Source organism: Crinia signifera, chromosome 5 (genome assembly GCF_055691185.1).
Source record: "Crinia signifera chromosome 5, ASM5569118v1, whole genome shotgun sequence".
Lineage (NCBI taxonomy): Eukaryota > Metazoa > Chordata > Amphibia > Anura > Myobatrachidae > Crinia > Crinia signifera.
In genome coordinates, this window is record NC_139221.1 from 120,215,793 (window position 1) to 120,287,881 (window position 72,089).

The 72,089-nt window shown below is 43.6% G+C and overlaps 1 long non-coding RNA gene across 1 annotated transcript; it reads right to left on the reverse strand.

The window, feature by feature from the left end:
* Positions 1-12,440: 12,440 nt before the first annotated feature.
* LOC146080536 (uncharacterized) lies at positions 12,441-42,344 on the reverse strand. Its single transcript, XR_014474902.1, has 3 exons — positions 41,349-42,344; positions 37,987-38,062; positions 12,441-12,809 (listed from the first exon to the last, which is right to left on the reverse strand). It is a non-coding gene; the product is annotated as an uncharacterized LOC146080536 (long non-coding RNA).
* Between the last annotated feature and the right edge of the window lie 29,745 nt (positions 42,345-72,089).

Genomic DNA, 72,089 nt, shown 5'->3' on the forward strand with positions numbered 1-72,089 from the left:
GTGTTTCATCAGCCTCATGCATGTCAGACAATGGATTGACTGTAAGGTTACTGTAAATGAAAACCACAAGAGTTATACTCATAAACAGAGGAAATGAAAATGGTTCATTACAACTGTCCTAATAGTTCTTTCAGGTGGCACCTTCATAGTGACTCCACTGGTTCTTTTAAGCATATATATCAGAAATCCATACACCTGTTCATTAACATATTTTAGCATGCAACATAAGGTATATATTGTTTCAATATCAAATGTGGTGAACAGATGACATAAGTATGTATGCAATCAGGGACGGGCTGGGCTGGGGGGCAGGGTGAAACATGCCCCCCAGGCCGGTCTGACTATTTACTGGCTTGGCCGGCTGTGTGCATCTTGCACACGCTGCCGCAGCAGTCCCCACCGCAGCCGCCGGCTGCCTCCATGTCCAGCAAACCCCGGCCGCATGAATGTAAGCAGAGTAGCTTAAGGTGATGGCCTATCCAAAAATGCCGCCTTAGAGGAGACAGACATTAGAGGTACTGGCACTGCCATACCTCTAGTGTCTGTCAGAAGAGAACAGCGCTGCCAGTGCTACCCAGAAGTGCGGATTCGGGTAGCGCTGACGCGCTATTTAAATGGAACATTATGGTGATGACATTATATTTAATTGGCATTGCGGTGTTGGCATTATGTGTAATGGGCATTACGGTGTTGGCATTATGTGTAATGGGCATTACGTGTGTGGCATTATATTTAATTGGCATTACAGTGTGGCATTATGTTTAATGGGCATTACTGTGTGTGCCATTATATTTAATTGGCATTACGGTGTGGCATTATGTTTAATGGGCATTACGGTGTGTGGCATTATGTTTAATGGGCATTACGGTGTTGGCATTATGTGTAATGGGCATTACGTGTGTGGCATTATATTTAATTGGCATTACAGTGTGGCATTATGTTTAATGGGAATTACTGTGTGTGGCATTATATTTAATGGGCATTACGGTGTGGCATTATGTTTAATGGGCATTACGGTGTGTGGCATTATGGTTAATGGGCATTACGGTGTTGGCATTATGTGTAATGGGCATTACGTGTGTGGCATTATATTTAATTGGCATTACAGTGTGGCATTATGTTTAATGGGCATTACTGTGTGTGGCATTATATTTAATTGGCATTACGGTGTGGCATTATGTTTAATGGGCATTACGGTGTGTGGCATTATGTTTAATGTTCATTACGGTGTGTGGCATTATGTGTAATGGGCATTACGTGTGTGGCATTATATTTAATTGGCATTACGGTGTGGCATTATGTTTAATGGGCATTACGGTGTGTGGCATTATGTTTAATGGGCATTACGATGTTGGCATTATGTGTAATGGCCATTACAGTGTGTGACATACTTAATTGGTATTACGGTGTGTGGCATTATATGTAATGGGCATTACGGTGTTGGCATTATGTTTGATGGGCATTACAGTGATGGCTTTATGTGTAATGGGCATTGCAGTGTTGGCATTATGTTTGGGCATTGCAGTGATGGCTTTATGTGTAATGGGCATTACGGTGTGTGGTCTTATGTGTAATAGGCATTATAGTGTAAATTTTTGCGCACTGTCCCCATTTCTGGTGTGGTGAAGAAGGATTGTTTAATCCTTGCTGCATACTAGAGGGGAGAGGGTAGGGTGGTGAAATGATGGGGATGGTGATGGGCCACTTGCTTGTGTTGCCCCCCAGGCTGAAAGTTGCCAGCCAGCCCCTTTATGCACTGTCTTTTCATGGCAGAAAGGGACTGGTGGCATGAAGCTTTCCCAGCAGCACCCAGGGCACTGGGCATGCCCCCAATATGACAATATGATGACAATAGGGCATGGCTTTTCCTGTTAGGTCACTCTCACTTGCTATGTGGACCCCCCCCCCCCCATCATTTTGTCGCTTCGGGATGCTCAAGGATCCTGCTCTGTAAATGTTTCCTAGCAGGCTTGGTGGCCTTAAGGTTTTCAAAGTATATATTAGTTTCTAATGTGGAGCGATTAAGGGATAAATGTATAAAACTTTCAAAAGAGGAACTAATCAGTCTAGCTTTAAGTTATCTTTTCATTTAATAAAATAACTAATGTCGGATTGGTAGTTTCCCCGAGTGTCATATATTGTCAGGATTCTGATGGTTAGTATACCGACATCAGAATCCCGACCGCTGGTACTGCGATAGGGGTGTGCATAATGAAGCCCCTTGCTGCCTAGCTGTGTGCTCCTCGCTGCTCTAGCTACAGGATTTATTCTCCCTCTATGTGGAGAATAGCCCTGTCTGTTGGGATCCCAACTGTCTGGCATTTAAACAGATGGGATTTTGATGTTGGTGTACTGACTGTCAGAATCCCGACTGCCGGATCATCATTTGGCACCCGGTTTCTCCCTTACCCCTTCAGGCAGTTTTATACATCTTCCAGTTTTCTCTAATCACAAGTAGTACAAGGGTATTTTTTGTGAGCATCCTGTTGCCCAATTATTGGGCATTCTTATATTCTGTTGTGTTGTCTGCTCAAATTGTCTGCTGATCACAAGTAATCAGCTGACATTGGGTTAGATGTATTAAACATTGATGGCTGTGTTTGAAAACTTAGGAGTTGATTTGATTGGTTGGTCCTTTAATATCTATCAACTTTATCTCTTTCCCAGGTTGGAGACACCTCACCCAATGTACGTCTATGGCAAGAAGCATAGTGGTTTGATAAAACCGGGACTATTTTCTTAAAAACAAGATTACTTGTTTTCTTGAACTCACTGGGACAGGGGAATCTATCTAGTCTCTTCAAATGTCTGCCCCATCCCTAGGCTCTTTCCCCTTTATGCTAGGGCAACTTCAGACACTATGGGCAGTATTCAATGATTTGTGCGAGCTTTGACAACGAGCAGTGCTGCCTGCTTATTGCCACAGCTCGCAGGGTCAGTATACAGCTGACACCCCTGCACACGCCTTTTCCCTCCTTGCTAGGTTTTTGGAGTGAGGGGGAAACGGCATATGCGGCCACAAAAACAGCCAGGCTTGCGGCTAAAATGCAGCGGCCTCCCTGCATTAGCCGCGAGCCTCGCCATTTGGGGCAATCCTCGCTGTCCTCTGACAGCAAGGATTTCCATGCTGCGTCGATTGTTTTTGGCGATCCTCGCCATTTAACCGCCGGCCACATTGAATACGCCCCTATTAGTCCCTGACGGTGACTATTAATAAAAAAGGATGTTATCACTGTCTATCATGTGTAACCTGCAGCTGTTTGCTCACTGGCAATACCTTCCATCATCCCCATTTTGGAAGGCAATATAAAATTAACCATGTGGTGTCTTGCCACACTAAATATGTGATATATATGATCATTTGCCCATGTGGCAAACATTATGTGGGCATGACAATGAGTTTGTTCAAAGAATGCACTGCTCTGCAATTAATTCTGCTCCTTTTGGGGAAACCTATGGACCACATATGGCATCACATTTTTGGGAAGCTGGGCATCAATTGTCACTTAGATATAAGATCATCAAACACATCCCTCAACCCCCTCGGGGTGGTGATCAGTCTGAGTTACTATCAAAACGTGAGGCGTTCTGGATTCATACATTACATAAATGAATTTCCAGAATCGTAGACCTAATGACTTTCCATTGAAGCATTACTGTTGGTCATACAATGTGGCACTGACCTACATTATATTATCTGTGAAACTGATTTAATAATTAGGAAAGATAAAGCTCACGCAGTTTGCACCAACATGAGCTTCCAAGGGGCACGGTTGTGTTAGCACAATAATAGACAATGATTTCAATAAAAATTGATTTTTTATTTTAAAAAGGAAATAACAATATCCAGATACGAAGTGCACTTCAGTAATAAAACAGGACAATACAGGACATACAACATATAACAAACAGAGGCTAATTCAATTAGTTAGAAATATCCGGTATGAGGCTTAAACTAATCAGGCATCCATCAATTGATTTTGATATACAGGCATCTGCAGCATATATATAGTTACCAGTCCCGCATAAGTATTCAAAAGAACTGCTGTCTTGGGAACTCCGGCTCCTGTGGTGGACAGTCCAACCTCTAATTCAATGGAGGGGCTCCCCTGGTGTATACGGGGAGGGAGACAGTTCCTCAGATTTATCAATGGCCGTTTTTGCTGGGTGGCTTTTTGCGGCAATCTTTACAGCAATCACTGGGTGCAGGGATTGTGGCACAGCTGTTCTGCTTGAGGTACACAACCTCTAACAAAGGGCTGCAAAAGTGTATAGCAACAAGGGATCTTAGATACATATCACCAGCGCTTCTAATAGCCTTTGGGCTAACTGTTAATTTAATAATTGTTGGAGTGGAATTTAAGATCCTGTACTGATTTGAAATGGTGAAACATTAACTCTTCTGAAATTTCATAAGTAGCAATCAAGTTTTACAACACTGCAAGTACAGAAGCAGCTGAACATCATTACATTATTTCAAGAACAAGAGATCACGTTACTTATACAGCTACCAGTAGGTGCTTTTATTTGGCACCATAAAGGTCAACATCAACATGTTCACAGATATTAACCAGCAGAACAGTCAGACGCTAGAGTATAAGTTACACATCTCTGTCTGAGTTTGGTATATTAGGTTGAATTTATCATGTCAACATTTATAGGGGATGATTTGTTTGTTTAAATGCGCCTGCCACTAGGCAGTAAAGGTGGACATTTTTTCTTTTGCATACCTGATCCAAGCACTGTCCGCTATCAGAGCAATAAAACAACGGGAGCCCAAACATTTGTATAGAGCCTCATCTAAATTGCTGTGGAAATGCTATTTTGGGCATCCATGAAACAACTGAATTGCCCTCATAATGTCGGCATGAGAATGTAGACATGTCACCATATCGACACTGATGATATATCAACATGGTTGGAATATTGACAGGGTGTTTTTCATCTAATACCATACTACATGACCTTACCATAATACATACTTGCCTACTTTTAATTTCACCTCTCTGGGTGAAGCCCGGAGAGGCAACACGTCAAGGGGGCGGGAGCAAGTCTGACATCACTTAGCCCTGCCCCCCATGCCGGAAAACTTGGTGATTTGCGGGCCGTGGAGAGGGGGCGGGGCTTAAATGACGCAATTAGGTCATTTTAGCCCCGCCCCCTCTCCGCGGACCCGCAATTTCAGGTAATTACACGGGCAAGGGGGGATCTGGGGCAATTAGCAGAATGCGGGAGACTTGCCCACCTTCCATCTATGATGTTGATATTTTAACCTTGATGATATTATAACTGTTGACATTCTGGTTTCAAAATCATGAATGTTGATATTGTCAATATAGATATATTGACTGCCACTATTCTGGCTTACTGATTTCACTAATTGCTAATTTTCAAATAAAAGTTCCCTTTTCTTTTATGATTCCTAGTTGACTGGCAGAAGCAATATGAATCACTCAATTTTTACACATGAAATTCAGGTGGAATAATTGTCTTTGAGAATGATGATGTCATCATGTACTGTATGTTCTTGGCAATGTTTACATGTTGCTCCAAACCCACATTCCTCATCCTTTGTTAATAAGGGCTGTGGTTTTCCTTAAAAAAAAAAAAAAAAAAAAAAAAAAAATGCAGTTTCGCTACAGATCAGACTTAGGGAGATCACAGTTTAGGAGAGATGAATTACCATCCAATCAGCCCCTAACTGTAATTTTCCAACATAGCCTGAAAATGACAGAAACTGATTGGTTGTAAATGTCTCTCTCTGTACTTTATCTTTCTCCAAGCTTTGAGAAATGTCCCTATTTGTCTGCTAATACAGCTTATCTAATTGTGTCTCTAATGATTTGGGGGCCCATTTATCAATCAATATTTGCGGCTAAATCCCTGAAAACACCCATTTTCGGGGATTAGCCGCCTGCATCACCGCCGGCAGCATCCCCTCATTGGTACATCAAGCGAACCTGCCTGATGTGCCTATATCGGACAGCAGCGCTTCACACCCCTGGGCTACCCCCATTCTGAGAGGGCGGTAGCCCATTGTAGCCTATGGGCTAGGAGGTCGTGGGGGCACAGTGCTAACCGTGCATGGGCAGACACCCGGCTTCCGGCTCAGCAGATCGCAGGGACGGGCTCCTTTCGTGCCCTGTACCTGCGCCTCAGGGATGATACATCCTGTCAATGGGATTGCATTTTACAATGCGATCCTGGCCGGTAACATTCCTCCCTGATTGCATTGTAAATGCGATCCATGATAAATGGGCTCCATAGTCTAGTATTGATTTAATGATCACTGATGTGGAAATGAGATAATATGGCAGATGTATTAAGCTTAGTAAAGGGATAAAGTGGTGCACCTAGAATTTTGAAGATGACTCCTCCCTGGATACGATTGGGCTGAGACTCAATTCAAACTGATGGCACTACTCGGCTTATTGCCACATTGACGATGTCACTACTCACGTGTGCAGTGCCAGCGCCTTCAGATGTGATCATTTCCTAGTGCCGGCTCCTTCTATGCAGTAAACAGGTTCTAGGTCAAATCATCCTGGCTTACCTGTTTACATTGCAGCGTCACCCTCGTAGTTCTGGGTTTCAACACTTGCCCCTTCCTGGATTATTTTTCCTGGCACCTTTCAGACTAAATAAATACCTGGGTTGCTGCACATTTACATGCAATAATGCAGGATATTTCCCTGTTTATTGTCTGCAGCATTCATTTGGTGCTTCAATTCATCCTACTTTTCCAACAAATTCCCTGGTTTGCTCCTTGATTTGCTGAAATCCATCACTGGCATTCCATTCACCCTAGATCAGGGACCGGCAACTGGCGGACCGCGGTCCATCTCCGGACCGGGGTCTGGGACGGATATTAGACAGCACTTACATTGACAGCCATTACATCGACACCATTAGTTCGACAGCTCAATAGGTCGACATGGTTTTAGGTCGACATACCATAAGGTCGACATGTCATTAGGTCGACAGCTCATTAGGTTGACAGCTCATTAGGTCGACAGCTCATTAGGCCGACATGTTTTTAGGTCGACACTGCCATTAGGTCGACAGTGTCTATGTCGACAGTCAAAAGGTCGACATGGGTTTTTTCACTGTTTTTTGGCCGAAATGTCGACGCAGTCGACATGGACACAGTTTGAAGTGTACCGCAGCCCCTCGCATAGCTCGCTTCGCTCGCTATGCTTCGGGCACGGTGCCTCGCTGCGCTCGGCACACTATTTTATTTTCCCACCACGCCCTAGTGGATAGTAGGGCATGAAATACCGCCTGTCGGCACATGTCGGCTCAAAAAACAGTGAAAAAACCCATGTCGACCTTTTGACTGTCGACATAGACACTGTCGACCTAATGGCAGTGTCGACCTAAAAACATGTCGACCTAATGAGCTGTCGACCTAATGAGCTGTCGACCTAATGACATGTCGACCTAATGGTATGTCGACCTAAAACCATGTTGACCTATTGAGCTGTCGAACTAATGGTGTCGATGTAATGGCTGTCGATGTAAGTGCTGTCTAACAATAGTCCGGATACCGCTGGCAATACAATATATTGCCAGCATTGTCCCTGTATTGCCAGCATTGTGCCTGTATTGGCAGCATTGTCCCCGTATTGGCAGCATTGTCCCCGTATTGCCAGCATTGTCCCCGTATTGGCAGCATTGTCCCCGTATTGGCAGCATTGTGTTCGTATTGCCAGCATTGTGCCCGTATTGTAAACATTGTGCCCGTATTGCCAGCATTGTCCTTGTATTGCCAGCATTGTGCCCGTATTGCCAGCATTGTCCTTGTATTGCCTGCATTGTGCCTGTATTGCCAGCAGTGTCCCCGTATTGCCAGCATTGCCAGCATTGTGCCTGTATTGCCAGCATTGTGCCTGTATTGCCAGCATTGTCCCCGTATTGGCAGCATTGTCCCCGTATTGGCAGCATTGTGTTCATATTGCCAGCATTGTGCCCGTATTGTAAACATTGTGCCCGTATTGCCAGCATTGTCCTTGTATTGCCAGCATTGTGCCCGTATTGCCAGCATTGTGCCCGTATTGGCAGCATTGTGTTGATATTGCCAGCATTGTGCCCGTATTGTAAACATTGTGCCCGTATTGCCAGCATTGTCCTTGTATTGCCAGCATTGTGCCCGTATTGCCAGCATTGTGTTGATATTGCCAGCATTGTGCCCGTATTGTAAACATTGTGCCCGTATTGCCAGCATTGTCCTTGTATTGCCAGCATTGTGCCCGTATTGCCAGCATTGTGCCCATATTGCCAGCATTGTCCTTGTATTGCCAGCATTGTGCCCGTATTGCCAGCATTGTCCTTGTATTGCCAGCATTGGGCCTGTATTGCTAGCAGTGTCCCCATATTGCCAGCATTGCCAGCATTGTGCCTGTATTGCCAGCATTGTGCCTGTATTGCCAGCATTGTCCCTGTATTGCCAGCATTGTGCCTGTATTGCCAGCATTGTCCCTGTATTGCCAGCATTGTCCCTGTATTGCCAGCATTGTTCCCTGTATTGGCAGCATTGTGTTCGTATTGCCAGCATTGTGCCCGTATTGTAAACATTGTGCCCGTATTGCCAGCATTGTCCTTGTATTGCCAGCATTGTGCCCGTATTGCCAGCATTGTGCCCGTATTGCCAGCATTGTCCTTGTATTGCCAGCATTGTGCCTGTATTGCCAGCAGTGTCCCCGTATTGCCAGCATTGCCAGCATTGTGTCTGTATTGCCAGCATTGTGCCTGTATTGCCAGCATTGTCCCTGTATTGCCAGCATTGTGCCTGTGTTGGCAGCATTGTGCCTGTATTGGCAGCATTGTGCCTGTATTGGCAGCATTGTGCCTGTATTGCCAGCATTGTCCCTGTATTGGCAGCATTGTGGCCGCATTGGCAGCATTGTGCCCGCATTGGCAGCATTGTGCTCGCATTGCCAGCATTATGCCCGTATTGTCAGCATTGTGCCCGTATTGCCAGCATTTTTTGGACCTCGAACCAAAAATTACTTGCCTACCCCTGCCCTAGATCCTTGAATCTTTTTACTGGCACACCTTTTTCAAAATAGACCCTCTTATGAACAAATTATTTTCTCATATTTTGGCAGCTGTGAAATCATTGATAGCCAGCACTAACTAACTAGATTTGGTTTATTGACAGTATGGAGAAGATTGCATATTATCTCCATGACTGCAATCATAAATGTAATTTGATATGGGATCCCTGGGTATCGGTGAGTTCTGCTAATCCTAGTTAAGGACTGATAATTATTTTGGAATGGTACTTGTTTCCTAGCACAGCGCCCATCGGGTTCCATCGCATACCTCCGACCTTTTCATACCCCCACTATCCACGTCGTTGTGGAGTTGATATTATATAGTGTGGCGAGCGTAGCGAGCCACCGAGGCTGAAGCGTGGCGAGTGCAGCGAGCCCCGCGAGGGGACGCGTAATACGTCTGAAGTAATGCGCGTCCCCTTGCGGGGCACGCTGCACTCGCCACGCTTCGGGCTTGGTGGCTCGCCACGCTATAGAAAATCAACTCCATGCTGACGTGGATAGTGGGGGTATGAAAAGGTCGGAGAACGCGTACCGCCTGCGCTCGCCACGCTTCGGGTTCACATTGATCATGGCGTGACGTTAACAATGGGGGGCATACAATGAAAAATGGGGTCTGGGGGGCATTTAACATTGGGGCCAATGTAAAATCGGGTCTCAGGGACCATTTAACATTGGTTCCAATGTAAAAAATCGGGTTGGTCGGGTCAATCGCATCGCATGCAATTTGGTTGCATGCGATGCGATTGACCCGATTATTGCAACCCGATTGCATACAATTAAAATCGGTGGCGCCGTGCTAGGAAACAAGTTCCTTTGGAATTTCTCTTGCCTTTTGACGTTTCTTACTTGGGTACTCCCTATGGGCCCCCACACTATGGCCTTTATTCAGATCTGATTGCAGTACAAATTTGTTTGGAAAATGGGCAAAACCATGTGCACTGCAGGTGGGGCAGATGTAACATGTGCAGAGAGAGTTAAATTTGTGGGGTGTGCTGAAACTGAAATCTAAATTGCAGTGTAAAAATAATGCAAACAGTAATTACCCTGCACAGAAACAAAAATAACTCACAGAAATCTAACTCTCTCTGCACATGATCTGAATAAAGGCCCATTTGTGCAAATTAAGGCTGCTAAATACCGTGTCTTGCATTTTCTTATCTTCATTTTTCCTTGACCCCCCTCCTCCCCTTGTTTGTTTTGCTCTCTGTAACTGCATTTTCTGTATTGCATTTACCTGAAAAGTTGTGAGCTCTCTGTATTCTGCATATGATCATCTGGCTCTTTTTGAACAAATAAAGAGTTTTAAAAAAAAATTAGCCCCTGGTTTAACCCGGGTATTGGACATGCCTCAGACCCCCATATAAAGTGCTGCACCTCTTCAGTGGAACACACTCCCTCACTCCATTAGACTCTCCCTGACCTTGCAAAGCTTCAAACGGGCACTGAAAACTCACCTATTCATCAAAGCATATCCTTCCACTGCATAAACTAGTCCTGAGGCTGGTTCTCCGACCCCTTGCCTGTTTACATCCGCCTATCTAGCCACCACCCACTTGCTTGCACCTCTTGTAATCTGTGTCTCTCCTTCCTACTAGATTGTAAGATCCTCAGAGCAGGGCCCTCTTCCCTCCTGTTGTCAAAACCCTCTTCTCTTCACATTTCACTCACAGCTCTCCTATACTCAAACACTCAGTGACCATCTTGGTCTGCATACTCCTCTCCATCATTGGCCTCAAGCCTCTAGTTGTATGTTGATTGAGTCCTCACTACTTATATTTAAGCTGTAATGTGTATTGAACTGTGGCGCTCTTTATTTGTACTCTTATTTTGTTATTTATTCAATGTTATGCCAAGTTGTGTCCTCCTGTGCTGTTCCTTTGTACGGGGCTGTGAAACACTTGTGGCGCCTTATAAATAAAATTATAATAATAATAATAATAATAATAATAATAATAATAATACAGGTCGAGTATCCCGTATCCGAATATCCGTTATCCGAATTATTCCGAAATACGGACATTCCAGAAAGTGAAAAAAAATATTTTTTTTGCTAAAAACTCACTAGGGACATTTGTAACAGCATCACTGGGGACATGATATGTAACTGGCACTATATATGTGCAAGACAATGATTGCTTGGCATTCAAATTCAGTGCTGAGATAGTACACACATTTTGTTTCACGTTTTGTAACCTTGTTTTTTGAACAATTAAAATATATTTGTGTGTATTTTATGTGGTAATAAAATATATTTGTGTGTATATTATGTGTTTATACAGCATAAATGCAAGATACTTCAAAATACATCATTGAAATATAAAAATATTCCGAAATACGGAATAATCCGTTATCCAAAATTCTCCTGGTCCCGAGCATTTTGGATAAGGGATACTCAACCTGTAATAACATCCAGAGTGTAATACAGAGTTCCTGACTATTTGCCACTTTCTGCTGCTTCATGTCCATAAAATGTATATTGTGTCTCCCGGGGGCATATCTATGATGAAACTACTAATGTACTAGCAGCATTCTGTGACATACAAAAGGACCACTTTCTTCCAGAATGGAATATGCAGGACCATGACAGGGGCAAAACTGCACTTGATCTCTCAGGCTATGAGGAGGAGCTTGACAATGTCAATGCTGAGTGAATCCAGCAGGCAACCATCCAACTTTTGGATAATAATAACAGTACTTTTCTTATTTCCATTTGTAAAAGTTATATTGACGCACATACTCATAATGTAGACAAAGTACTTGTTATTAAAAAAAATTGCAAAAAAGTGTCCCAAGTATTATAATGTACACAAATAAAACCTGCAAAATACAAACACCAAACAAGCCTAAAAATAAGCCATATATCAGGGCTATGCACACTGGGTCTGCAACTCCATCCAGGTTTTTAGGATATTCTGGCTTATAAACTCACCTATGCATTTCCTTAAAATCTCTTCTGTCAGGCTGACTCAAGCAAATGTTGGAACCACTGCCATACTTCCTTCAGGTAACAATGTTAAAATATTTAAGCGTTCTAAATGTTTTCGTTTTAGCTATATTGAGGTAACTCAAAGATCTGGAAACCACTGCCCTTAGGTAACAATAATGAAATATTAAAGTTTAATTAATATAAAAACACCTTTTAAATATGAAAACTGGATTTTTAGGAATGAAATTGGTTTTGTATAAGGGAATTGCCTATACTGTACACCAGATATTCTGGGGATTGAGTGGTTGGTTGTTTGGGTGTGTGCAAGGGCAGAGGTTCCCAAACGCGGTCCTTAAGGCACCCCAACGGTCCAGGTTTTTTAGGTATATCCATGGCTCAGCAGAGATGGTTAAATCAGACTGACTGAGTAACTAAGTAAGTCATCTGTGGCCAAGCCCGTATATACTTAATACCTGGACCGTTGGGGTGCCTTGAGGACCGCGTTTGGGAACCTATGTGCTAGGGTAATAGTAATTGGGCCATCAATTGTATAAATGTGCTCTGGGTAGGTTACTGCCTGTTGAGGTGGTTGTGTGTGGGTCCCTAAAGTATGACAAAACATAAGTGTTCAGAACACTATCTGTCTATCCTGCATGGTCATTAGCTGTGACATCAATGACTATTGCATTTCCCAGAAAAGGTTTCATGACTGCTTCCTCCTGGGTCTGCATCTTAGAGTCCATTTCAGGCAGATGCTCCATGATTATGGACTTCATTAGATGCTTAATCAGATATATTTGGTTTCTCCTTTCTCTCATTGTAGACTTCAAGGGGGAGAAACAAAGAAATAAAACCATTAGAATTAGCATTGAATGTACAGTATAAACATAGCAGCGATAGCCTACATGTATTTATGGTCTTCTCTCACCTGCTTATCATCTACACTCTAAACAGACATCGTTTGGGGTGTAATGAATTTACAGGGCCCTTTTGTCAAAGAGTTTTAGCTATTTAGCCAGTTGACACCTACAAACAGTAATTTCCGGTCATTCACTTTTCTGTGAAATCATGCGGAAATTCATTGCGGGCGCAGTGGCCCCTCCTCACATGTGCATACTAATGATAGAAGCACATGCACAGTCTGCCGATAATTGTTCTGTTACATGATAATGACCAATTGCCAGTAGCACCAAAAGGGTGGGAGGAGTACAAATTTCCCAGACCCAGGTCTGAGTGAATGGCCCACTGGGGCCTCTGTTACATGGCAGTAGCATCTGCAGCAGCAACTTTTCTCAACCTATTATTATTTTGTATTTATATGGTGACAAAGGGGTTCCGCATCACCTGACAAATACATGGATGAACAAAAGAACAAAACAAGAAAATAGTGATTTACAGTACATATGCAAATCAGGAAAGTACATGTAAACATAAGACAGTTGCAGCAGCAGACAGTGATGCATATATATATATATATATATATATATATATGTGTATATAGATGGGTAGTATATAATATCGCACCAGCTTCACTTATGTATAGGTGACTGTGCCCGGTCCGGTTAAATATATTCACAGTTCCCACAGCGTGAGAAAAACCAGCACCAGTCCATGTAAGCAAAAAATTCAATATATATTTATTGTCCACAGACAGCAAAAAGGACCAAACATGGTCATGTCAGATTCAGCACCCAATAGGCAATATAAATGATACTTAGCATTCCTGCATTCCTGCATCAAGTATAGGCAGCGTCTCCTCGACGGCCGTTTCGGTGCCCAAGCACCTTTTTCAAGAGGGGTGACCAGCCTGCCTGAACTAACCATGTTGTATAAATAGGCCCCTAAGGGGTCATCTCACCTGGTGCAATCAGCGCCGTCATTCCCGCCACTGGCCTCGTCGCTGTCCACCGCATCCCGCCGTATACACGGCGCCGCCAAGTCGGAAGTTCCAGCAAGGCGGAACCAATGTGCCGGTCAGTTTGCAGGGGGACCGCTCAAAGGTTCCCAGGTACCGGAAATGCGTCACCGCACAAACGTAACCATAGCAATCTTATACACAAAATTCAATCCTAGTCCTGTCTATGGACACATTCTAACTATATCAGCAAATGCTAATATGCTTGTTCATTGCATGCAGAAAATAAACAAAACATAGGTGAAAAATAGAAGGTACTTAATAAATGAAAAATACCACATCTAAAAAAAACGACATCCAAATACATAATACGCAAATAAATGGCGGGGCATCAGCTCAAATACCTATAGATAGTCATAAAAGGTAAGGAATTAGTAGTACTCCTGGCAAAACAATAGTAAGAATCACTGCAATCACAAAAAGTGAGTCAAACAGAATTCTTCATTTAACCCATTAGGTCGCATGGAATTTAACTCATAAATCCAAAAGCTCTCTTTTTTGAGCAAAAGTTTATGCCTATCGCCTCCTCTCCTCAACGGAGGCACATGTTCAATAGGCATAAAGGCAAAGTCATTTATTGAATGCCCACACTGTACAAAATGCCTGGCTACTGGTGGCGTATTGGTGTCCATCTTGATAAATGCCTTTTTGATGGACGATCTATGTGCCCCTATCCTTTCTTTGAGCATACGCAAGGTTTTGCCCACATAGATCATGTTGCATGGACAACGTATAATGTATATCACATACTTAGTTTCACAGTCCATTCGATGTTTGATATGGTAATTTTTGCCTGTAATTGGGTGTGAAAAAATATCTGACACAATCATATGTCGGCAATTCACGCATTTAGCGCACTTGTAGGCCCCAGCCTGCTTGACCAACCAATGTCTCGCTTGTTCCACTTTGGGACTAATATCTGAGAACGTAATCTGCTGCTTCAAATTTTGGCTTTTTTTGAAGCAAAAAAGTGGTGGGTTTTGGCAGACACCACCCAGGACAGGATCACTGCTGAGTATGTGCCAATGATTCATAATCGAAGCCTTTATCGAGCTTGATGCCACAGAGTATGTGCTCGCAAAGTGTAGTCTTTCAGTGTTTTCCTCCTTAGCTTTTGGAGTTAGCAGACTTTCTCTATCGAGATTTTTACACTTATCTCTTGCTTCTTGCACATCTCTTGGATCATATAAACGATCCAAAAAGTCTTGGCACATTCTGTCCAAAACCGCATCTAGTTCCTCAGGACATGAGGTGATGCGAACCGCTCTCAGTAATTGTGAGTACGGCAACCCACGCTTTAGAGGTTGGGGATGAAAACTGGTAGCCAGTAAAAGCGTATTTTTGTCCGTAGCCTTTTTGTATAGTGTAGTTTTGAATTTATTGTCAACAATCGCCACATTGACATCAAGATAATTGATGTCATTTTTGCTGGAATTCATAGTAAAGCGAATATTGCCAGGAATAGAATTCAAATATACAAAAAGATCTTGTAGCATATCCTCAGTTCCAGTCCAAATGAAAAACAAATCATCAATGTATCTAACATAACAATTAATGAATTTAGAAAAAACTGAATGGGTCAAAATATAAGTGGTTTCAAACTGATACATAAAAAGATTGGCATACGATGGGGCCATGTTAGACCCCATCGCAGTACCACGACGCTGTAAAAAAAATGTGTTGTCAAACAAAAAGTAATTTTTGTTCAAAACCAAACCCATCAACAGTAACAAAAATTCAATTGGGGGTCCCTTATACAAAGGACTGGAACTGAGGATACTGCGTACCGCACTGATGCCCTCGTCATTTGCAATATTAGTGTAAAGACTGGTGACATCTAATGTCACCAGTATACAATCCTTGATTGGATGACCAAATTGTTTCAGCCTCAACAGAAAATCCGTTGTATCTTTTAGGAAGTACGGACTGGCCTGTACCACCGGCTGTAAAAAATAATCAATATACTGAGATATTGGTTGACTCAAAGAGCCCATGGAAGAAATTCTCGGTCTACCCGGTGGGGCGACCAATGACTTGTGTACCTTTGGCAAACAATAAATCAAAGGGATCACAGGAAAATCCTGTGTCAGAAAGCTACATGTAGCCTCATCTACCCAGGAGTTATCCACACCCATTTTGATAATGGCATCAAATTCTTTTTTAAATCTTTGGGTGGGGTCATAAGTCAGTTTCAGGTAACACTCAGGGTCAGACAGTTGGCCCTCAATCTCGTGAATGTAGGCCTCCCTATCCAGTATCACAATGCCCCCACCTTTGTCGGCGGGGCGCACTATGATACTGGCATTTTCTCGGAGTGACCTGACTGCTGCAGATTCCTGTTTGGACAAGTTGGAATAAAACCTGGAAGGTTTATGTAAAACAGGCATTACATCGCGTTTAACCAACCTCATAAAAGTCTCTATCGAGGCATTTGGGGATGGGGGATCAAACTCGCTTTTCTTTTTAAATGGCAAAGGAGTGGTGATAGGAGGTACTGTAGGATGTCTGACAAAGTAATCTTTAAGGCGTAATTGCCTGTGAAACCGAAACAATTTCGTTTCACAATCAAAGGGTCTCTGTCTGTGCGTTTGCACAAAAGAGAGGCCCTTGTTCAAAACAGACATCTCCATGGGCTCTTTGAGTCAACCAATATCTCAGTATGTTGATTATTTTTTACAGCCGGTGGTACAGGCCAGTCCGTACTTCCTAAAAGATACAACGGATTTTCTGTTAAGGCTGAAACAATTTGGTCATCCAATCAAGGATTGTATACTGGTGACATTAGATGTCACCAGTCTTTACACTAATATTGCAAATGACGAGGGCATCAGTGCGGTACGCAGTATCCTCAGTTCCAGTCCTTTGTATAAGGGACCCCCAATTGAATTTTTGTTACTGTTGATGGGTTTGGTTTTGAACAAAAATTACTTTTTGTTTGACAACACATTTTTTTTACAGCGTCGTGGTACTGCGATGGGGTCTAACATGGCCCCATCGTATGCCAATCTTTTTATGTATCAGTTTGAAACCACTTATATTTTGACCCATTCAGTTTTTTCTAAATTCATTAATTGTTATGTTAGATACATTGATGATTTGTTTTTCATTTGGACTGGAACTGAGGATATGCTACAAGATCTTTTTGTATATTTGAATTCTATTCCTGGCAATATTCGCTTTACTATGAATTCCAGCAAAAATGACATCAATTATCTTGATGTCAATGTGGCGATTGTTGACAATAAATTCAAAACTACACTGTACAAAAAGGCTACGGACAAAAATACGCTTTTACTGGCTACCAGTTTTCCTCCCCAACCTCTAAAGCGTGGGTTGCCGTACTCACAATTACTGAGAGCGGTTCGCATCACCTCATGTCCTGAGGAACTAGATGCGGTTTTGGTCAGAATGTGCCAAGACTTTTTGGATCGTTTATATGATCCAAGAGATGTGCAAGAAGCAAGAGATAAGTGTAAAAATCTCGATAGAGAAAGTCTGCTAACTCCAAAAGCTAAGGAGGAAAACACTGAAAGACTACACTTTGCGAGCACATACTCTGTGGCATCAAGCTCGATAAAGGCTTTGATTATGAACCATTGGCACATACTCAGCAGTGATCCTGTCCTGGGTGGTGTCTGCCAAAACCCACCACTTTTTTGCTTCAAAAAAGCCAAAATTTGAAGCAGCAGATTACGTTCTCAGATATTAGTCCCAAAGTGGAACAAGCGAGACATTGGTTGGTCAAGCAGGCTGGGGCCTACAAGTGCGCTAAATGCGTGAATTGCCGACATATGATTGTGTCAGATATTTTTTCACACCCAATTACAGGCAAAAATTACCATATCAAACATCGAATGGACTGTGAAACTAAGTATGTGATATACATTATACGTTGTCCATGCAACATGATCTATGTGGGCAAAACCTTGCGTATGCTCAAAGAAAGGATAGGGGCACATAGATCGTCCATCAAAAAGGCATTTATCAAGATGGACACCAATACGCCACCAGTAGCCAGGCATTTTGTACAGTGTGGGCATTCAATAAATGACTTTGCCTTTATGCCTATTGAACATGTGCCTCCGTTGAGGAGAGGAGGCGATAGGCATAAACTTTTGCTCAAAAAAGAGAGCTTTTGGATTTATGAGTTAAATTCCATGCGACCTAATGGGTTAAATGAAGAATTCTGTTTGACTCACTTTTTGTGATTGCAGTGATTCTTACTATTGTTTTGCCAGGAGTACTACTAATTCCTTACCTTTTATGACTATTTATAGGTATTTGAGCTGATGCCCCGCCATTTATTTGCGTATTATGTATTTGGATGTTGTTTTTTTTAGATGTGGTATTTTTCATTTATTAAGTACCTTCTATTTTTCACCTATGTTTTGTTTATTTTCTGCATGCAATGAACAAGCATATTAGCATTTGCTGATATAGTTAGAATGTGTCCATAGACAGGACTAGGATTGAATTTTGTGTATAAGATTGCTATGGTTACGTTTGTGCGGTGACGCATTTCCGGTACCTGGGAACCTTTGAGCGGTCCCCCTGCAAACTGACCGGCACATTGGTTCCGCCTTGCTGGAACTTCCGGCTTGGCGGCGCCGTGTATACGGCGGGATGCGGTGGACAGCGGCGAGGCCAGTGGCGGGAATGACGGCGCTGATTGCACCAGGTGAGATGACCCCTTAGGGGCCTATTTATACAACATGGTTAGTTCAGGCAGGCTGGTCACCCCTCTTGAAAAAGGTGCTTGGGCACCGAAACGGCCGTCGAGGAGACGCTGCCTATACTTGATGCAGGAATGCAGGAATGCTAAGTATCATTTATATTGCCTATTGGGTGCTGAATCTGACATGACCATGTTTGGTCCTTTTTGCTGTCTGTGGACAATAAACATATATTGAATTTTTTGCTTACATGGACTGGTGCTGGTTTTTCTCACGCTGTGGGAACTGTGAATATATGTGTATATATATATATATATATACACATACAAACATATAGTGGCAGATATATATTCTTTGAAAAGCATATGAGGAGAGAGGTCCCTGCTCGTTAGAGCTTACATTCTATCGGGAAGTGGCAGACAAACTGGGGTGACACAGCAGGGATAGAAGTGAGCATAAACATAGGGTTAGGGTGAGAAATTGTTAGATTTAATAAAGAAGTGGGTCTTGAGAGCCTATTTAAAGTTTTGTAGAGAGGTGGCAAGTCTGATAGAGAGAGGTAGAAAATTCCAGAGATAAAGAGCAGAGCAGCCAAAATCCTGGAGACGGGAATGGGAGGTGACGGGCATTTGTGGAGTGGAGAGGGTGGGTGAGAGTGTAAAGAGAGACAAGGTCAGATATGTAGGTGGGAGAAGACTGGGTGATGGCATTGTCAGTGAGTGTAAGGAGCTTTAATTGTATTCTGAAGGGGAAAGGTGGAGGCAGTGTAGGTGTTCTACAGGGAAGCTAGAAAGTAGGAGATTACAGTAGTCCAATATTGATATGTGTAGTGAGTGGGTGAGGGTCTTTGTAGCATTCTGGGTGAGATAGGGTCTGATCCTGGAAATAATTTTGAGGTGGAAATGACAGAACTGTGAGAGTTGCTGAATGTGTGGTTTAAAGGAGAGGAATAAATAGTCACACCAAGGCAGCGTATTTGGTGGCTAGAGGAGATTGTTATTCCATCAATAGATAGTGAAATTGTGGACGGTAAGGTTATGTGGGGGGGGGGGGGGGGGGGGGGAGATGATCAGCTCAGTCTTAGACATGTTTAGTTTAAGAAAGCGCTGGGACATCCAAGAAAAGATAGCGGAGAGACAGTTGGAAATAAGAGCGGAGAGATCAGAAGAGAGGTCAGGAGAGGAGAGGTAGATTTGAGTATCATCAGCATAGAGATGATATTAAAAGTTGAATGAGCGAATGAGCTCACCTATAAATGACATATAGAAAGAGAAAAGAAGAGGACCAAGAACAGAGCCTTGGGGGACATCTACCACCAGTGGAAGTGCAGTGGAGGTGGAGTCATGAAAGGAGACAGAGAAGGAGCGGTCAGAGACGTAGGAAGATAGCCAGGAGAGAGCAGTATCACGCAAACCAAGGGAGTGAAGTATTTGGAGAAGGAGAGGATGGGCAACAGTGTCAAAAGCATCAGAAAGGTCAAGAAGAATAAGTAGTGGCCTTTAGATTTGGCAGCATAAGGATCATTGCAAACTTCAGTGAGAGCTGTTTTAGTCCAGTGGATGGCATGGAAGACAGACTGGAATGGATCAAGCAGGGAGTGGCAGGACCTAGTACATGCTGCTGTGTGCTGGGTTGTAGTGTGGCTAGGGAGGTGCTTAAAATATATATATATATATATATATATATAATTTTTTTATTTTTTTTATTCTAAGGGTGCATGGCCACACCTCTTATGATTAGACCATGCCCCATGAAAAGTACCTGAGCTCAGCCAGGCTCTCTACTGCCCTGTTTATTGCATACAAACATGAATTAGGCCTTTAGTCCCAATCTGCATAAGGCCAATGCATTTTCTTTGCATTCTTAGTACACAGCTCAAGAAAAGATGTATAACTAATAGAGGCCCTCATTCAGGTTGGATTGCTTTTGGGATCCAACCTGCAGTTTCCAGATAATTGTGAAGCTACACATGCATGGGACCTGTTCTGCCTGAAATAACTGTGATTAATTATATTAAACATCTTTTACAGAAACCAAGACATGAGCATGTGCAACTTTATTATTTATTAGTATTAATATTACAGGTAGAGTATCCCCTATCCGTGCATCCCGTATCCAAATTATTCCAAAAACCGTGTTGGTACTTCTTTACTTTCACGGCGCCACTAGAAATCGCGGTCATCGCGGGCATTGAATGCACTAAAAAATCGGGTGCGACGCGATGCCCGCGATTTCCCATAGGGACCAATGTTAAATTTCTCAATGGACACGATTTTCTGTTCAATGCCTCAATTGACACGATTTTTCCATAGGAAACAATGTTAAATGGCCCACAGAGGCCAAATAGGCACCCTCAAGTGTGAAATGGCCCCCACAATTGTTAACGCCACCCCACGATCAACGTCAACCCGAAGCGTGGCGAGCGCAGCGAGCCCGCGAGGGGCGGCGGTACGCGTCCTCCGACCTTTTCATGCCCTACTATCCACTAGGGCGTGGAGTGAGAATAGATTAGTGTGGCGAGCGCAGCGAGCCACCGAGCCCAAAGCGTGGCGAGCGCAGCGCGCCCCGCGAGGGGAGACGCGGATACCTTCACAGGTAAACGCGTCCCTTCGCGGGCTTCACAGGTATCCGCGTCCCCTCGCGGGGCTCGCTGCGCTCGCCACGCTTCGGGCTCGGTGGCTCGCTGCGCTCGCCACACTATTCTATTCTCACTCCACGCCCTAGTGGATAGTAGGGCATGAAAAGGTCGGAGGACGCATACCGCCGCCCCTCGCGGGCTCGCTGCGCTCGCCACGCTTCGGGTTGACGTTGATCGTGGGGTGGCGTTAACAACTTGAGGGTGCCTATTTGGCCTCTGTGGGCCATTTAACATTGTTTCCTATGGAAAAATCGTGTCAATTGAGGCATTGAACAGAAAATCGTGTCCATTGACATTAACATTGGTCCCTATGGGAAATCGCGGGCATCGCGGGCATCGCGTCGCACCCGATTTTTTAGTGCATTCAATGCCCGCGATGACTGCGATTTTCTATCTGTCCTAATCTAGTGGCGCCGTGAAAGTAAAGAAGTACCACTGTGTTTTTTTGGAATAATTTTTAAAAAAGATTTGTCTCCCCCCCCCCCCCCCCTAACCCTTTTTTAATACTTACCAAGTCCCCCGACGTCCGTGGCAGGCCTTCAGCATCTTCTCCGGCGTCTCCAACGGTCCCAGGAGTGCTTTGCGTGAGTGCGCGCGCGCCTGGGAACTCGCGCATGCACTCCTGGGATCGCTGGAGATGCCGGAGACGTTGCTAAAGTCCTGCTGTGGACTCCAGGGGACAACGTGGATGCAGAGGGACCACCGGGCACCACCAGGGGACAGGTAAGTATGCCTAACACTTTTATTCCAAAAAACAGAAAATTCCCTTATCCGGAATGCTCGTGGTCCCGAGCATTTCGGGTAAGGGATACTCAACCTGTATTATATTACATTACATTTTTTCTTATTATAAGCTTGTAGAAACATATATTTGCATGAACAGCTGCTCTTTATACAAAGCACAAGGTAATATTAATCATTAACCATATGTCATCAGATCGAGAGCATATTACTGTATCTCAGCACAAACACATATTAAGGAAATTTTCATTAATATAACATATGGCACTACCCTTGACTTCTGCACTATAAAATGTTTTACAAAGCTGATTCATCAAAGTGTGTGTTTATTCTAGGGCATAATAATATCCTATGCAGTAGGAAAACTTATTGGTAACCAGCTTATAATATAGTAGGGATGTGCACCGGCCACTTTTCGGGTTTTGGGTTCTGATTACCTTGAGGTTTTGGGTTCTAATGGGTTTTGCCAAAACACCTCCTAAATGTTTTGTGTTTGGATTTTTTGGGTTTTGGGTTCTGATTTTTTGTTGAAAAAGCATAAAAACTGCTACTACGCTATATTAACCTCAATAACATTCATTTCCACTCATTTCCAGTCTATTCTGAACACCTCGCACCTCACAATATTGTTTCTAGAGCAAAAGGTTGCACCGTGGTAGCTGGATAACTATGCTAAGCTACAAGCTCCGGGCCCATTGCTGGCTGCTCTGTGTAAAAAAAAAAAAAAAAAAAAAATTTAAATATATATTCATATGCTATAAGCACATGAATAAAAATAGCATGCCCCTTCACAGATTAAAATTCCTGATTTTTTGACACCAAAATTAAAACAAAAAAACTTTTATTTTAATAGTTCACATTCCACTTCTCCATGAAAAGATGGAGAATTGCTATACGGAGAGACAAAGCGAAAATCACTTAGAAAGACGGCGAGAAGTGCACATTGAATAGGGTTGCTCGCTTTTTGAGAGCAAAAGTCTCTGTCCAACGTGAGAAAAGCACAAACTCGCCATAAAACACAGTGAATTTTTGGTACTTGTGTAGTTTCACGCTGCGGGCTCGGTGGCTCGCTACGCTCACCACGCTATCTAAAATCAACTCCATGCCAACATGGATAGTGGGGGTATGAACTATCCAAGTTGGCATGGAGTTAAGTTAGTTTATTTTAGATAGTTTGCCGAGCGTAGAAACCGGAAGTAGCACGGCGCCATGCTGGCGCCGTGAAACTACACAAGTATCGAATTTTTCTCATTGAATACTGCCCAGAGACACTCACAAAAATGACTTTTATTTGGAAAGACGTAACAAAATTATTTTCATTTATGCATGTTCATATGATTTATGTTGATGGTTTTTGAGTGTGTAAAACATATGCACTATTTTACACAATCTTTGCGCCACTAGACAACGTTGATCCCACCCCCCTTTTTTTTGCATTAGGTTATAGATCTTTTGAGATCTATTCAGGTATCAAGTAACTCATCTTAAGGCAGCACTGTGCCCAGAACTACCCACACTAAAGCCCCCCTTTTTCTTTCAGCATTGCTATTCTGTTAGATGTAAATTTCACAGGGGTGGATCTCCACAGCGCTATTCACAGGATAGACGGATCTTTTCCAGGTGTCCACCAACAGACGGGAAAGAAGAGAGAGAATTTCTCTGGGTTAACACACAGACTGAAACTTCCAAATTCAGTGTGGTGAAACAGCAACCAACGACTCACCTAGATTAACTAGGAGATGTTCACATCTAGGTATCTTTTACACGTCTTCACACAAACACATGGATAGACACTCACCTAGGGAACAGTCCCTATGTTCATCCAAAGGTTTCTTTATTCACAAAGTTTTTCACAAGATCACAGTTGGCAAGTCCACAGGTAAAACACGATTTTATTGTAAAAAACAGACCCCACACTTCCACATCTGCATTTCTGTCCCCTCACCCGGACTGAGAATGGACAGCAAGCAGTAAATCCCAAAGATGACACCAGGAATGAGGAAAAGTGGAGAGTCCAAGTAAAAAGTCCTTAAAACACCAACGCGTTTCGAACGGTAAAGTTCTTCCTCAGGGTGTGATTGTTATTCTGTTGTAATGTCTCATTGGCCCTTATTCAGATCTGATCGCAGTAAAAAATTTGTTCTCAAAATGAGCAAACCCATGTGCACTGCAGGTGGGGCAGATGTAACATGTGCAGAGAGAGTTAAATTTGGGTGGGGTGTGTTGAAACTGAAATCTAACCCCTGCAGCGAGACCCTGTCGGGAGGAACTTTATTGCATTTGACAATGCAGTAAAAAATCTGAAAAGAGGGAGGTTTAGTACATCCCAGCCTCTGTGTGTGGGCAGGATCACAATCCAATTTGTGTACCTGTCGGTCGTTCATCTAGCTCTCTGATCCTTGCACCCTGATATCATTTGCAGCCATTAAACGACCCATCTAACCCTCTGATCGTTTACTCAATCATTCTGTGTCTGTGTATGATATTGTTTATCCTGGTGTGTTCTGGATTGCAAGGGAAATTGTATAAGAGATTGGATTGTTCCTAAGATCTATCCATGTGGGGGCACCTTAAGCCTTTAAAAGTGATAAAAAGAAGAGTGATAAACTACCAACAAACTTGCTTCTACCTCTCAATTTTCAAACCCAGCCTGTGTTATGGCATTTAGAAGCTGATTGGCCATTACTTTATCACTGACTACTTTATCATTCTCCAAGGCTTAGTACATCTGGCTCTGAGCCTTTAGAAATTAAAAAATGTGATTGTGTGCAACGCATGCAGCATGCCACACGGGCAGGGGGTGTTGCAGAAATAGTGCCTGGTAACTGTGACAACAGGCCAGTAATGTGATTATCATGCTCACTAATGCCCTATACACACTATGCCAGTGGTTCCCAAACTGTGTGCCTGGGGTGCCTCAGGCCACTTGCAGGGGTGCCTTGGGTTGGTGGACCAGGATCAATTCATATTATTAATGATGAAGGTAACAGGCATAACTAGTGCTGGTGGCTGCCAATCATAATATATGTGGACAAACAAGAGCAAATCCTGTCCCTCACCACATAATTGTGACATATAAACACAATGCACTTAATTTAATATTTTTTTCAAAAAATTCTCAATAAGAAACATTGGCCTAGGGGTGCCTTGAAAACATTTTGATGCTCTAGGGTGCCTTGATTCAAAAAAGTTTGGGAACCCCTGCACTATGCGATATGCAGCACTGCCAATATTGTTACAATATCGGTAATGCCATGAAATGAATGACCCGTGGGGTCAGGGCCTGATTGGCCAATAGACTGATTAGGCTGCAGCCTGGAGCGCTTCTTGGTGCCATTGGAGTTGAGGCCGAGCAAGGTCTTGTGAGATCTCCAGTGCATACTGGGATTGTCAGCATCACCAAGGCAGGGACACCAGGTAGAGAAAATTGCAGTCTTTTACAAAATTGCAGCCTTTTACAACCATTTGCCGAGCCGCTCATTAGATATTCATATATTCACTGCACCCGATCATTACATATGCATGATCGGGAGCAGTGAATATACCCGGTCCCCTGCTGGCTCTGGGAGGGGGGCAGCTTGTGCTGCTTGGGTCCCGGGGAGCCCACCTCCCCCCCCACATACGTTCTGGGGCAGGCAGGGAGACTTCCATCTCCCTGCCTGCCACCGTCCCACAGCTCCCTACAGCGGACAAGCGTCCGCTGCAGGGGTTAAGATTCGCCCCGAGGGGCAACTCGCCCCTCCGACATTGAATACAGGGAGAGCGAGTGGCACCCAGCCCTCCGGAACACAGCGAGTGTGCAGCGAATCCTAAACAGGATTCGATGCACACGGCGATAATTTACATTGAATACTGCCCTCTGAGTGTTTTCAGTCCTGGTGATCACAGAGAATCCTGTGGTATTCCAGATTTCAAGGTAAGTGATCCTTATGGTGATGAGCACCAGAGAGAGGTGGGAATAGGGGAGGGGGAGGAGTCTTTGACTTTTTGACAATCCCAAGCTCTACAAATTCTGTTGGCAGCCCATATTACATTAACTTATTTAGACTAATCCCAGAAATGCTCCAGTAATTTTTATTATTAGTCATACAGCCCACGTAGGGCCTAATTTATGTTTATAATTAAAGTACAAAAAGCAGACAACATTATGTATGGAATAAACTATGTTGCCATGTAAATACATTTATATATTTTTTTTTTTGCAGATAAATACTGTCTGCTTTTGAATGTAGTCCACAAATGTTACACAGCTATACTTTTGCACTGCAATTTAATTTCAGTTAGAACCCCCTCCCCTTCCCCAATTTCAAGGAGGAGTGGAGAGGTCTGTTGGTCTGCAACGTTAAGGCATACACTGCTTTATGTGGCCAACTGGACACTTAGAAAACATTGTGTCAGACAGGCCAGATAATCATAGTGTGCGTACCTAGCATCATTTTTTCCCTCTGACTTCTTACCTTCACTTTTTACTCATGTTTTAAGCTGTCTCTCTACCACTTCCTCTTATACGGTATGTCCTAGAGCTTCCTTAACCACTTATTCTGGCACAGTCACATGGGATGCGACTACGGCCAGATGAGCTTCCACTGACATTGCTTCTCCCCATTCCCATGCGATTATGCTGTCTTTATCCATTGCCTGGCAGTAACAGAGAGTTTTGTTCTGCTCTCATCACTCTGGTGTGCATGTGTCTGTGTTAAGTGCAAGGAGGGGAACTTTGCATCCCTGTGCACTAATACACTGAGATAAAATCAGCTCCAGTATTATAGGTGGGAGAGAATTAATAAGCAGTGGCGGCTCCTACATTACAGTTGGAGGGGGTCTGCCGCTGTCACCCTCCTGTCGCTCCTCCTCCTAGTCCCCACCACTGCTCCTCTTCCTGGTCCCCGCTCCTGGATCCTCACCACCGCCACACCTGTCCCCACACCTGTACAAGGATGAAAGGTGCCGGGACTGATGCATGCGTGCGCAGTACAGACTGATGCATGCATGTGCAGTACAGACCTCTGCAGTGTGCATGCAGCCAGCTTCTATGGGCTGCTTTGGCAGCAGCCCATAGAAGTGAAATCATGGAGAAGTGTCTCCTGCACAATACAGATGACAGGCACCAGGACAGGTGCACGAGCAGTAATGATGCAGGTACTGTACATGCCCCTGGTTCTATGGGCTGCTTCAGCTGTAGCCCATAGATGCCAAAGAGGCATCCTGGAGGGAGGGATTAACTCCCAATGGGACTATCTTGGGTGACTAGCAGGTCAGATTTCCAGTAGGAAGGCAATGCCAGTCACAATGCAGTCTCACAGACTGCATTTGGCCTCACTTAGGTAGAGCACAATGGCAGATTTCATCTGGGGATGGCAGCAGTTCTGCATCCCATGGGTAAAAAAACACTACTGGTAATACGTAATTTAAAGGGGAGGGGGGGCAGTTAATGGGGGCATTCTTTTGCCACTTTGGAGATTTAGGTTTAGGGTGATGCCAAAACAAAAATGTTATTGTCCCTGGGGGAGAGTAGTATTGTATAGATATTGTTTCATATGATAATATATTAAAAGACAGATTCAAAACTTTTTTCAATTTTAACAGAAACACAATTTCTGAGCAGTTACTCTCTGCTTTTTACTTCGCTCTGCCAATTATTGCCACCTTCCTTCCTTCCTATCTGAAAACCAGATAACTCTTCCAACTCCAGTATTGCTCACCACCCTTGGAGCTTACTCCATCTCCCTTTAAGACTTTGTACAAAAGCTCTCAGATTCTACTTCTTTACCAATGACAAAGAACTCACCCTAAAGCTGGGTACACCTGGTAATAGCTGTGTGTACCTGGTAATATTGGCCACGGGGGCCTATCAGAGTGCCGGCTATCCATATACTGTACACATGCCGGCTAGATGGCACTACATTCTGCAGTATGGCCTTCATCGCCTGTACAGTGCCTGCAGGATGATGAGGTCATCATTAAGAGTGTGTATCCTTGCCTACATTGTATAAAATATTGCTTAGTGTGTTTAGGGATTAAGCCACGTCTTTTTGTCCTAGCGTGCTGATTTAGCCTTATTTTACATATTTTGTCTATCTGCAGATGTAAGCTCTCATGGGCCCAGAAAATAGAAGATACAAATATAGGTAGGGAGTCGATATTGATCCTTGGGTGCGTGCATCGTTCAACATTCATTGTACACACACTGGATGATTTTTTGAAAGGTGTAACACAAAAGAGCCAAAATTAGCAATATTGGGGGTCATTCTGATCTAATTGGCCAGTTGTGAATTCGTAGCGGGGAACGATGTTGAAGATCTGAGCATGCGCATAAGCGAATATGCGCATGTGCAGGTCTTCTCTGCGGGCACCCCCTGAGACTTGCAGAATGGAGGGGGGGGGGGAATGCAGGAGGCATGCTGGTGGAGGTCACATGCAAACGCCGACCGTTTCTTTGGCGAACCCATGAAAACACTGGGTGCGCCCAGGAAAATGCTGGGCAATCCCAAGCAAACAGGGGCAGCTTTCTGCCTTCTGTGGTCAGGCAGATGTCAGCTGCTTGCCCTGTACTTGCCGCTAAACTAAGTCACCAGGGAGTCACTTAGATAAGCAAATTTGCGACCATCGAATGATGCAAGCCTGCAAATTAATGTTTTGCAAAACATCAATTTGCAAGCCTGTGGGGACATTCGGCATCCAGCTCGGGTTAGTTGGCTCGCAAAGCAGAGAAATACTGCTGCTTTGCAAATAAACCAGAATCAGGGCCATTGTTCAATATAATCACCCAATGTGCACAAACCTTTATACATGCAGTCACTGCTCATACCAGTGTATCCTCTATCTTGTGATAAGCACTGTTTGGTTGTTTGGTTTTCCAACAATAGTTTTAATACCAGTTAGATTAGATTATTTTGAATATCATCGGGAGTCTCAAATATCTTATCAAGGTTTTAGAGTCCACACGTGTTATTAGTATTGATTTAGCTCTGGCTAAATTCATTTCTTAGACTTCCTCACAGATATGTATTTTTTATGATGATATAATCTTGTGATTCACAGCTTGAATAAAAATGCTGCCATATTGTATACAGTGCATCACAGTGTACTCTGAATTAGTCATTGTCACGATCCGAGCTGTCAGACAGACTTTCTTACCGGCTAAGTGTCTCCGCAGGTTCAGCTTGCGGTCCAGACGTCATCTCTGCCGGCCTCCTGTCTCCCAGTGACAGTCCCCAGTGCACGGCAATCCACCTGTCCGCCGCCATTGCTCCCAGTATCCAGCATGGTGTGCACAAACACTTTCCCGCCATAGCAGACATGGGGGCTGCCATGTTCTTCCCAGTCACATGTCTGTGCTGTCCAATCCTGTTGGTTCTGATCTCCCTGTCATACTTCCTCGGCCAATCCTGGCCACCCAGTGGGGATAAGTATGCTGGGAGCTCTCAGAACCATTGCTAGTGCTTCAGTTGTCTCTAGTGTATGGTCAGCTGTCCTTGTCTCTGTACAAGTTGTCTTCCATGCTGCAGTGTGTTCCAGGTTGTTCCATCTCCTGTGAAGTCCAGGTTATTCCACCGCCTGTGATCCTGCCTCTCAGCCCAGCGACCAAGCCTAGCTCCGGGACTCTGGTCCTTCCGATGCTCCAGCATCATCCACCATCGATGTTTCATCACTAGTCCGATATTCCGGATCTCCTGCTTCCGTCCGTCATTCCGGACCCACAGTCATCTCCCGTCCGTCATTCCGGACCCACAGTCTCCTTCCATATCCGATACCCGAATCCGATGTTCCCACATCATCATCGATAGTCCGATATTCCGGATCGCCAAGCCAAGCTTCCGTCCGTCATTCTGGACCCACAGTCAAGCTCAAGTCTTCCGTCCGTCATTCCGGACCCACAGTCTTCACATCCGATGTTCCACCATCGATCCCACATCACATCACATCTGTAAAGTATTGCAATCTGCATGAACTCTGTTATTTCTCCTGCATACTTTACTGTCTGTTTATATTACAACCATCTGCAAATAAACTCCGGTTGTATTTTACCTCTGACTGCTTATTGGCTCTGGGTGCACTGTCGCGCACTCCATGCGCAAGGGTCCTCTCCAACCTCCCCGGTCCAGGTCCCCACCAGAGGTCTCAGTCTCGTCGACTAAGCCCCCTGGTGTGACAGTAAGCACTAGCCAAATGGATCCAGGCGCAAACCAAGCATCTCCACCCAGCCCTGTACAGCAACTGGCTGTTCGCTTGGATCAGCAAGAGGCTGCGCAGAGCCAAGTGATTCATTGTCTGCAAGATCTGTCTTCCCGGCTGGATAAGCTACAGACCACTCTCAGTGGCCCTGAGCCTGTCAGAGAACTTCCAAGTCCAGTTCATCCTCCTGTAATGGCTGCTGCACCTCGCCTTCATCTGTCTGTCCCCACCAAGTATGATGGGAACCCCAAGACCTGTCGAGGTTTTCTCAATCAGTGTGAGATTCACTTCGAGCTGCAACCTAGCAACTTCCCTACTGAAAGGGTCAAGATAGCCTACATCATCTCCCTCCTGTGTGGAGCAGCGTTAGAATGGGCGTCTCCCTTATGGGAAAGATCTGATGCCATCCTGTCCAATTACAAGGACTTCGTGTCAACATTCCGGCGTATCTTCGATGAGCCTGGGCGATCAGCATCTGCCTCCACTGAACTCCTCCGTCTCAGACAGGGATCCCGCTCCGTCGGGCAATATCTGGTCCAGTTCCAGATTCTGGCGTCTGAACTCTCCTGGTGTGATGGGTCCTTATACGCAGCTTTCTGGCATGGCCTATCCGATCGTATTAAGGATGAACTCGCTACCAGAGACTTACCCTCAGGTCTAAGTGACCTTATATCATTGTGTATCAAAGTAGACCTACGCTTACGAGAAAGGGCTGTAGAACGTCACAAGAGCGCTCCAGTTAAAGTGCCAACTCCTCCACCTTCTTTACCCACTGCTCCCGCAGTCCATTCCAAAGAAGAACCAATGGAGATAAACCGCTTCCGTTTGTCTCCCGGAGAACGTCGACGTCGTCGGTTGGCACAGCTCTGCCTGTATTGTGCCGATCCTGCACATCAAATTTCTGCATGCCCAAAGCGTCAGGAAAACTCCTCCTCCTAGCCCGTCAAGGAGAGGGTAGGCTAGGAGTAATTAAGTCCTCTCCATCAGCAACTGATTGTGTCCTTCCAGTTTCCCTACAAGTTGGTCAGCATTTCAAGACTGTCTCCGCACTTCTTGATTCCGGTGCCGCTGGCAACTTTGTTACTGCAGAACTGGTCCGCAAGTGGGGGTTGCCCACTGAAAGTCTTTCCAAGACTGTCTTCCTTACTGCTGTGGATGGCAGTAGGATTCCTGATGCGACAGTCTCCCGCAGAACTTTGCCACTTACAGTAAAAGTGGGAGTCCTGCACACTGAACTTTTGTCCTTCCTGGTTTTACCCCGAGCCACTCATGCTCTGGTTCTGGGTTTACCCTGGCTCCGTCTTCACAATCCTCGTCTTGATTGGAAGACATTGGAAATCCTTTCCTGGGATCCTTCCTGCTCCGGTACCTGTCTCCAAAAGGTACTCCCAGCTCGTCATTCTTCAGCCGATGCAGCAGACCTTCCGCCTCTTCCCTACCAAGAGTACTCAGATGTATTCAGCAAGTCTGGCGCTGATGTCCTACCTCCTCACAGACCGTGGGATTGCCCTATCGAACTTATCCCAGGCAAAGAACCACCCAGAGGTAGAACCTATCCTCTCTCTCTTCCAGAGACTCAAGCCATGACCAATTACATCAAGGAAAATCTGGCAAAGGGATTCATCCGTCCTTCGACTTCTCCTGCTGGCGCAGGATTCTTCTTCGTCAAGAAGAAGGATGGAGGCCTACGTCCCTGCATTGATTATCGCGGCCTCAATGACATTACAGTAAAGAACCGATATCCGTTGCCCCTCATCACCGAGCTGTTTGACCATGTCAGCGGTGCAACCATCTTCACGAAACTCGACCTGAGGGGTGCATATAATCTCATCCGCATACGAGAGGGCGACGAGTGGAAGACGGCGTTTAATACCAGAGACGGCCACTATGAGTACCTCGTCATGCCCTTCGGGCTCAGCAATGCCCCAGCCGTGTTCCAGCACTATGTCAATGAGATTTTTCGGGACATTCTGTATCGTCATGTAGTTGTATATCTTGATGACATTTTAATCTATGCCAATAACATCACAGAACATCGTTATTGGGTCAAAGAGGTTCTGTCCCGGCTGCGAGCTAATCCTCTCTACTGTAAACTGGAGAAGTGTGTCTTCGAGGTGAAGTCTATACCCTTCCTAGGGTACATTGTCTCCGGTTCTGGTTTTCAAATGGATCCAGGAAAACTGCAGGCCATCCAAGATTGGCCAATTCCCTCTTCGCTGAAAGGTATTCAACGTTTCCTGGGTTTTGCCAATTATTACAGAAAATTCATTCGTAATTTCTCGTCTATTGTGGCTCCCATCACTGCCTTAACGAAAAAGGGGTCTAATCCAGCGAAGTGGCCGGCAGAAGCCATCGAAGCCTTCCATCTGTTGAAACAGAGGTTCACTTCCGCTCCTGTTTTAAGACAACCTGATACCACCTTGCCCTTTATTCTCGAGGTTGATGCCTCCTCCGTGGGTGTTGGAGCAGTCCTCTCGCAGAAAGCGCCCGATGGTCGTCTTCATCCCTGTGGGTTCTACTCCCGTAAGTTCCTGCCTGCAGAGCGTAACTATGCCATCGGTGACCAAGAGCTTCTCGCCATCAAGTTGGCATTAGAAGAATGGAGATATCTTCTAGAGGGCGCTGTTCATGAGATCACAATTATCACAGACCACAAGAATCTTCTGTATCTCAAGTCTGCTCAATGTTTAAATCCCCGTCAAGCCAGATGGACACTTTTCTTTTCCAGGTTCCGTTTCAAGCTGTCGTTCTGTCCAGGGACACAAAACCGAAAAGCTGATGCCCTTTCCCGCTCATGGGAGCAAGAAAGTGAGTCCAAGTCCACACATCAACATTTCATTATTGATCCAGTGGCCTTCTCCGCAACGAGAGTTTCAAATCTCACGCCCCCTACAGGGAAAAGATATGTAAAGCCAGCTCTAAGAAAGAAGTTGCTCTGTTGGGCGTATTCTTCAAAATTCGCTGGCCATGCAGGCATTCAGAAAACTTACGAGTTTATCACCAGGTCCTACTGGTGGCCGTCCCTCAAACAGGATGTACAGGACTTTGTTTCCTCTTGTGCTAAATGTGCTCAGCACAAGACCAGTCGTCAGTCTCCTCCTGGGCAATTGATGCCACTGTCAGTGCCACATCGTCCTTGGACGCATATCTCTATGGACTTTGTAACTGATCTTCCAGAGTCTGACAAGTTCACCACCATCTGGGTGATTGTTGACCGGTTCACCAAGATGGCTCACTTCGTTCCCCTCACCGGTCTTCCATCAGCTTCCAAGCTGTCCCAGCTATTCATCAAAGAGATATTCAAGCTTCATGGGCTGCCTCTTGAAATCATCTCCGATAGAGGAGTCCAATTCGTAGCCAAGTTCTGGCGAAGCCTGTGCTCCTTGCTTCAAATCAAGTTAAAGTTTTCCACAGCCTACCACCCTCAAACCAATGGCCAAACGGAGAGGGTGAATCAGGACCTTGAAGCATTTCTCCGCACATATGTCTCTTCTTCCCAAGATGACTGGGCTCAACTCCTTCCATGGGCAGAGTTCTGCCATAATAACCAATATCATTCTTCATCAAATGTCACTCCATTCCTTGCCAATTATGGGTTTCATCCTCGAGTTCCTGACTTCACTCTGCAACCTGTGTCCTCTGTTCCAGCGGTCGACACGACCATCCGGCAATTCGTCAAATCCTGGAAGCTCATTCGTTCTTCACTTCTGAAGGCTTCAAGCAGGTACAAAAAATTTGCCAGCCCTCCGTCCAGGAGATCGTGTCTGGTTGTCAACCAAGAATCTTCGATTGAGAGTGCCATCGATGAAGTTCGCTCCCCGATATATTGGTCCTTTCCCAGTTGAGCGAGTCGTCAATCCAGTAGCTTACAAGCTCAAGTTGCCGCCCTATTTGAAAGTGCCAGCTACATTCCACATTTCGCTGCTCAAGCCGCTGGTTCTGAATCGCTTTCATTCCAAGCTCCCCAAGGCTCCTAAGGTTTGCACCCAGCGTGGAACAGAATATGAGGTCAGTAAAATCTTGGACTCTCGCATCCGATATGGTCGTCTGCAATATCTAAACGATTGGAAGGGCTACTGCCCCGAAGAGCGATCATGGACCAATGCCATCGATGTCCATGCTCCCAGACTCATCCGGGCGTTCCACTCCAAGTTTCCCCGCAAGCCTAAAAGGTTTCCTGGGGCCACCCTTAAAGGGGGGGGTGCTGTCACGATCCGAGCTGTCAGACAGACTTTCTTACCGGCTAAGTGTCTCCGCAGGTTCAGCTTGCGGTCCAGACGTCATCTCTGCCGGCCTCCTGTCTCCCAGTGACAGTCCCCAGTGCACGGCAATCCACCTGTCCGCCGCCATTGCTCCCAGTATCCAGCATGGTGTGCACAAACACACTTTCCCGCCATAGCAGACATGGGGGCTGCCATGTTCTTCCCAGTCACATGTCTGTGCTGTCCAATCCTGTTGGTTCTGATCTCCCTGTCATACTTCCTCGGCCAATCCTGGCCACCCAGTGGGGATAAGTATGCTGGGAGCTCTCAGAACCATTGCTAGTGCTTCAGTTGTCTCCAGTGTATGGTCAGCTGTCCTTGTCTCTGTACAAGTGTATTCTCTGCTGGTGTTGTCTTCCATGCTGCAGTGTGTTCCAGGTTGTTCCATCTCCTGTGAAGTCCAGGTTATTCCACCGCCTGTGATCCTGCCTCTCAGCCCAGCGACCAAGCCTAGCTCCGGTACTCTGGTCCTTCCGATGCTCCAGCATCATCCACCATCGATGTTTCATCGCTAGTCCGATATTCCGGATCTCCTGCTTCCGTCCGTCATTCCGGACCCACAGTCATCTCCCGTCCGTCATTCCGGACCCACAGTCTCCTTCCATATCCGATACCCGAATCCGATGTTCCCACATCATCATCGATAGTCCGATATTCCGGATCGCCAAGCCAAGCTTCCGTCCGTCATTCTGGACCCACAGTCAAGCTCAAGTCTTCCGTCCGTCATTCCGGACCCACAGTCTTCACATCCGATGTTCCACCATCGATCCCACATCACATCACATCTGTAAAGTATTGCAATCTGCATGAACTCTGTTATTTCTCCTGCATACTTTACTGTCTGTTTATATTACAACCATCTGCAAATAAACTCCGGTTGTATTTTACCTCTGACTGCTTATTGGCTCTGGGTGCACTGTCGCGCACTCCATGCGCAAGGGTCCTCTCCAACCTCCCCGGTCCAGGTCCCCATTAGCGGTCTCAGTCTCGTCGACTAAGCCCCCTGGTGTGACAGTCATTCAATCAGTATAGATTAGGACTCCAGTCCGCATACCTCCCAACATGACCCTCTCCAGGAAGGACAAAATGCTCTATTTCTGGACATTCCTCTTAATTATTGATTGCCATCACCTGTTTTAAACAGGATAATTGAGAAGAAAGGCGTTTCAACAGAGGTGATGGTAATCATAAATTAAGAGCGAAGTCCAGAAACAGAGCATTGTGTCCCTCCTGGAAAGGGTCATGTTGGGAGGTACACTGACATCACTAGAGAACAGGCAGCCAGAATGTGAGCAGGACAGTGTACAGTACAGTGCAGGATTATCAGGTTTCTTGAGCTATTAAGGAGCTTCAAGACCAGATACTGGGTGAAATTTAATAGAAATCTCCAGTTTTTTATAAAAGCGGCAATCATTTACACTGCAAAACCAGTTTCGATTTTGCATTGTAAAGAATTGCCGTTTTAATAAAAAAATTGAGATTTCTTACAAAATCACTCACTTTCTGAATCTCTCATCCTATTAAATTTTACCCATAGGAGGGTGGAGAGAGGTAAGTAACACAGGGATCCCAGCTTCTTCTCCTTGCTGCCTGGGTGTCTGGGTCCTGTGTAACTTATTATATAATGAAAGTTCTATCCCATTGTATAATTCATTTTTTAAAGTTGTTTATGTGGTCTTGTACTACAAGAAAATGTTATAAAACATTTGTCTCTGAATTAGGTGGAGCTATAAACAATACTCATGCATTTTGGAACAAAAGAAGGTCTCGATGGCGCTGAACTCGTATGTCCCTCGAAATATGTGTTTCTCGTTATGTAGGGAAAGTAAGTATATGAAAAAACGTATTAGAATTTCCAAAGAAATATGAAAAAGAAGGTGTTTGCAGGAAAAACACTTAGGGGGATATTCAATCTCCGTCGAGCATCTCCCGTGGGGGAGATGCTCGACGGGCCCTATTCAATGCTGTCTTCCCCGACAGCATTGAACAGGGTTTCCTGGCAGAACGAGCCCGACATCTCTAGCTGTCGGGCTCGTTCTGCCGAGAACAGCCGGGAAGTGACGAGATGCCGGCTGCATCTCGTCACTTCCCGGCCGCAACTCGCGGCCACGCCCCCTTCTCGCCCCGCTGCAGGCGGGACATAGAATCCCGCCTGCGTGTTCTCGGTCGAGCTGACCGAGAACGGGACTGGGTCACGACGGGCGAGCAAGCTCGCCTGCCGTGACCTGAAGATTGAATATCCCCCTTAGTAGGGGGATCTTTTAAAGGTATCTTTTTAGAGGGTCCATCCGTACAAATAGAAATAGATGGAATACCAAGGTAGGTGAACAGTGTCCTAAATGGCGTACCGTACTCACTGTATGTACAGGAGCTTGACGCCTATATGTACATACAGTGAGTGCGGTACGCCATTTAGGACACTGTTCACCTACCTTGGTATTCCATCCATTTCTATTTGCACGGGTTGACCCTCTAAAAAGATACCTTTATACACTTGTATCACAGCCTTAACCAGTGAGTTTGGGCACGAATCCCCCCACTAAGTGTTTTTCCTGCAAACAGCTACTTTTTCATATTTCTTTGGAAATTCTAATACGTTTTTTCATATACTTACTTTCCCTACATCACGAGAAACACATATTTCGAGGGACATACGAGTTCAGCGCCATCGGACATCTGACATGAAGCAGGGCTCAAAGCCATGAAAGATTTTTTGATTCAAGAACAGTTCAATGGTTGCATTATAAATCTGTTTATCCAATTATTAGAATTAACACTTGAAGAAAACTTTTTCCTGTTCGATGGCCACTTCTATCGCCAAGTTAGCAGATGTGCTATGGGGAGCAACGTGTCCCCCTCCTTTGCCAACATTTTTATGCTGGCGGAGGAAGAATCTATGTTTTTTCATGACAAGAAAATAGCAGACTGTATACGAATGTATACGCGTTTCATTAATGACATCTGCATCATTTGGACCGGCGAGGTGGGTGATTTAGTTGAGCATTTACAGAACATCAATCTGAGGGACTCTCCCATAAAAATTACATATAATATCAGTGAATCAAGCGTTCATTACTTGGACGTATTGGTCTCTAAAGTGGGAGATCGGTTACAGACCTCAGCTTATTCTAATCCCACCGACAAAAACACCTTGCTCACAGCCAGTAGCCACCATCCTAAAGCATTGAAGAAGGGTCTCTCCAAATCTCAGTTTATGAGGGTCGCCAGGATCACAAGTGACAAAACAACTCTGGAGACTGAATTAAATAATGTACAACAGAAATTCAATGAAAGGTGGTACGACTGTAAGCTCCTAAATAGAGTCAAAACGGAAGTGCTGAACGGGATGTTCATCACTAGAGAGAGCCTATTGACCCCAAAGGAAAAAAGAAAAGGTGAAGCCACCACAGCCAGTCCTGTTTTACCTAGAGCTTCTAGGGCCTTATGGCCGTTAGTATCCAGTGACCCGGCATTACCGTCCTTTAAATCCACAAGACCCATGATCTGCCATATGAGGAGCAGCAATATCAACAACATGGTAGTCCATACGGACATCACAAATTTTGGGGAACATCCTAGGAACATGCACAAAGATACCTTCTTAAAGAAAAATCCAGGTTGCTACAAGTGCCTGGGATGCATCACATGCTCCAATATGACAAACCGGATCAACCTTCAGAAATAAAAAGAGAGATAAGACTTCAGGATCAAACACGTGATGATATGTACATCTACCCATGTTGTATATATATGATCACGTGTCCATGCTAGTTACAGTACATAGGAAAAACTATTAGAACATTTCGCAAAAGAATGGCATTACATCATTCAGCCATAAATGCAGCCATATGCGACGCAAGAAAAGGAAAAACATCGAACAACCAGTGGTGAGGCATCAGCTGCGTGACTATAGCACCGCAGCCCCCGCCACCACGGGGGGGGGGGGGGCGTTGTGCATGTGGGGGCGCCGGGGCTGCGGTGCTATAGTTACACCCCCCCACTCCCCCGCAGACTTACCTATCTCGCTGGGTTTGGCGGCTCCGTTCTTCTGCTGAGGACCACCACAAAATGGCCGCCCCCATATAGCACACAGTTCTCTGAAACTGTCTGCTGTATGGGGGCGGCCATTTTGTGGTGGTCCTCAACAGAAGAACGGAGCCGCCAGGACCAGCGCGATAGGTAAGGCTGCGGGGGATTGGGGGGGTTTGCATGGGTGGCGGGGCGGCGGCGCGGGGGGCCCTAATGGCGGGGGGCGCCCAAAACTTAGCTACGCCACTGTGAGGCATTTTGTCGAAGCAGGATATACTATTAGCGACCTTAAACACCAGATTATTGACCATGTACCCAAAAATATTTGAGGGGGAGACAGAGCAGGCAGATTACTACAGTTTGAAGCTCGCTGGATGTTTGAATTAAAAACCGTCAGCCCAGCGGGACTCAATGAGAAATTCTCATGGAGCGTTTTTTAAAATTAAATAAAATAAATATGATAGGTCCTAATATTGGATCCTCATAGCAGTTTTATACATAGGTAGGTTATAGATGTTCTTAATAGTCACCCCATATATATATATATATATATATATATATTTGGTACTTGTGTATTAGCCGGGTGCCCGGTACGAAGTTAGCACAGCGGCGCTGTCAGAATCAGCGTAGTGTTCTTGCGACCAGCGTAATTATCGAAGTCAGACAGATCCAGCATAGGTAGCTTAGTCAGTCAGAAGTAGCGTAGTGTTCCCGTGAGCGTCCCTGTCAGAATCAGGGTAGTGTTACCAGCAGCTGCGTAGGCAGCGTCTCTGTCAGAATCAGCATAATGTTCCCGCTGTGATCTTTTTTATTAACTAAAATCCAGGTAACAGTTAACACATGTTGTCATTACTGTCTCAGATGATGATATGGCAGGTGTGAATGTGTTCCTGAAACACCCCCACTATCCACGCCAGCCTCCTGACCGTTACGCATCCTCCTGACCTGTTCATACTCCCACTATCCACGTCGGTGTGGAGTTGATTTTAAAAAGTGTGGCGAGTGCAGCGAGCCACCAAGCCCGAAGCGTGGCGAGTGCAGCAAGCCCCGCGAGGGGAGGTGGATTACTTCACATGTGTTCCACGCTTTGGGCTCAGTGGCTCACCACACTTTATAAAACCAACTCCACGCTGAAGTGGATAGTGGGGGTATGAATAGGTCGGGAGGACGCGTAAAGCATCCCATCATGGGACTCTCTACACTCGCCACTCTTCGGGCTGACATGGATAGTGGGGGTTTGAAAATGCCTCCTTTATTGTGCATACCCCCTTTATGCATGAGGCGTACGTGCTAATAATTACTGAGATGCAGGAGCATCTGAGATCTCAGACAGCCGGAGCGCCTCTCTGCCGGTGTCCGCATGATCTCCACTCTGCCGGCGTCCGCCAGCGCTGGGGATCTGCCGGTTACCGGCACTGTTTGAGAGGCGCTCACTATACTTGGCATGGATGCCGGGGACAGAGACATGGACGCCGGGGACAGAGCCGGGCTGCCTTGGAGTGACTACGCTAGGCAGCCGTTGGACTAAGCTGACAGCGTAGCTAGCCTACGCCTGCGTACATATGCTAATTGGGCGCCCGACTAATACACAAGTACCATATATTTATTTTTTTCACATGGCAATATTTTCTGTATCAGAATAAGCCACTTGTATCACTCAGCTGAGAGACTTATTGTGCACGTTTTTTTTTTTACACACTTAGATTTGTACAAAACGGGATGCAGTTAATATCCCGGCGGTCGGGATCCCGGCGTTCAGAATCCCGACGCCGGAATCCCGACTGCCGAAATGCCGACACTTTCTCCCTCCTGGGGTGTCCACGACACCCCTGGAGGGAGAATAAATTAGTGTGCCGAGCGTAGCGAGGCACCGGGCCCGCTGCGTGGCGAGCGCAGCGAGCCCGCAAGGGGGGGCGATCCACGTCCCCCCCTTGTCGGCATTTCGGCTGTCGGGATTCCGGCGTCGGGATTCTGAACGCCGGGATCCCGACCGCCGGGATTCAATACTGAATCCGTACAAAACACCTATTTCAGGAACCCCTCATGTACATAGGGAGTACATAAAAATGTATGCATCAGTATCCTTATTGATATAAGAACTATACAGTACCTACAATAAGGAAGCTATGCGGGGGTCAGAGCCCCTGAGATACAATCGCAGGTAACAGGAGGTAACAGGAGGTAATTATATCTATTTAGTTAATTCTCTGTCTATTAATTCCCCCCTAATATGATGGGTCTCAGCTGGTCCAATGTGCTTAAATCAGTGGTGACAGTCTGTGTAATAATATCATGATGCTTGCACAACAATTATCATATACTGTTACATGTTTTCCACTGTGATTATACACTTTGTTTATGTGTTCACAAGGTGAACCAATCGGGCAGCCACAGCATAGTCCACTAGCCGTTGAGTGCTGCAGCTGCGGGTTTCCAAGGAGATGCAGCGACGATGGCGGTTGTCACTCATACATGTCATCAGCGGGACGGAATTGGAAGTGGCAGTGATGGCTTCCGTCTTCTGCTCAGCACGGCGGCTCGATTGGCGGTGAAGGCCTCCCTATCTCACATCTCCAGGGATGTAAGGTTAGTTGCACTGTTAGTCTTTGTTTGTTATCACACCTTGAAAAAGGGGTAGTTGTACCCCAAAACATCGGACCTTGTGTCCACAGTTTATTATATTTTTTATACCCAGTCTTCAATATATATATATAGTAGCAGCAGTGGGGGTTGCTGCGGCACGACAGAGACTGGGTTTTTTAAATAGACATTTTTAATGTGGTAATAACACACATCACGTGACCGACGTTTCGGGGTCTATCATGCCCCGTTTTCAAGGTGAGAGATTTATTTTTATTTATTTATTAACAGTTTCTTATATAGCGCACACAGATTCCGCAGCGCTAAAAGAACCACGTAGTGGTGCCTACCTTATAGATGCAGAAAGAGTACCCTCCACCATTCCTGGGGCTGCTCCGGCCACCTTCCGGGTAGGGCGGGGTCCGGTGGGTGAGGGAGGATATGTCATCATGCTGCCGCCTCCCACCCCGTCTCCCCGCTCTGTGCCGCCGGGTAACCATAGTGATTTCACCGGCGTCCCGTCAGCGTCATCATCTGCTGCCCCGCACCTAGTGTAGAAAAACATATAATCATAGTGACGATCTTATATTTAAAATGACGAATCCGCATTGGATATATCAACTATACATAGAGATTATTCCAGCAGTCCAAAATCAGAAAAAGTTTATATAGTCTTCATATTATTAGAAGCAGCGCTGAAGATGAACAGTATATGAGCCTGATCTGGAGATGGGGGGGGGGGAGAATTCACTGGATGTCTACTTCACTACCTATTGTCATATGTGTCCTGTATCTCAATATCTGTGATCAGAATTGTATACAGGAATATCTTGCTGGCCTGTTACAGTATTATGGACTCTACATTTTATTTTTTTAAGGAATATGGAGTCTTATTCCAACTGAAAAAATAGACTTACTCCAAAGACAAGGAATTTTTCTTGTTACATTATAATACCTTATTTAAAGGGAACATTTCCCTATCTGGTGGATTCTTCACAAAAATAACAATAAGGTCATCATTATATGGAAGACCTGTTATTATTCCCCTGATGAAGTAATTTCTGAAGAAACGCATTGGGATTTCTATGTACTGTTGACATCCGAATTTTTTTTTTTATAAAAATACATCTTGTGGATGAACAAAGCCTCTTCCTAATTGAGTTGGAGATTATGGACAATCCCTTTAAAATTGTTATAGGCACCAAATCACTATTGGGTGGTATGTTTTTGTAATTCCCTAACTCTCAGGGAATTTAGTGATTGGGCTGCCTCATTTATTTGTGTATAATCTATCAATTAATAACAGCGTGTAGTGGAATTTTGGAATATAATATATATATATATATATATATATATATATATATATAATGGATAATTAGAGGCCAGCATAACAAAATGAAAATAGCAAAGGATAGAAAAAAAGCCAAAAGGCTGTGTTTAATCATAAAGGTGGACACACCAGCGTATCAAAAAAATTAGTCCATATACAAATTACCAAATCCAAATGGCAGCATGGCAAGTACAGCATGGTGGTCCACCTAGAGAGTCACTGATGCCCGACGGCCGTTTCGGTGTGTTATCACCGTCCTCAGGAGCATAAGTGACCCTTCTAGGAGACCGGATATATGTAGCGTGTATCATTAGTAAAATACCTGACACCTGTGCAATCATCTGTCACTGATCCCCGGCAGCTACCCGTGTCCAGGCAACGCGTCAAACAACTTGGAGGTGCGGCCAGGAACTGACATGACGTTGTTTCCGGCTTTCGCCGTACACAGCGTCGTCTCTGTGGCAACCTCCTAACATACAGCAAGAGACACCGACGTCACAACCACGTCGTCGGGCTGGGTGGAAACCAGCCTCGGCGTCAGTCGTCATGGAAACGGGTCTCGCTAAGCTGTAAATGCATCACGCTGATGAAATGCAGGCGTCCCCAACTAAGAGCCGGGTAACGCTGCAATCACCAGCGGTGCAAAGAATATGTGCTGTCCACATGAGAAGCTTGGCAGGCTTGGAAGCCTGTTTAACCTCTCGTCAACGAGCACAGTATAAATGGACAATTTGGACAGAGCTGCGGGTTAGATCAAGATTTGCACTAAAAGTCATGAATGAAAATAATAATGAAACAAAAATAAATACACACAAAATATAATCCAAATCTAGCACCAAAAGGTATCAGAGGACACCATCATGTGAATAATCATAAAAATGTAGATTTTTATCAAAGAAAACAATGTAATGATTGTTCTTCATTCAGTCCATTGGGTGAAGTGCAACCAAGCAGATTAATCCAATAGCACTCTCTCCGAAGTAACAAATTGCCACGGTCCCCCCCCCTCCTCAACGGGGGTATGTGATCCAGAGGTTGAAAACGGAAGTCCTTTAGAGTATGTCCAAAATTATGAAAATGCTTTGCGACTGGTGGAGTACTGTTATCGATGGAACTCATAGCTTTCTTTATAGATGACCGATGCATACCAATTCTTTCTTTGGCAGTCCTGATAGTCTTGCCGATATAAATCATTTTACATGGACAAATTATAGCGTAAACCACAAATCGACTGTCACAGTCCAGATGGAAATGTATAGGATAAGTCCTGGATGTCTTAGGTTCTGTAAAGACAGGTGAGGTTATCATATGTTGACAATTGACGCATTTAGTACATCTGAAGCTACCATTCACCGGGCTAAGCCACCCAACTTTCTTGATGGGTAACAGATCAGATTTAGCAACAAGGTTTTTGACATTATTACTCTTCTTGTAACAAAACATAGGAAACTTGTCGCAGAATTTACTCATGGTGTCATCAGCTTGTAAAATATGCCAATGATCATATATAACTTCTCTAATCTTTTTAGAGGCTATGGAATAAGTGCTTACAAAGGTAAGTCTATCATTAATATTGCTTTTAGTGGTAGACACCAGAGATTCATCCTGTGACAAGTTTTTACAATGAGCAATAGCATCCTGTATTTCATGTTCAGGGTAACCCCTGTTAATAAACCTGTCACCCATCTCATCAAGAGCTGCGGCTAGTGTACTGTCGTCTGATGTAATCCGTCTCACCCTAAGGAGTTGTGACAGTGGCAAACCCCTTTTCAATGGCATTGGATGAAAGCTATCTGCCATTAATAAAGTATTTTTATCTGTCGGTTTTCTGTAAACCTGAGTCGACAATTTACCACCTGTCAAGGTCACGCCAACGTCAAGAAAGCTAATGTACCGGTCGCTATAAGCCATAGTGAAACGTATAGTAGTCTCCAACGAGTTTAAGTAATCCACAAAGGACGTCAGGCGATCCTCACCACCAGTCCACACCATGAAGAGGTCATCAATATATCTCACATAAAAAAACACAAAAGGTGAAAATTGATCATGTGACATAATGTGTTGGTTCTCATACATGTGCATATACAGATTGGCATAGGCTGGGGCCATGTTCGACCCCATAGCCGTGCCCTGCAGCTGTAAAAAAAATTTATTTTCAAATAAAAAATAATTTTTGGTCAACACAATTTCCATGAGTAAAAGTAAAAAATTGATATTGGGACCCCCATAGTGTGGACTGGCGGTGATCAAGGCCCTAACAGCATCTAATCCTTCCTTATGTATAATATTAGTGTAAAGGCTGGATACGTCCAATGTCACTAACATGGCATTAGATGGTATATTTTTCAAATTTTTTAATTTTAATAAGAAATCCGTAGTATCGCGTAAATAATACGCGGTATTCTGGACCACTGGCTGAAGCCAAAAATCAATGTATTGGGACAACGGTTGGCAAATGGAACCACATGATGAGACTATAGGTCGGCCAGGAGGTTTGGTTAAGGTCTTGTGAATTTTAGGTAATATATACAGGATGGGGATGCGGGGATGGGTTTGAGTCAAAAAATACGCAGTGGTCTCATCCAACCAGTTGTTGCCTAAGCCCAAGGAGATTATAGAATCTATCTCTTTTTTATAGTTATACGTGGGATCGTAGGTCAAGCATTTATAACAACTGGAATCTGATAACTGTCTTTGTATTTCTGATACATAATCACATCTGTTTAAGATAACCACCCCGCCCCCCTTATCGGCAGGGCGGATGGTTATCTCCTGATTGGCACCTAGACTACGGAGAGCTAGATTTTGTTGTTTAGATAAATTGGAATATGAGATTTTTTGGTGACTAATATACTCAAGGGTATCCCTTTTAACTAAATTAATGAAGATCTCAATAGAGGGATTAGAATAGGGTGGCTCAAAGGTACTTTTAGACTTAAATTGATTGATGGATTTATCTGATGGGGGGGTTTTAGCAAAAAAGTTTTTTAATTTCAATAGTCTATGGAATCGATATAATTCGACTTCGAAATCAAAGGGTCTCTGTTTAAAGGTCCTAACATAGGATAAACCTTTACCAAGTACTTCCAACTCGTCAGTGCTGGGAGTGTAGTTAGATAGATTAAAAACTACTGTTTCCCTTTGTTCCGTCCTTGCTGTCTTTTTCCTAAGCTTAACTCCTCCCCTCCTAGTAGTTCTCCTCCTTGGCCCTTGTACTTGGACCGGGTGACGCTGCCCTTTGGAAAAACCCGTTTCCCTGAGTCTGAGTCACTGGCAGAAGTATGTGTGTCTACATCCGTAAAATCCCTATCCTGGCGTCCTGTCCGTCTGCGTCTCGTCCTAAAGTTCTCTCTCCAATTGGGTTTGGGATTATCATTACCCAACACCCAACCGTACACCCGCATGTCCCTGTAATCATCCTTGACCACCTTGTACTTGCTTTTTTTAAAAGCTAATAAATCAGTGCGGAAGGCAGTAATGGATTCTTCAAGCTTAACTGTCATGTCACCTGTCGGTTCATTTTGTAAAAGTTCCAAACCCAAATTTTCACATGTAACAATTTCCTGATCTAATATTTCCAAATCAGCATTAACCTGTTCAATGACTAAAAGAATCAACTGGAATGAACAATCATTAAGGATTTGGCACCATTGTTTACAGAAGTTGCTATTGGTTCTCCCTATTGTGGGCTGGTTTCGTATTCTAAAGCCGCGAGGAATCATTTTGTCCTTGAAATATTGTGAAAGTGTAAGACCATGTAAGGTCAATTCCACCTTCCTCTTCTTCAGCTTTAGAAGATCAGCATAAACCTCTGTAGCAGTATCCACATCAAATGCTAGCGACTCTGTGTTGGTAAATAGAATTCTGGCTTCATCCTTACTATCGAATCTTTTGATTCCAGTCAAAGCATCAGGCAATGCATTGGTATCATCCATAATTGTAATCCTCAGAATCAATTGATGCCACCAAAGAAAAACAAATAACGAAAAAAAAAAAATTATGAAAAATATCAAAAAGAGAACCTGTCTCTTTAAAAAAGTCTCTTTAAAAAGCGAGGTGCAATCTGCATAATAATGTTAAATGTCTTCAATGGCAGTTAGCACACTACATTCACATCATCCAGGGAAATGCTGAAGCCACATAAATGTGTTGTAATGGATAATTAGAGGCCAGCATAACAAAATGAAAATAGCAAAGGATAGAAAAAAAGCCAAAAGGCTGTGTTTAATCATAAAGGTGGACACACCAGCGTATCAAAAAAATTAGTCCATATACAAATTACCAAATCCAAATGGCAGCATGGCAAGTACAGCATGGTGGTCCACCTAGAGAGTCACTGATGCCCGACGGCCGTTTCGGTGTGTTATCACCGTCCTCAGGAGCATAAGTGACCCTTCTAGGAGACCGGATATATGTAGCGTGTATCATTAGTAAAATACCTGACACCTGTGCAATCATCTGTCACTGATCCCCGGCAGCTACCCGTGTCCAGGCAACGCGTCAAACAACTTGGAGGTGCGGCCAGGAACTGACATGACGTTGTTTCCGGCTTTCGCCGTACACAGCGTCGTCTCTGTGGCAACCTCCTAACATACAGCAAGAGACACCGACGTCACAACCACGTCGTCGGGCTGGGTGGAAACCAGCCTCGGCGTCAGTCGTCATGGAAACGGGTCTCGCTAAGCTGTAAATGCATCACGCTGATGAAATGCAGGCGTCCCCAACTAAGAGCCGGGTAACGCTGCAATCACCAGCGGTGCAAAGAATATGTGCTGTCCACATGAGAAGCTTGGCAGGCTTGGAAGCCTGTTTAACCTCTCGTCAACGAGCACAGTATAAATGGACATATAAATATAAATAAATATATATATATATACACATAGATACAGAAGTACCAACACACTCACCATTCCTAAGAATGAGGTGCAAACAGCACCCACTTCCCAGGATTGGGTGCAGTGGCCTGTGACCACACGCTCTAGTAAATACAAACACAGGGGGACCAGCACTCACTACAACAAACTAACTCACCTTAACATTCAAATAATTAATTAAATAAATAATGGAGTTTTAGATCATGAATTGATCAATGCATTTACGCTTGCAGCCCAAGCTTAAATGCATTGATCAATTCATGAACTAAAACCCCATTATTTACATACGCATAAACGTAGAAATACAAATATATATATATATATATATATATATATATATATATATACACACACACACACACACACACACACATCTAAAACATTGATAATTTCAATGCATAGCAAATTCATCGATGGTTTCAACATCGGTACACCGATATTCTCATATCTGCAGTTTTGAATTTCAAACATATATAGTATTACTACATACATATAACAATAAAATATTTAAAAACACAATACATAAAGCAGTATAACACATTCCTATATCGTTAAAAGCGATCCGGCAATTCATCATGTCGAATGGGACTACTATTGCTTTAAGATGAAGGTTTTTCCACTTGGCTTGTAATCTCCATAATGCTCTCACTAGGTGGACTTTGTTTTATGTTCTGTCAGTTTGCATACCATCACGTAGGACATTGATTGCACAGAAAAAAGGGCAAAAAAGAAGAAGAAAATTATTGCACATATCAAACCAACCCGTATATTCAGTACAAGCACAATATATTATTTAAAAACAGGATGTTATCTTCAGCAGCGGACATGGTTTTAAACCAGACATATTTCTATATCGCCAATAATTATTCATCTAAAGATAGCCGAAAAACCTATTCCAGGTAAGTGAGTATCATACATAGCCTGCCGGTATGGGAAATTTATACCGACTATGACAATCTCACCGGCAATAGGCATACAAACAAATGGTCAAAGTAGTCAAATTGCACATACAGTATGAAGAAAGTCCCATGCAACACTAACACTAACGCTGAAAATGGCTGCAATACACATAGCTATCACATCAATGTTTGATTCCAGGCATGCTATTAGGTCTGAAGCTCACAGCACACTTTGCTTTTATAGGTGAGCAGCTACCAACACACCTGTCACTAATCATCTAGGGAAATGGTTAACATAAGCTATGGAATCTTAGTTAATGCAGGGTGCATGAGAGAATGTGACCACAATAAGACTAATTTAAAAAATTAATCTAATAAACAATATATACACTTAACATCGGCACTCACCTCATATATATAAAATGACTCATTAGGGAGAAAAGATGTATGGGTGAGATTTAATAGGATGAGAGATTTAGAAAGTGAGAGATTTGGTAAGAAATCTCCACTTTTTTTAACGCGGCAATCATTTACACTGCTAAACCAGTTTGATTTTGCAGTGTAAATGATTGCCGCTTTAAAAAAACTGGAGATTTCTTACCAAATCTCTCACTTTCTGAATCTCTCATCCTATTAAATCTCACCCATATGCGGAGATCATGAAACGAAAGGTGTGATCTCTACTCCCTCGTTCAATCCCTCCGGGTGGAGAGTTTTCATTGTATATATATCCAATAAGACTCACGTCTAAGTAATGGGGAGTCTCTATTTCCTCCTCTAATGTCCAGGGTGACCTGTTCAAGGTCCAGGAATCGCATATTCTTTGGGTCACTGCCTTGGCATTCTTTAAAATGCCTAGGCATACTGTGATTTTCCACACAGTGTTTTATATTTCTATAGTGTTCTAATATGCGTATTTTTAAGTTCCTTTTAGTTTTTCCCACATAGGACTTTCCACATTCACAGCTCAACAGGTACACTATATATACACTGTTACAATTGATAAAACTTTTAATCTCCTTCACTTTCCCATCCCCACATGTGACACTTTTGGTACACCTTTTGCCATGTGCGCACATTTTACACTTGCCACATGTGTAAAAACCATTAGGTTTTGTGCTAAGGAAATTTGGTTTCTGGCTCTGGGTAATAATATTGGGGAGAAGGCTGGGAGATAAACGATTTTTTAAAGTCGTGGCTCTCCTATAAACAACTTTGGGTGCCATTGCCATGCAAAGTTGTTTATAGGAGAGCCACAACTTTATAAAATCGTTTTATGTCATGTGGAATATGTCATGTGGTATAATATGTAATAGGTATTATAGGTTGTGGCATAATATGTAATGGGCATTACGGTGTGTGGCATAACATGTAATGGGCTTTATAGCATGTGGTATAATATGTAATAGGTGCGTAACATGTGTAACCAGCGATCAAATTAGAATGACCTCCAGCATGTACACCAGACATTTTCAACCGGTGTGCCGCGGCCAGCTGACAGGTGTGCCGCCATGCCTCGGGTCACGGCGACACACCAGCGGAGTTTCACTTTGACAGGGGGGACGGGCATCATGCTGGACGTTGTGTGTGGTCGCGCGGCGCTGAGTGGCTGTCCGGGAATGCTTCCCCGCCCTGTCAGTGTGCGTCCATGTGCGCACCGCCCGCTCACGGCTCCCCCGCTGTGCACTGTCCTGGACTCGAGAGACGTGCTGTGCTGCTATGCAATAATCATATATCCCGCTGGACCACTAGCCGATGGGCGCTTGTGGTCCAGCAGCCAATCAACTGGTGGCTGCTGGACCACGAGCGCCCATTGGCTAGTGGTCCAGCAGCGGGAGATATGAATATTACATAGCAGCACAGCACGTCTCTCTCCCGTACATAGCGGGGGAGCCGTGAGCAGGCGGGCGGTGCGCACATGGACGCACACTGACAGGGGGAGGGGGGTTTGCACACGGACGCACACTGGGAGGAGGGGGGGGGTGTGAGGTGAGCGGGCCGGCTAACCATCGGCTGGCTAAGTATGGTGTACTCCCACCCACTCTCCCACCCTCCTGCACTCACCCAGCCACCCTCCCACCCCACTGCAGATACCCTCCCAGCCACCCTCCCACCCCACTGCAGATACCCTCCCAGCCACCCTCCTACCCCACTGCAGATACCCTCCCAGCCACCCTCCCACCCCACTGCAGATACCCTCCCACCCTACTGCTCCCACCCTCCCTCCCTGCCGCACACTACTGGCGGTGCATTGAATTGCAAATAGCGGACGGGAGCCAGGAGTGGGCCACTGCACAGTTCTGTCCCCCTTGGCAACGAGCAAATTCAGTCCACCTTGGCATCGAGCATGAAGCCCCTGGCATTGAGCATGTAGGTAAGTGGCACTTATGGGTCAAATGTGTATGGTGTGTTATATAGTATGTCATGGGCATTGCGGTGTGTTATATAGTATGTCACGGGCATTGCGGAGTGTTATATAGTATGTCATGGGCATTGCGGAGTGTTATATAGTATGTCATGGGCATTGCGGAGTGTTATATAGTATGTCATGGGCATTGCGGAGTGTTACATAGTATGTCATGGGCATCATGTGTGGGCTTATGTGTAATCGGAATTACAAAGTTCACTAAAATGTGCAATAGGCATTACAGTGTGTGCGCAATATTTTTGGAATATCTGATTAAAAAATGTTGGTGTGCCTTGGCAATTTTGAAGTCTTGTCTGGTGTGCCGTGACCTGAAAAAGGTTGAAAATCACTGATGTACACAATCACAGCAGTCAGCTGCTGATAAGTCACAATAAAGGTGAAATCTGATATTTTACAGTAGGTATAAATGCTGTGTCAGATTAACAGAGGTTGATCATTTACAGACAGTCAATATCAAATTAAGGGGAGATTCCACTCTTCAGGCATTTACTTTTTACTACAGAAACCAAACTTTGTAAGTGTGCTAACTTCTGTATTGCATTATTACCATTTTTAAAGATTCTTGTAAAATGTATATTCTTTCTATATCCTTTTGGATTGTTGAACTTAAGCATTGTCAATATTTCTCTATTATAATATATGATGTAATAAGTCCTGAGTCTGGGCAGTATTCAATGTGAAATTTCGCCGTGTGCAGCGAATCCTGTTTAGGATTCGCTGCACACTCGCTGTGTTCCGGAGGGCTGGCTGCCACTCACTCTCTCCGTATTCAATGTCGGAGGGGCGAGTTGCCCATCGCGACGAATCTTAACCCCTGCAGCGGACGCTCGTCCGCTGCAGGGAGCCGTGGGATGGTGGCAGGCAGGGAGATGGAAGTCTCCCTGCCTGCCCCAGAACTTTTGTGGAGGGGAGGAGGGCTCCCCAGGACCCAGGCAGCACAAGCTGCCCCCCCCCCCACCCAGAGCCAGCAGGGGACCGGGTATAGTCACTGCTCCCGATCATGCATATGTAATGATTGGGTACAGTGAATATATGAATATCTAATGAGCGGCTCGGCTCCCGGTCCCCTGCTGGCTGTAAAATTTTAAAATTAAAATATATATTCATGTGCTATAAGCACATGAATAAAAATAGCATGCCCCTTCACAGAATAAAATTCCTGATTTTTTTTACGCCAAAATTAAAACAAAAAACCTTTTATTTAAAAAGTTCACATTCCACTTCTCCATGAAAAGATGGAGAATTGCTACACGCAGAGACACGGCGAAAATCACTCAGAAAGACGGCGAGAAGTGCACATTGAATAGGGTTGCTCGCTTTTTGAGAGCAAAAGTCTCCGTCCAACGCTAGAAAAGCACAAACTCGCCATAAAACATGGCAAATTTTTCTCATTGAATACTGCCCTTTGTGTTTTTATGGATAATGTTTAGAAAGACAAGTTGGCTTATGCTGTGCACACCTCTACAGCTGCAGCCTGTGGTACTACGATGGAGTTATTCACCAAATCATCTCTGACTGCATACACCAGAAAAAAAAAAAGAGACGGTGTACCACCCTGGTGCAATAGAAAGATATCCAACTACATACTACATTTTTTAAACTTCCCTTTCAAAAATTTCTGTAACATTTCCTATAGGATCAAATTAAGGAAAACAGATGGAGCCGCACTCATCTGTAGAGTCAGCGTGCCAAGACGACACATCTTGGTGAGCCATTCACATGCCCACATTGCCATTGCTGCCTTATTCGCACTGGGGTGGGATCGCACTCACATGAAAATGATTTGTAATCGCATCCCATTGGGATGTTATATATGCAAATACAAATCGTTTTGATTGCACAACACAGGAGCACAAAGTAGAAGATAAGTTTCTCAAACAAAACATAACATCATGTTGTGCAGCAACCATTTCCCTTTGCTACAATAATCAGTTAGGTAGTAGGTAATTAATAACACTGTAGGTATTGGGAAATAGTCTCGTAATTCTAAAGGCCCCCATACATCGAGGCGATTTAGTCCGATTTCGGCCGATTGCGACCAATCGGCCTGTTAAATCGGACCAAATCGCCTCTCCCTGACATGCAGTCGGGTCCGATGCGTGGTCCCGTGTACATCGGACCTGACTAGGTGGTCAGACCGGCTGGCCGTCCGACCACCCGTTCTGGGGCGATCGGAAAGCAGGGACACATGCGATCCATCACAATGGATCGCATGTTTCCCTGCCGCCGGGAAGGTCCTGGCGGCTCGCACTCTGTTGGGTGTGCGTACACTGCTGTGAGATGTCGCAGCCAGTGTATGGGCACCTTAACAGTTTGTTCTATATATAGCACAAGTGCAATTTCAAAGTTACAGTAGTACCCCTTTCACATCACACCTCAAACCAGGCAGCCGGGTTGTTGCCAGGTCAAGGTGCCGTGAGAAAGCACCAAACCTTATAACCTGGATCAACCAACCCGGCAATTCAACCCAGGTTATAAGAAGGGTTGTATATAATGGGCGACACTGGTTTAATGTGAAAGTGCTGAATCAAGATCACGGGTCTGACCCGGCATAGCGATATGAAAGCGGTATAGTTTTTCTGTCATCTAGTTTCCTCCACTTAGGATTCCAGCTGCTAAGATGCTCTTCAGTTTTCTATCGAAAGTGTATTGGAGGTGAGGAAAGTCAACAGAATAAGGAAACTATGAACAGAAAATCATTCAGGAATGTTGGTTCCATGTCAAACAGGTAGCAACGTTTACCGTTGTCTGACAGTGAAGCCAAGGACAAAGCAATTGCAAAAGCTTGGAATGGAAGAAGTAATCAGCAATCATACAGGGGTTGGTTACTGTATCCAAGCACAGACTTGTACGATACACCAAAAGGTTCTGTAGAAGGTCATCTATATTCGAAAGTAAATAAATTACAACAGTTTTAAAATTCCAGTAAAGTAAGCATTATTAGCACTGACAGTTACCAGTTACCTTCAGTTGAAGAGACAGGAAATTGTTATATTGCGTTAAGATATTTAAGATATTGTAATATTATTTATCTTACCTTATTTAAAACTTTGTTACAAAATATTCGGGCTATCGAAAGTCTTAAACTAAGCAGAGCATTGTTTAATTCATTATTCATAAAAAAGGCTTCCTGCAGACATAACTAGTTTAAAAGCAGACATATATATTACCTGGAAATAGTGAAGCAGCATAAACAGATCAAATACATAACAGCTAAAGAAAGAAAAATACTATATATGGAGGGTATCCCATTTAGGTGTCCCACAAAGGGTCAAATATGGGTTCCATCAAGGTTCCATGACAGGAACAGTATTGGACAGATAGTAATATTTATGGAAAATTAGTAGTAATTTGTAGACAATCCAAATTAAGTACAAAAGGTCAGAATAGTATAATTGGAATATAGTTTTTAAAAGATCCTGTTTGGCACATGAATCAGCAACACATGCTGTAGGAGAGACTTTAGGATTGGGTAGGCAGTGGTCAAGATTATGGGCTAAGTTGAATCAAAGCTTCTTAAGAGTGCAGATGTGAACAAGTAAAGATATTGCCCATAGCAACTATTTAGCTTCTACCTATAATTTGATCGAATGCAATTAATAAATGTTCGCTAGAAGCTGCTTGTTATGGGTAACCTCTCAACACAGGGGCGGATTGTCCATAGGATTCACAGGGAAGATCCCTGGTGGCCCGGCACACATCCTATGCCTGTTTTACATTAGAATGACCTCCAGCATGTACACAATCATAGCAGTTAGCTGCTGGTAAGTCACAATAAAGGTGAAATCTGATATTTTACAGTAGGTATAAATGCTGTGTCATATACACAGAGGTTGATCATTTACAGGCAGTCATTATCAGATTAAGGGGAGATTCCACCCTTCAGGCATTTACTCTCACACAGAAACCAAACTTTGATAGTGTACTAACTTCTAGAGATGTGCGGCGGACACTTTTTCGGGTTTTGGTTTTGGATCTGGATCTCCCTTCGTGTTTTGGATCTGGATTGGTTTTGGCAAAACCACCCTTGCGGGTTTTGGTTTTGGATCTGGATTTTTATGAAAAAATGCTAAAAATGGCTAAAATAACAGAATTTGGGCCTGTTTTGCCCCTAAAGTGTTATTGACCTCAATAACATTAGTTTCCACTCATTTCTAGTCAATTTTGATCACTTCACAGCTCACAAAATAGTTTTCATTTACTGTAGTTGGGCCAAAAGGTTACACCGAGGTAGCTGGATGACTAAGCTAAGCGACAGCAGTGGGCATCACATACATGTGGACCTTACACTTCCAACCTGGCACATCTTGGAAGCAGAGAGGCACTGCAGGGGCAGACAGGGTGGCAGTTTAATAATGTGTTTTTATTTTATTTATTACTTTTATTTATTTCTCTTACTTTACACTGGACACAGCCCGTCACACTGGACACTGGATATAGCCCGTCACACTGGACACTGGATATAGCCCATCACACTGGACACTGGATATAGGCCGTCACACTGGACACAGCCTGTTACACTGGACACTGTATATAGCACGTTACACTGGACACTGGATATAGGCCATCACACTGGACACTAGATATAGCCCGTCACACTGGACACTGAATATAGGCCATCACACTGGACACTAGATATAGTCCGTCACACTGGACACTACATATAGTCCGTCACACTGGACACTAGATATATGCAGTCACACTGGAAACTATATATATGCCGTCACACTGGACACTAGATATATGCCGTCACACTGGACACTAGATATAGTCTGTCACACTGGACACTGGATATAGTCCGTCACACTGGATATAGTCCATCACACTGGACACTGGATATAGGCCGTCACACTGAATATAGGCCGTCACACTGGACACTAGATGTAGTCCGTCACACTGGACACTAATATAGTCCGTCACACTGGACACTAGATATATGCCATCACACTGGACACTATATATATGCCGTCACACTGGACACTAGATATAGCCCGTCACACTGGACACTGAATATAGGCCGTCACACTGGACACTAGATATAGTCCGTCACACTGGACACTACATATAATCCGTCACACTGGACACTAGATATATGCCGTCACACTGGACACTATATATATATGCCGTCACACTGGACACTAGATACAGTCCGTCACACTGGACACTACATATAGTCCGTCACACTGGACACTGGACACAGCCTGTTACACTGGACACTGGACACAGCCCGTTACACTGGACACTGGATATAGGCCGTCATACTGGACACTAGATATAGGAGCAGATTTATTAAGCTTGGTGAAGTGATACACTGTCTGGTTTTTATAACCGGCCAATCAGCTCCCACCTGTAATTTTTCAAACCTAGCCTGCAACTTCACAGGTTGGAGCTGATAGGCCAGTGATAAATACCAGACAGTTTATCACTTCACTGAGCTTAATAAATCTGTCCCATAGTCCGTCACACCGGACACTAGATATATGCCGTCACACTGGACACTATATATATGCCGTCACACTGGACACTAGATATATGCTGTCATACTGGACACTAGATATAGTCCGTCACACTGGACATGGAATATAGTCCGTCACACTGGACACTGGATATATGCCGTCACACTGGACACTAGATATATGCCGTCACACTGGACACTAGATATATGCCGTCATACTGGACACTAGATATAGTCCGTCACACTGGACACTGGATACAGCCCATCACCCTGGACACAGTCCCTGGACAATGGACACAGCCCCTGGACAATGGACACAGCCCCTGGACACTGGACACAGCCCCTGTACACTGGACACAGCCCCTGTGCACAGCCCCTGTACACTGGACACAGCCCCTAACACACTGGACACAGCCCCTTTTATTATGGACACTGCAGCCCCTATACACTGAGTGTACAGTCAGCAGCACTGCAGCCCCTGCGTGTGAGCACTGCAGCACCTAGTTTACAACAAATTAAAAAAATCACACAAAATATTCACAGCACAGGGCACGGAGCACGGAGCAAAGAGCAGAGAGGACGGAGCACAGATCTCCCACCCACCCTCTTCCCTCTCCTATAATGGAGTGAAGATGGCAGGGCGCGCGAATGTGTCTTATATAACATGCCGATCCCGCGCGAATCCGACAGCGCAATGATGACGTTTTGCCTCGTTTTCGGTCCGGAATTCAGGCGGGAACTCCGGAGCCGGCTCGGATCCTGACTCGGATCGCGATGTTCGGATCTGTTGGATCCCGGAGATCCTGACCCGCTCATCTCTACTAACTTCTGTATAGTATTAATACCATTTTTAAAGATTCTTGTGAAATTTAGATTCTTTCTACAGGTTGAGTATCCCTTATCCGAATATCCATTATCCGAATTATTGCTAAAAACTTACTGGGGACATTTGTAACAGCACTACTAGGGACATGATATGTAACTGGCACTATGGGGGTTATTTTGGTTCACTCTTTCTGACAAAATCCTTCTTAGATGGACAAAACCATGCGCACTGCAGGTGGAGCAGATGTTACTTATGCAGAGAGAATTAGATTTGGGTGGGGTTTTACTTCAAAGTGAGATCTATATTGCAGTGCACATGGTTTTGTCCATCTAAGAAGGATTTTTTCAGAAAGAGTGAACTAGAATAAGGCCCTATATATGTGCAAGACAATGATTGCTTGTCATTCAAATTCAGTATCTGAGATAGTACACAAATTTTGTTTCATGTTTTGAAACCTTGTTTTTTTGTACAAATAAAATATATTTGTGTGTATTTCATGTAGTTGATGTGTTTATACAATATAAATGAATGATACTTCAAAATACATAATTGAAATATTAAAATATTCCAAAATTCTCCTTGACCTGAGCATTTTAGATAAGGGTTACTCAACCTGTATATCCTTTTGGGTTTTTGAACCTAAGCATTGTTAATATTCCTCTATTATAATATAAAATGTAATAAGTCCTGAGTTTGTGTTCTTATAACTTATGTTTAGAAAGACAAGTTGATTTTTGTTGCGCACACCTCTACAACTCCAGCCTTTGATACTACTATGGAGTTATTCACCAAATCAACTCTGACTGCATACACCAGAAAAGAGATTGTGTACCACCATGGTGCAATAGAAAGATATCCAGCCACATACTACATTTTTAAAACCTTACTTCCCTTTTGAAAATTCTGTAACATATCCTATAGGATCGAATTTGAAATAAACTCAGAAAAGAAAACCAACATTCAGATGGAGCCACACTCATCTGTAGCGTCAGTGCGCCAAGATGACACATCTCGGTGTGCCACTCACATGCCCACATATCCATTGCTGCCTTATTCACACTGGGGTGGGGGAGCCGCTCAGATGAGATCGCACTCATGAACGGAGAGGAATTTCTAGATGGTACAGATATTTGATTGAGGAGAATGGGAAGGTTGCATTCCTCTCACAAATTAAATGGGAGAGGGCTATGCCCAACACATTTACTGAAGACATTTGGTCACAGATCACCCACTCCTGCTTTAGAATCTCCAAAAACGTCAACCACTCTGAAATGTTCTATAAATTGTTACATAGAGCATATCTTACCCCTGCACTATTACATAAGCTCTGGCCTAATGTCTCTCCTTACTGTTGGAGGAATTGTGGTATGGGTGGAGATATATTTCATGTTTTCTGGGCATGCCCAGCCCTGAAACCCCTGTGGCGTGAAGTGTTCTGTTTTATATCAAAGGTGTTGCGCAGTTTCGCATGAGTCGCCTCTAGCCCTATTTCATCATCTTCCGGGTGAACAGAAAACCGAGGACAACTATCTCCTGGGCCACATATTGATAGCAGCCAAAGCCTCTATATCTCAAATGTGGAAGTCGACCTCAATACCTACTCTTGAGTCCATTGAAAGTAGAATTCATAATCCATTTTATTTTTGAGTCCGCTAGCTCTAACATGAAATTGATTTGTAATCGTATCCCATTGGGATGTTATATATGCAAATACAAATCATTTTCAGCCGGGTTGTTGCTGGGTAAAGGTGCCATGACAAAGCAGCAAACCTTATAACCCGGGTCAACCAACCCAGCAATTCAACCCAGGTAATAAGAAGGGTTGTATATAATGGGCGACACGGGTTTAATGTAAAAGTGCTGAATCAAGATCACGGGTCCAACCCGGCATAGCGATATGAAAGCGGTATAGTTTTTCTGTCATCTAGTTTCCTCCACTTAGGATTCCAGGTGCTAAGATGCTCTTCAGTTTTCTATCGAAAGTGTATTGGATATTTATTTATTTACAGTTTCTTATATAGCGCTGCAGATTCCGTTGCGCTTTACAATAGTAGACAGTGATAAAACAAACTGGGTAACAACAGACAGACTTGGAGGTAAACAAAAGCAGTTGGTCTGAAGCGCTAGGGATAGTGGCTATATGCTGTGTACAACGGCTGCCGTACGGTGGAGGGGTGCTGCCCTCCAAAGGGAACAAACAGACTTGGAGGTAAGAAGGCCCTGCTGTAAGCTTACAATCTATAGGGATATAGGAGGGAAACACAAGGACAGGCACCAGTAATAGCATAGCTTGTAGGTCCAGAAGGTAAGCTATATAATACATAAGCGCCTTATAAGCGCCTCAGAAGCTATATAATAGTTAAATTTGATAGGCTTGCCTGAAGAGGTGAGTTTTCAGGGAATGCTTGAAAGTCTGGAGGCTAGTGGAGTGTCTAATTGTGCATGGAAGGGCATTCCAAAGGGTGGGAGCAGCCCGATTAAAGTCCTGTAATAGTGAATGGGAGCTGGTGATCTGTGCAGATTCCGTGGAGATAAGGAAAGTCAACAGAATAAGGAGACTATGAACAGAAAATCATTCAGGAATGTTGGTGCCATGCTAAACAGGTAGCAACGTTTACCATTGTCTGACAAAGTAAAGCCAGGGACAAAGCAATTGCAAAAGCTTGGCATGGAAGAAGGAATCAGCAATCATACAGGGGTTGGTTACTGTATCCAAGCACAGGCTTGTATGATACACCAAAAGGTTCTGTAGAAGGTCATCTATATTTCAAAGTAAATAAATTACAACTTATTTAAAAAAAAAAAACTCCAGTAATGTAAGTATTATTAGCACTTACAGTTAGCAGTTACCTTCAGTTGAAGCGACATTTTTATACAGACATTCCTCACTTAACGACTTGGTTCCGTTCCTATGACTCGGTTGTTAAATGAACGTGTATAAAAAATAAAGTTAAGGCTAAGTTGAGTCAAAACTTCTTAAAAAAGAGTGCAAACGTGAACAAGTAAAGATATTGCCCATAGCAACTATTTAGCTTCTACCTATAATTTGATAGAATGCAATTGATAAATGTTCGCTAGAAGCTGCTTGTTGTTATGGGTAACCTCTCAACACAGGGGCGGATTGTCCATCTAACATTATGGTGGAAGTTTTGTTAAAACCTCCACCATAATGTTAGAATGTGTTTGCATTGATACTCAATGACAGCAATGAAATCAGGTGTGGTGTTGTTGTTTGAAACACACCGCTCCTGACTTAATTGCTTGCGTGTGTTGATGAATTCCACATCCACTCCTGAGATTTTTCTCCTACAGTTTCATGCATTTATTTTAGGTATTCTGTGTATAGTGTGTTGTGTGTATCTGTGCAATGTTTAAGTGTGTGTGTTTTGTGTGCTTGTGTGTGTTGTACTGTTTTTAGGTGTGCATTGTAGTGAATGTGGTTGTTTGTTGTACTGTGAGTGGTGTGTTATGTGTGTGTGTTGTATTGTGTGTATCTGACCAATTTGCAAGTGTGTGAGGTGCGCTACTTATATATATATATATATATATATGTGTGTGTGTGTGGTGAGCTGTGTGTGCATATCTGTTGTACTGTGTGTGTGTGTGATGTGTGTGTGTACAATCTGTACATGTGTGTGATTTGTGGTATATTTATATCCCCAATTATTCCTAACTGTTTAAAGCCTCCAGCAAAATTTAATGCTGGCCACACATCAGACCAACTTTCCTCCAACCATCCAACTAGTTGGATGAAATAAAACTAAGTTACTGGATGGGAGGCTTTGAGTTGCATACCACCAGGTCCAGAGGTACCTTGTTGCCGAGTTTGCGGCTTTGAGTGCCACGGTGTCTCCGCAATGCGACAGATACGCACACACACTCTGCAACTTATTATATATATGTTATTGTTATTCTGATTGTTGGCATTACCTAAATGTTTTTGCTGGTTTTCTACCCTAGTAGCAGTTTTGAAAAATAGTCAGTAGGCAAAACCAGCAGGTTTATGAAATGAGCCAGGTTTTTTTTCTCTCCGGAGTGCTGAAGTCATGAGACTACCACCAGCTTGGTCCTCTTATAGGACAAGCTTGTAAGAGCCACCAGCCAATTTTGGTCAATAATTTCCTAATTTATAATGGATAGTAAAAAAGTCTAATTTTACTTCAATCGCAATAAAATTATTTTAAAATAGATTTTGCTTGATTGTGTCTATGTTTTATAAATGTATACTATCAGAAGGTAAAGAGGTTGTGAGACCTAGCAAGGTATACGAGACAAGAATGGGTAATGTGAAATAATAGGATAATCGAAGTGCTGAGAAAGCTTAGCTATATACAGGTGTACAGTTTGTTGATGATAAAAATATATTAATAAAGTTAGGATAATGGATGGATGTTGCTCAAGAATTAGATAAACTGTATAGGCAGCACAATTTTGAGTAGAAAGTGTACAATCTATAGTACAGTATAATCAAATATTATATAGCCAAAATCACACTGTGTGTATATGCAGCTTAAGATATAATGGGGTGTATTCAATGCTGCGGGCGAGCGGTGACAGCGAGCAGGGCTTCCTGCTCGCTGTCACCACTCTCCCTGTCAGTATTCAACTCACCCCCCCCCTCATACGCCAATTCCCCCTCGCTCCGTTTTTTGAGCGGGGGGAATCGGCGTATGCGGCTGCAAGACTCGCGGCTAAATGCAGCGGGTCTCGCTGCATTAGCCGCGGGTCGCGCTGTTTGGGGGGAATCCTCGCCATCCTGTGACTCCCCCGGAACGTTGAATAGGGTGAGCGGTCGGCAAGAGGGGTAAACAGAGAGGATCTCTGGTTTTCTGCAATCCTCGCTGTTTAACCCCCTCGCCGCAGCATTGAATACTACCCAATGAAAAATTATAGTTTCATTATACAAGCTCCTTTGATGTGTAGCTTGCTTTTAGATAACATATACATTTTGAGCACTTGCAGATGTAATATAAACTGGAATCTGTGATTGTGTTTTTGTTCATGGGAATGACCTTTGTCAGGTCTCCAATATTGGTTCAGGAAATGTAATGATAAATAGAAACCTAAAGACTATTAGATGATTTCTGCTCAATACACAAACTCATACAGTGGAAAATTTACCATGGTTATTTCTGACACAAGAAAATTCATGTTGTTAACAGTGGCAAAATAAATAACAGCTGGAAATAAGAAAGGCCTTTCACCTAGAGGCAGAGACATTAGCCTTTTGCGGTCCCTTTGACAGTCTGGTATTAAATGTTTCAATTAATTGTAATTTTTTTTATTATTAAAAAATGGTCTACATTGAATGTTGAACAATGTTAATGTTCTTATTTTAAAGTGGCTCACCATTGGATCTGCTACTAGCGCTAGGGCTGTTGTTGACTAGATGTTGGACTTGAAAGGGTTAACAACATAATTTGTTATATTAGTTGCTCCTGAAACAGCCTTATTTAGAGCTCAGTCAGTCGGTTCTAAACTTCCACAGTAGAAATCTAGTGGTTTAACTAAAGGCCAAATCACATTGGTGTTTGCATAATACTGTAAAACAGGATACAGTATACATCTGCCATATGTAAAACTTTAAGGTGGTCAGCGATTCAGTGGTGAGAGAAATTAAACATTGGTGTAACCGTAAGCAGAATCAAGGTAAGTGTGACGGATTAGAAAATGAGGAGTTCTCTACACCATTCTGTTTTGGCAATCTTCAGTTAGAGAAAGGAAGGGTTTGAAGTTGAACAGTATGCTGCCACTGTGCACTGCAGAGTATAGCACAGGGCACAGCGCTCTGTATCTCCTACTTCCTGTCCTCCAGCTTTCACATGGTCATTATGTAACTAATTAGTGGCAGGCTCCTTGATTCTCTGTGACAATTTAGAGCTAAATAAGTAAATACATTTTTAATTTATCAATAATTAAGAAATAAGATGAACCTAAGACCATATCATGGTGCTGCATCTTGGGATGACTAATTTAGCATGGAATTTGCAAATCAAGTGATTATCGAACAACTGCATATGCACAGCGGTCGCATTATGCATGCGTGAAACTAAAATTTTAAAAAAATGTCCATACGCCTAGATGTTGTAGAGTAACTGCAGTTTGAATAAAATTAAGCCATTGCTTAGCCTTAGGCAAAGAAACAGACTGCCCTTTAGTTTTTTAGGCATGTCCAATGAAACGTTGGGATTCTTCCCCCCTGTCACCCGTGAATAGACACAGCGTCTATTCTACAGCCTCTCGCGACAATAGGCCACACCCTCAAAGTTTCAGGTACACGGTTCACACCGGTCCAATGTTGGGAGGTATGCTATGGAACAATAAATTATAATAATGCAGTCTTGTACAGACAAAATAACCAATGTTAAAATAGGTAGACTATGCAGTCAGTTATTTGGTTTTTTAGATAACTCAACACCCAATTTGGAATAGGCTGTGTGGATTGCAATGGTGCAATATAGAAAAAAAAAACCTATTTGGACAACAGCTATTTAAAACGACATCCAGGACAAAATCATAATTGGTCACAAGGTGGCAGCAATGACACAGACAGTATAGTTAAGCTTTAATATTCAATGCTAAAAAATAGTTAATGCTAGCTTAGAATGTTGTCCAGGGCCGGTGCAAGCCCCCCGTCTGCCCCAGGCAAAGCTCCCCCGCCCGCCCCCAGGCAAAGCCCCCCCCCGCACTGCCCGCCGCCCGCGATGCGGCACGGAGGTGGGGGGTTGCTATAATACTGGGATGCGGCACGGGGGGGAGGGTTCGATAGCACTGTGATGCGGCACGGGGGGGGGGAGGTGCGGGCAATACTGCCGCGCTGAAATCCCCCAAGCAGGGAGCGGGCAGCGTTGATTGATGGGCGGGATGGGGGTCGGGGAGGGGGAGGATGACAGTCTTACCTGCTCCCCGCTCCCTGCTTTCTGGTACCTCTCTATGGTACCTTGGCGGCTCAGTACCGCCCTCCAGTGGCCGGCGCCCTAGGCAAATGCCTAGTCCTGCCTAGTGGTGGCGCCGGCCCTGATGTTGTTATATATATTAAAACAGTATATGGGCATCAGATCAGAACAATATATTCCCATAGGTGTCAGTTAATGCATTCAGAGAGGGAGATCCTCTTTCCTTCATTCTAGTATAATGGTTACCGGTGGAGGCCCCAGGTGGCTCTGCAGCGTAGTCCGAACCTCAAATAAACAAAACATTGCCATCCGTGACTTACTGGTAGTTGGTGTGGCGCCCCTATTTGGATTGCGCCTCAGCCCCAGCTCTGGATTCACCAATGTCGGTTACTAGGTTGTGTCAGGCGGTTGTGGGTCTATGTTGGTGTTCAATGGTAATAGTGTCAGTTTCAGTCTACTAGCTTAGTGAGCTCCTGCAGCATCTGATAGTGGTTTGGAAGTGCATCCATTCCCCTGAAGTTGTCCTTGCTGAATATTCGGTGGTAGTTTATATTAGAGATGAGCGGGTTCGGATCCTAGAGATCAGAACCCCCACGAACTTACCTGATCCGAGGCCGGATCCAGGGAGTTCGCTGGTCGTCGCCATCTTCCCGGGTCCAAAACGAGTGTGAAACGTCATCACCCTGCGTCGGATTCGGATCTCTAAGATCCGGTTCCGGCGCCATCTTTATTCTGCAAGTGGTGGAAGCAGGGCCGGTGCAAGGGCTCTCAGCGCCCTAGGCAAATTTTCAGCTTAATTCCCCCCCATACCCAGCACCTCAGGAGAACAAGGGCAGACGCTGCATTCTAGAAGTTCCTCGTCCATTGCCTGATAAATGAGTTACAGTAGCCGTTTCACCAATCTCCTGCATACTCAAGGTGCGTGCACACTATGAGTCTGCCATATTATTCCAGGTGTGCTGCTCTTTTTTTTTAATTAAAAGAATAAAAGTTTTTCTTTTTTTCACTGCAGGAATGTTGCCATGTCTGCCGTATAATACTATGTCTGCCGCCATGTGTGCTGTATCAGTCCAGGGGTGCCGCCATCTGTGCTGTATAATTCCATGTGTGCTGTATCAGGTCAGGGGTGCCACCATCTGTGCCGTATAATTCCTGGGGTAAGCCAAGTCTGCCAATTCATGGGGTGCTGTCAAGTGTGCCATATCAGTCCAGGGGTGATGCTAAATGTGCCATATCAGTCCAGGGGTGATGCTAGGTGTGCTGTATCAGTCCAGGGGTAATTCTAGGTGTGCAGTATCAGCCTAGAGGGGATGCTAAGTGTGCCATATCAGTCTAGTGTTTGTGCCGCACACTTGTGTGGCTTATCATAGTTATCCAGCTACCTCGGTGCAACCTTTTGTCCTAAAAACAATATTGTGAGGTGTGAGCTGTTCAGAATAGACTGGAAATGAGTGTAAATGAATGTTATTGAGGTTAATATAGCGTAGGAGCAAAAAATAAAAACCAAAATTCTGCAATTTTAGCAGTTTTTATGCTTTTTTAACAAAAAATCAGAACCCAAAACCCAAAAAAATCCAAACACAAAACACTTAGGAGGTGTTTTGCCAAAACCCATTAGAACCCAAAACCTCAAGGTAATCAGAACCCAAAACCCGAAAAGTGGCCGGTGCACATCTCTAGTTTATATAGGTGAGGGATCCTGGGCATCTGTAATTTTGTGCTTAGAGCAAGGTGGTACATAACTTCTTATGGCAGCTTTGTGATTCTGGTCTTTGTAATAACAGCATGTCATGTGTTCCTTCTAATGGACTTCATCCAATAGCAGCCTTTCTCTGGTGAGAGATGTATGTACTATGAGGAGGTATCTAGCCAATTGTGGAGCATGTGTGCATGTCACTGTCATTAAATACCTCGCTGTCATGGACACAGCAATGCAGTTGGATGTTGTATGCTGTACAATTTTTTTGACACTGGCTTGTCACGCATGGGAAGTGATTTGCAAGCATGTCAGTGGTACTTGGTAGAGTGCTGTAACACAATAGTGATATAATCAATTATTGTGAATTGCTTATGTAATATTTACCATTTATGGCTTATTCCGGTGGTTCCCAAAAGTATGCCTAGGTACCCTAGAGTGCTGCATGGTTCTTGAAGAGGTGTCTCGGGTTTGTGGTCCATGACTAAAGCTAATAATTTATGGTGAGAGTGATAGGCAAAGCTAGTTCTGGTGGCTACCAACCATAGCACGTGTGAACAATTAGAAGCAGAATTGTACACCACCACATAAATGACCCTAAGGATGGCAATTTTCTTAATTTAATATATATATATATATATATATATATATATATATATATATATATATATATATACACAGGTTGAGTATCCCGTATCCGAGTATCCGTTATCCGAATTATTCCAAAAACCATACATTCCAGAAAGTGAAAAAAAAATAAAAAATTTTGCTAAAAACTCACTGGGGACATTTGTAACAGCGCTACTGGTGACATGATATGTAACTGGCACTATATATGTGCAAGAAAATGATTGCTTGGCATTCAAATTCAATATCTGAGATAGTACACAAATTTTGTTTCATGTTTTGAAACCTTGTATTTTGAACAAATAAAATATATTTGTGTGTATTTTATGTGGTAATAAAATATATTTGTGTGTATTTCATGTGTTTATACAGCATACATGCAAGATACTTCAAAATACATAATTGAAATATTAAAATATTCCGAAATACGGAATAATCCGTTATCCAAAATTCTCCTGGTCCCGAGCATTTTGGATACGGGATACTCAACCTGTAAATATATATATATATAATTATTTTTTTAACAATGAAAAAAATCTTTTTTCCTAAGGGTGCCATGAAAAATATGCTGATACTGTAGGGCTCCATGAGACAAGAAATGCTGATAACCATTAGCTTATACCATACCCCTTTAACACAGCCACCACCTTCTCCACCATATAACCTGTCCATGGCTTGGCCTTCTAGTCTATAAATATCATTATCATAACCAGAAACTTCACATTACCATAAAAGTAATTACTTATCATAAACGTGATTGCTACAGATATCTGTACTTTGCTGCGATTAGTACAGATGCTCCAATCACATATCCTGAATCATAGTCTAGGAACTTTATTTATCAAGATCAAACCTTTGTAATCATATTTTAATTCTGGCTTCACATCAGAAGCTGCAAGCCCCTTCTCAAAAGCTGATGGCAGGTGAAGTGATTGGATTAGTATAAGCTTTTAAAGGCACTGAAATTAAATCTACTAGATTTCACATTTCAGGTTTGTTTCCCAATTTCTTGTTCTCTGGTGTTTTATAATCTACCTCATAATGCTTACAAGTCGCACTGTCCCTTTGCAGTACAGTACTCTCATCTTAGCCCAAGCTTGTTAGTTGCCTTTATAACATTTGCAATATATCCATTTCCAATTCCATCACTGTGTGAGCAAAATAGAAATACAATTGTAATACTTATGATTATGGCTGATCATATGGTTAGGGAAGCCAATCCCGGAGGATTTTTTCAATCCCGGAATTCGGTATTGAAAAATGCCCAATCCCGGGATTGGCTTCCCTAACTAAAAAAACGCCCCGGCCGCCCCGGTAGTAGCCGGGCAGCGTCTGAGCCCTTGCTCAGACGCTGCCCGGCATTAGACTGCACATGCGCAGTCTTATCCCGAGATCCCAGGATTGGAAGTTCCAATCCCGGGATTGAAATCTTGGCGTTTTAGGGGCCAAATCCCGGGATCCCGCCGATCCCTGGATTGGCCACCCTACATGTGGTCAATTTAATGCTTTTAAGATATTAGGCCTATTCTTATGTGGAGACATTGGGCTGTAAACATATTCACCCCATTGTTAATTTGGATCAGTGGGATCCTTCAGATTAGAATCATATACTGACCTGTTCACATTATACTGCTTAGATCAGTCATAAACTGCCTGGATTTTCAAGGATCGGTGTGATCCTGAGACTGATAGCTGAAGTCATTTGGAATGCCACATACTTGCCTACCTGACCCTCTCCATGAGGGAGAAAATGCTCACCCAGAGTAGTGTCTTCAGCGCCCTATGTAGATTATGCAATGTCCATTCTTATACATGTAAAATAGAATAAAACGCTTGTAGCTTCAAATTTTCTGGATTAGTTCTCCTTTTATTTTGACCAATACCCAACGTGTTTCGTTCCGGTTAGGAACTTCATCAGGGTTTTTTTTTTTTCATCTTAAATAAATCTTTCAGTGCCTCTTACATGGAGCCTTATTGTGAATTTTAATAGCGTGTGAATGGCTCCTTTAAGGAGGCACTTTTTCTCTCCCAGATCAGAGCCTTTACCACATGTGTGGTCTTGGATTAGTTCTCTATAGTTCAAGTGTGGAGCATAACATATGCGTCAGATTTCAAAGGCAAAAAAATCCAATAAGCTCAGTCAAAGATGGATACACACTCAAGGTATAATTCCACAGCTATGTGTGTGTGTTATCTCCTTGGAGTCCAGCCAGCAAGGTTCACATGAGGATTTATCCACTGCTTCCTTATGTTCTAAGGGGGTTATTCTGGTTGGCCCGCAAACTGCGAAATTCTCAGCATTGCTGGTCCTCGAAACGCCGCGCCGGTGCCTGAATGAACCCCCACCCACCATTGCATGCTGATTTCACAGTGTGCATGCGCTTGAATGTTTAGCATAAACATCCATTCGCAGTCTTGCGTGCTGGGGCAAAATCAATCGACTGCTTATGCAAGCGTTCACAGATGGAAGACATCTCTCTGGTGTCTTCCATCTGTGAGCTCCCTGTGCGGGAAACAGACGGGCAGCTGACATGCGCTGATATCAGCTGCCCGCTTCCCACACCCGCGTCACGGGTGAATTTCCATGTGTACACCCCACGCACCCCACCCGCACTGCTGTGTGCGAGTGGCCGTCGAATAATCAATTTGCCATACTCACTCGCACACATGCACATAAATAAGCATGCAGAGTCTCTAAAACTCACTCCCCTGTAAGATTGCGCAGGGGAGCGATTCAACTAGAATAACCACCATCCATTGTGTGAACAACTTCCATCCATTCATATACTTGTTGAGCACCATTGTGTCTTAACCTCTCGTTTAATATTAGTAGAATGAGTAGTTTTCCTCACATTTTTATTGTCTCTGGCAACAAATACTGTACCTGCTTTATACAAGCAATCATTATACTGTTCAGGAGGTTGCAGTATTTCCTTATGCTACTGTATGTGTGGAATTTTACACAAACATTTTAGTTCCTCTCTGATAGGAAAAGTCCATCACTTGTCCATGGAAAACAGCAGTTTCTTTCTCCAAGGCATTCAAATAGTTTTGAAAATATTAATTCTATTACTATTCTGAACTATTATGTTTTTCCAATAAAGTGGCACAGTCAGAATGTTATGGCCTAACAGGTGTTTTTCAACTGTTTCTAGAATTTTGGCTCCATTGGTTCTTACTACTCTCTTCTTGATTTCATATTTGTGGGTTTGGGTATGAAATATTGGCAGTCGGGAGACCGACAACATAATTCTAATGCATCCCAGTGAGTATTATAACTATCCCTAACTCATCCCTTCTGCAGTATAACCCTACCCCCCCCCCCCCCCTCCTGCAGCCTAAACCTAGTCCTCCCGCTAGTGCTTAAACCTAACCCCACTACTTACTGGAGGGATCTGTCATTATTCTATCCATTGGGATCCTGCCGACGGTCTCCTGACTGTCAGGATCCCAACTGCTGATATTTTGACCACATCCCCACCACACTAGAGTCTGTCCTATCCTTAGTTCTTCACCATAAATAGTGTACTTTTTAGAGACAACTAAAAACTCTACCTTCCTGCCTAACCTTGATATACTAAAAGACATTGGGAAAGATAAAGTACAGCCCCCTCACTGCCGTATCACGCCGCCCACCGGCACTGATAGGTGGGACTGGGCTGGTGAATAAGCAAATCACACCAAGCGGTTGCATATGCACATAAAAGTTTATTTGCATGGGCAGTCGCTCAACATCGCTCCCATGTGTAGGGGAGCGAATGGACCAGAATAAGGTCCATTGTATGAGCCTATTACCTATATTCTGCGTGTTTTATATCTAATGTTAAATACATTTTTCACTTTTTTGACAAAAATACTGCACCAAGGCCCTTATGGCTTATTCAGAACTGATTGCAGTACAAGTTTGGTTGGAAAATGGGCAAAACCATGTGCACTGCAGGTGGGGCAGATGTAACATGTGCAGAGAGTTACATTTGGGTGGAGTGTGTTGAAACTGAAATCTAAATTGCAGTGTAAAAATAATGCAGCCAGTATTTACCCTGCACAGAAACAAAATAACTCACACAAATCTAACTCTCTCTGCACATTACATTTGACCCACCTGCAGTGCACATGGTTTTTCCCATTTCCCAAACAAATTTGTACTGCGATCAGATCTGAATAAAAGGTCCATGAGTAGCAGTAAAAAGCTACAAGCTACACCAACCAGAGGTTGTAGGTATTTTCTTTTATCTGGTGTTTTTTTTTTTTTTTTTTTATAACATTTTATTTAATCTTTTCACATATAAACATAGAATGAACATTTGCATTTTGTAATTCCAATTTGGTTCATCACATTCAAGTTTTAACTCATAATAACACATTATTCGCATGCTTTGTTATTCCCATTTCCTCTAACTCAAAATTTCTATGCTTATGCTTTCTAGACAAACTCATACATATACATGATTCAGTACCTAGCATTACATCTGGGAACTACTTTTCTCATATTACTTTAATCTCTTCATGAGGGATATCTTACCGATAATATTATCATATCGGCTAATAGATATTTACTCTTTCTTTTCCCTCTCTCTTTACCTATATACAGGTCTTCATAAATTATCCCTGTTAGTTCCAATTTATGTTTTCGCTTAAAGAGTGCTTTTTATTTCCTAATGCATTCTTTACATGGTTATTTTAAAAATAAATCTTTCTGTAAATGGGGTGTGGGGGTGGGGTGGAATGTACCTGTACTTGTTTATATAAGTAATCTATGTGTTTTCTGTGATAGTAACCTACTGTGTAGTGCCTGATATCTATATTGTGAAATGGATAGTGATAACTAATAAAAAATTCCTATATATCTAAAATATTGTGTGAATACCTATGTTTTTATTGTAAGTGTTTTTTTTTGTTTTGTTGTGGGTTTTTTTTTCCTTTTTCCCTTTCCTTTCCCTTTCCTCCCCCTTTCTCCTTCCCTTCCCTCCTCTGTGATTTACTGTGAAAAAAAAAAAAAAGTTTTTCCAATTCCCATTTATATGTGTGCTTTCTAGGGAGGTACTTTTCACGGTCCCTCGTAATACATTGTGAACCCTTCTGTGTACACTAATAAAGCTAAACAATATAATAAAAAATTCTTATATATCTCCTCCTTCCCCCTCCTCCCCTTTACACTTGATTTATTTTCATATTATTTTCATATTTCTACTTGGATGCATTATATTTTTATCCCCCTTGTTAGGGATGTAAGAAAGTAAATATTCCCAGTTTATATTTGCCATTTTCATCATCATGTTACCCTTTATCCTTTAAGGCACCGTTATTTGCATGCACTGTTTTGCATTATATCCCTTTATAATTCCTTCGTCTCACTCATACTTCTGCAAATGTCCTTCCCCACAAAAACAAATTTACATAAGGGTAAGGGGCAACTCACACACACACACAAATAAAATACAAAACTCATTGTCAAAGAGACTTCCTACTTCTAAATTTACCTATAGATACTTCCATCTGATTTGCATGCTAGTTGCCTCAGATTATTGCATTCTGCCTCATTACTGACCAAGTGGTGTTATCATAAAGCCTCATCACATTCTCTCTTACATTTAGGGGCAAAGATTCGATGTATAATCCCCATTTTTTATAAACTTTTAAGATGCCTGTTTCTATGTCCGGAAGAGTGTCTTTCCTTTCCATGTAGATAATTTTTGAGATCATAGCTTCCAATTCCATTATTATCTGGTGTTTTTAAAAAAAAAATCACTTATATTTTGGGTTTGGTTATTCACCAAGTTTATGGTATAATTATAATATACATTTGCACACTTGAAATGTCTCTTTAGAGAGCTGTTTACAATGATTACTATTATCGGTACTTGTGGAGTATCACGGCTCCCACGACCTGCATCGTATGCAGATCGTATGCTAAAAATCGCATCGCATGCGATCAAATCGCATGCAATGCGATCGCACCCGATTTTGCATTGAAATGCATCAGAATGCATTGAAATGTGTATTAAACTTGTGAAATGCCCCCAAATGCCATTTTTCATAGTGCACCACCCCCACTATCAA